The sequence below is a fragment of the Hemiscyllium ocellatum genome, unplaced genomic scaffold (assembly GCF_020745735.1).
Source record: "Hemiscyllium ocellatum isolate sHemOce1 unplaced genomic scaffold, sHemOce1.pat.X.cur. scaffold_774_pat_ctg1, whole genome shotgun sequence".
Taxonomy (NCBI): Eukaryota; Metazoa; Chordata; class Chondrichthyes; order Orectolobiformes; family Hemiscylliidae; genus Hemiscyllium; species Hemiscyllium ocellatum.
Window position 1 is genome coordinate 90,415 of NW_026869226.1, and position 72,089 is coordinate 162,503.

Here is a 72,089-nt window from a genome sequence, read left to right on the forward strand (position 1 = left end):
AGTTTCACAACATCTTTATGATAGGAAGGAGCCGGGAAATGCATGCAATACTCCAACAGTGCCCTCGCCAATGTCCAATTATTCAGAGAAACATATTGAAAATAGTCAGCGACTGAGGAGACAATGTGAATCATAAAACGCAAAATGTCATAATTAATGAACTATACCTCTTTTTTCTTCGAGTGTAGCTGTCTCTAAAAGGCTTTTTAAATCAAAATCAATTTCATGAGATCCATGCATTTATTTGCGGAACTTAAAGAAGAATCAGTATCTAGTGTAATACATGCGTCACTGGCACAAGTAATGGGAACAGGAATGGAGCATATTGTCCAAATATAACCGGGTTCAGCATCTAGACCAATAAAAAAAAGAAAAATGTTATAGATAGTGGAAATCTGAAATACAAATGAAAAATTATGGAGAAATGCAACAGATGACGCAGGATCTGGGCAGAGACACAGAGTTTACATATCCAGTCTTATATGAACAGCTTCTGAACAAGTCATTTTGGACTCAAAAAAAGTTAATTCCATTTTTCTCCGCCCTGATACTGACAGATCTGTGGGGTTTCTCTCCAGCAATTTCAATTGGTGCAATGGCAGGAGACAGAGAGTAATGGAGGGCGGTTATGTTTCGGACTGAAGGCTTGTGCCCAGCAGTGTTCCACAGTGGTAGGTTCGAGGTGTTCATTGTTTGTCATTTATGTACATGATGTGCGTGATAATATCGAAGGTAAGGTTAGTAAGTTTGCAGATGACACCAAAACAAGTGGCACATTGGACAAATCGCGTTCAAGCTGGATGAATATGAGGTGCACTCAATTTTGTTTGTTTGTTGTTGTTTAGTGAACCAGGAATGGACTTTTATTCCCTATCTCCTGGGGATCATCTACATATTAATGTGAAAAATTTTCGTGAACACATTTGACAAATGTTTCACCATCCAACCATATAATACAGTGGTAGTCCAAATCAATTTTATGAAAATTAAAATCCGTCATTATAACAACCTTATTAAGCTTACATATATCCGAGATCTCCCTACATGTTTGTTTCTCAATTTCTTTCTTATTGTTGGAGAGCATTCGGTACAATACCATTGGCGTGCTCTTTCCTTTCTTATTTTTAATTTCTACCAATATATTTTCACTGGACGATTTGTCACAACTGCGCATTTAGTGCAATCGCTTCAAGCAGATTTTTGCTTTCTTATTTTTAATGCTACCCGCATGTTTGAACTGGATGTATTTTCAGAAATATCTTTCTCAGTTGCAGCATTAATTTATTCCTTAATCAAAAAGGGCGGACCTCCCTTCAAAACCAAATGCATGATTTTTCTATCCTTTCTGTGACACTTAAAAACCTGGAACATTGAATTGTCAGTTTTGAACATCTCTCCGGAGAAAGTGAGGTCTTCAGATGCTGGAGATGGGAGTCGAGAATGTGGGGCTGGAAAAGTAAGCAGGTCAGGCAGCATCTGAGAAGCAGGAAAATCGCCGTTTCAGGCAAAAGGCCTTAATCGGCTTATTCCTGATAAGGTGCTTTTGCCAAAACGTTGATTTTCCTGCTTCTCACGTGCTGCCTGTCCTGCTATGCTTTCCCAGTACTACACTCTCGAATTGAACATCTCTCAACCAACTTTCTGTAATAAATATGATGCCCCAGTCCCACGTTCTTAAACATGCTCTGAGTTCATCAGCCTTCCCTGTAAGACCCCTTACATTTAAATAAATGCAATTGAGTGCTTCACAATTACTGTATACTCTTGACTCTCTCGTCTTTCTTTTCTAATTGATATGCTATCCTCACATTCATAAACTTCTCCATCCATCTTAAAATTTGTTATGCTACTTGGAATATCCCCCTTGCTGTCTCTATCCATACAAAGTCTCCCTACATAGAATGAGCAAATCTCTGCAAACATATTGGTTGCTTTCCAGTTTAGATTAGACCAATCCTTTCTGAACAGGTCTTTTCTATTCTAAAATAGATTCCTATTTCCCAAAAATCGAAATCCCTCATCGACATAATAGTTCTTCAGCCATTGATTTATCTCCTTTAACCTTGTGTTCCTTGCCGGTTGGGGTTGGCATTGGGAGTAAATCAGAAATAACTACTTCTAAGGTTTTATTTTTAATCTTCGACCTCCCCTCTTAAATTCATTCTGTACTGCTTTAACCTTTCCCAAAAATATCATTCCTATCACTATGTGCAATAATTTCTGGCTACTCAATTTCACCTTTAACAATGTGCTTGAAAAGTTTAGAGATGTTCTTAATCCTAGCACAGGGAAAGCAATTAACCATCCTAAATCTATGGTCACGGCCATAGAATCTCCTGTTGATGCCCCTGACAGAAGAGCTCACTGTAGCAGTAATTCTACAAAATCTTGAAAAAAGCTGCCGAACATAAGAATCAATCCAAGTGTCCAATAACTGATGACTCTTCCATTTTCCTCAGAGACACAATTCCCTTCAGCAGTTCTAAAAACTGAAAATCATTTGATAGAGGTATAGCTACAAGAGAATTTTGAACTATATTCCTATCTTTTCTGACTGACATAAATCTATCTCACTGATTTGCTGGTTTTTTTAAAATCTACAAGCCATCCTCTCTGTCCCTTAAATGTGACCTTAAAAGCAGGATTTCCTTTTACTACACACAACTACAGACAATGGAAAAATATATACTTATACGTTTCAAACACACAAATAAATAAATAAAATCAATCATTCAGCTAATTAAATCAATAAAAGTATTCCCTTCAACTAATTCTGAGAAGAAAAATCTTCTCCGGACATGAGCATGAGTAGTACTCTCCGGAATGAAGGGACGAACTTTTCAAAACTAAAATATCTATTGCTGTGTAATAAAAGAAACATTTCAGAAAGTAGAACATAGAACATAGAAAAATACAGTGCAGTACAGACCCTTCGGCCGTCGGTGTTGCGCCGATCCAAGCCCACCTAACCTACACTAGCCCACTTTCCTCCATATGCCTATCCAATGTCCGTTTAAATGCCCATAAAGAGGGAGAGTCCACCACTGTTACTGGCAGGGCATTCCATGAACTCACGACTCGCTGAGTAAAGAATCTACCCCTAACATCTGTCCTATACCTACCACCCCTTAATTTAAAGCTATGCCCCCTCGTAATATCTGACTCCATACGTGGAAAAAGGTTCTCATGGTCAACCCTATCTAAACCTCTAATCATTTTGTACACCCCTATCAAGTCACCCCTAAACCTTCTTTGCTCCAATGAAAATAGCCCCAAGTGCCTCAGCCTTTCCTCATACGATCTTCCTACCATACCAGGTAACATCCTGGTAAACCTCCTCTGCACCCGTTCCAATGCCTCCACATCCTTCCTATAGTATGGCGACCAAAACTGCACACAATACTCCAGCTGCGGCCGCACCAGAGTCTTATACAACTGCAACATGACCTCAGGACTCCGGAACTCAATTCCTCTGCCAATAAAAGCCAGTACGCCATATGCCTTCTTCACAGCACTATTTACCTGGGTGGCAACTTTCAGAGATCTGTGTACATGGACACCAAGATCCCTCTGCTCATCCACACTACCAAGTATCCGACCATTAGCCCAGTACTCCATCTTCTTGTTACTCTTACCAAAGTGAATCACTTCACACTTAGGGACATTTACCTCCATTTTCCACCTATCTGCCCAGCTCTGCAGCTTATCTATATCCCGCTGCAACCTACCACATCCTTCCTCACTGTCAACAACTCCACCAACTTTCGTAACATCTGCAAACTTGCTCACCCAACCTTCTAGCCCCTCCTCCAGGTCATTTATAAAAATGACAAACAGCAATGGTCCCAAAACAGATCCTTGCGGAACACCGCTGGAAACTGCACTCCAAGATGAACCTTTACCATCAACTACTACCCTCTGTCTTCTTCCAGCCAGCCAATTCCTAATCCAAACCTCCAACTCCCCCTCAATGCCATACCTCCGAATTTTTTTGCAGTAGCCTACCATTGGGAACCTTATCAAACGCCTTACTAAAATCCATATACACCACATCAACCGCTTTACCCTCGTCCACCTCCATAGTCACTTTCTCAAAGAATTCAATAAGGTTTGTGAGGCACGACCAGCCCTTCACAAAACCATGCTGACTATCCTTGATCACATTATTCCTATCCAGATGTCCATGAATCCTATCCCTTACAATTCTCTTTTAGACTTTGCCCACAACGGAGGTAAGACTCACCGGCCTATAGTTATAGACAGTTCTTTTGTTTTTTTGTAAACCACCTTAAAAAGATATTTTTTAAAAAATATTCGTTTGAAAGAAAGTAATGAATTGTTTTGCTTTTTTTTGCTTCTGAATGCTAATAAAACAAAATAGAAAAAAATGTTAAATTAATAAACTACGATAATCATATTAACTGCAAAAAAGGCTACATGAAATATTTGACTGCCTGCAATCCCAGGAGCAGCTGTAAGAACATTTTTTGGACCTGTTTTTACAGGATGAAGAAAAGTGAGCATATGTTTTAATAATTTGTTTCCAATTCAAGGTGACTTACGATATAATTTGATCTCCTGCCGTGAGGCTATATCTGTAGAAGTTAATTGAATCTTTATCATCACCTCTCTAGCTCTTTCAAACAAAATTTTGAATCTGTGTCCATCGTACAGACGGAAAGTTCCTTCAGCTCTGACTGTTGCAGGGAACGATAGAAAGAACATTATCCAGGTCCACATAAAACACAAATGCTGCAGTGAAAACCACCTAAACCTAATCCAATATTAATTACTTACAAGCCTTATGAATAAAACATACAGAGGCGTTTAGAATAAAAGGGGAATTGAGCTCCATGTCCAAAATAAAATTTGTCCAAAATAAAAAAAACTCAAATGCATCACGCGGTAAATTCATCGAAATAGAAAAAAGAATGCAAGAGAATGGAATTCTCAGTTCTTTTCCTGTGAAACTACATCTGAAGAACACGAAGAACATCAAGGCTAAATAGTGAACTTCATAAAAGATGACGATAAGAATTGGAGGGATGGAGTTTGGGGGAAATGATAAATAATGTTGTTGATGACACAAAGATGAGACGGTTATTCACAGTCAGAAAGAACGTGTGAGGGTGCAGGAGGGTATAAACCTATTGTTCAGATGGCCAGAAAAATCGCTGATGAAAGTTTACACTGATAACTGTGACACATTTCAGAAGTAACACGACAAGAGAGTACTCAAACTGAAGGGAGGCTCGATTTATTTGATTTTACTTTTAAACAAAGAAGGATTAGGTATGCTCCTGATGGAGGTGTTTAACAGTATGGGGTGGGGGGGGGGGGTTGTTGTATGGACAGGGTGAAGAGAGAACAGCTTTTCCCATTACTCCGAGGCTCAATAATGAAGAGACACACTGTAACTATAAAGCGAAATTGGTCTCATCATTAATGTGCAAACTGCCGAAAAACGTTCCTATTTCTAAACGTGTTTGGTTTTAAAATATTTCAAGATTTATATTGCCTCTCGAAAAATACATTGTTTTTCCATTCAACTCGCCAACGTTCACAAAACAGGCAAATTTTTCCAACTATGATCCAATGTCCAATATTTACCCATTCCCTTAACAAGCCCAGACCTCTTTAAATTACTTATATCCTCTAACCATTTCAATGCTTGTATTCTCCCATGAAACATTCAAAATATTGTTCATAAGACGGAGATAATAGAAACTTTCCAAAAATGTTGATAATATAATGTTTTTACTCACTATCTAAACTATAAAGTTGCAACAATGCTGAAGTGTTTTGTTATTCCGTCACCCACTTCTCAGACCGCAGTTTCAAATGGCCATTAAATCTAAAAGGACTTGCCAAATCTTTACTTCCAATCTATATGGACATTTGTCCCTTTATTATGAAATGGGCATATTAATAATAGATTGCCTGTCTTACTGCAACAGTGTGATTTGGTTTATTAAAAACTAGGATAGGCCATCTGGTTGCCAGGCCTGCTGTGGTAATCAACAAGGCCTGACTGCGTTATTTTCTCCACATTAATGTCATATTCCCTACACATAGAGCAATCTGCATCTTCCTCAACCAAACCCCACGATTCCTGTTACCTCAGCCACCAACGATGAATAAAATCCAAAGAACTGTAGATGGTGCAACACAAGAACATAGATGTTTAGACTGGCGGTAGGAAATTCAAGTATGCACTTATCCACACTAAACACCATCGGCCAGATATTGCAATCCGCCTCATTTCCCAAGCCCATCAATATTCATCTGTAAACTCTTTAGCTCTTCATTACAGCTTGTTTTACCAGTCTCTCCTTGCAGGTCATTTGGGCAGATTGCAAACAATTGAGGTCCGAAAACTGAACACTGCAGCACCTCAGTAGTTTCACTCCTCCAGAGAATACGATTTACCCCAATGCTTTGCTTTTCATTAGTCAGCCAATTCCCTATCCAATTCAATACTCTACACTTAAGCCCTGGAATCTAACCTTCTAGATCAGTCCTTTATGCACCATCTTGTCAAGTGCCTTCTGAAGTTTAGATGTACAGCAGTTACTGCATCCCAATTATCCACATTGTTGGTTACATTCTTAAAGAAGTCATTCCTGATGAAGGGCTCTGGCCCGAAACGTAGAATTTCCTGTTCCTTGGATGCTGCCTGACGTGCTGTGCTTTAACCAGCAACACATTTTCAGCTACATTCTTAAAGAACTCCAACAGATTTGTCAAGCACAACCTTGCTGACACTGGTAAATTGATTTTTGTGTTTCCAAGTGTTCAGTTATTTCCTACTTTATGGTTGTTGAAGAAATTTCCCCACGACAGAAGTTAATCTGATTTGTCTATAGTTTGTGATTTGTTTTCCTATCTCCTGTTTTGAATGCTAGTGCCACATTATTAATTTTCCAATACTTCGGCACTGTCCTAGAATCTAGGGATGTTTTGAAAATCGTAACTAATGCATCTAATACCTCTGCTGTTACCTACTTTAAAATGATAGAATGCAGACCGAGGGCCTGACCTAACTTTATTCCCATCAATGTATTTAATATCTTCCTCCTCATCATTGTACTTCCATCAAGATCCTTTGCAATTGTTGTACATTTTGGGAAGGAATTATCTTCTCACAGTGAAAATAGGAATGTTGGTTTTGCCTCTGCCAAATCTGAGTTCCCCATTATTACCTTGCCGTCATCCTCTAAAATACCAACATTTCGGTACAGCATTCTTTTCCTTTTTGTCTACTCGGAGAAGTGTTCTTTATCAATTCTTATGATTTCTGCTCGTTTTCCTTCGTAGCCATTTTGATTTTGTTTTTAGTAACCATTTGCTGACAATGTAAGCGTTTTTCTTTAATTTATTCACAGGATGATGGTGTCACTGGGTTAGACAGCACTCATTGTCCGTCCCTAATTGCCCAGAGTACAGTTAAACGTCAACCAAATTTGTGTGGGTTTGACGTTACATGTAGGTCAGACCAGGTAAGGATTGTGGTTTCTGTCCCGAAAGGAGATTCAGGAAACAGATGGGTGTATCCAACAATGAGCAGTGGATTCATTATCATTGATAGACTCTTAATTCCAGGTTTATGTTGAATTTATCTTCCACCATCTAACATGGTGGCATTTGAAGCGTGTCCCCAGAACATTATCTGGATTAGTAGTCGGCGATCATACAACCAGGCTATCACCTTCATGTTATTATTGATTTCCTTGTTAAGACATGGATCACTTTTCACCTTTTTACAATTCCTGTTCCACTCAGGATTACACTTTAAATTGAGGGGTTTGATTATCTTCCTAAGTAGTTGCCACTGTTCTTCAACTGTCCTGCCCTTTAATGTTTTGCCAAGTCCACTCTTGCCAACCCCTTCCTCAGGCCAGTAAAATTATCATTGTCCTACAGTAAACCTCTCATATGTGACTCTATGTTTCCTGTTTCAATTTGAATGTGAAACCCTAGCATGCTGTGGTCACTCTTTCTAAAATAATCCAGTAGTACAATATGATTTATCACGCCTTCCTCATTACATAATATCAAAGCCAATTCTCTGTTTGGTTAGATTACATTTTACTCGAAGAAATAATCCTTCATACATTTGGTGAATCGTTCTCTGATTACTCCAGTAAATATGAATGTTCAAATTACCCATGATTACTCTTGTGCCATCAATATTCCCTGCTTCATGCTTTTCGCTACTTTGAAAGTAGGTTGCCGGGGTGGGAGCTTGTGGGCTGGAAATGCTCCGACCAATGGGTTTCTTTCCATGTGCATTATTTCGAACCAGATTGATTAATCATTATCATTATCATCCCACGTGCTCGTATCATTTCTTAATACAGCCTTGACATTATCCTTAACCAATATAGACACTCCACCTGCTGTTCCTTCTTGTCTGAATAGAGTCTCCTTGGAAATTTAACACCCGAGTCCTGAACTTCCTGTAACCACGTTTCAGTAATCTCCACAAGGCCATACTTATTTACCTTTTCTTGAGGTGTCAGCTCATTCATTTTACTCCAAATACTGCACACATTTAGATAAAAGGTTTACCACATATTCAACTCGACTATCTTCCTCTTCCTTGCCTCAATTCCAGGTGGCACAGGGAGCAATCCCAAGGTTACAGTCCTGGAGATCCTGCTTTTAAACTCACTCCGAGCTCCCTGAGTTTTTTTTTTTGCAGGACCTTTCACTCATCTTACCTATGTCATTGGCACCAACGTGTACCACGACCACTGGCTGTTCACTATGCCCTGAACATGCTTTGAGACATTCTTGATCCTGTCACTAAACACCCTTTGTATGAAGAATTCATATAATCACAGAATCCCTTCGGTGGAGAAGCAGGCCGTTTCATACAGCACGACCACGCTGACCCTCCAAAGAGTAACGTACCCCGACCCATCCCCCTACTCTGTTACTCTGCACTTACCCCTGACTAATGCATCTAACCGGTACATTGCTGAACACTATTGGCGAAAAGTAAACATCCCAGACCTATTCCACTAATTTATGTAGAATCTGCTTTCTCACAACAGATACTGCCAGAGCTACTGGGCATTTCCAGAAACCTTGTTGAAGAATGCCAGTAACATTGTTAGTAACTGGAATCATAACTGGAAAGAAAGATTTAGCTAAAGGAAGGATGACAGTAAACGGGTCCTTTTATGGAACAGAATATGTTATTGTGTGAACTTTCTAAGATCATCAAATTTACAGAAAACAATAGATATTGTTATGAAGGTGTAGAGGTGTATATTGTTCTGAAAGGAGTTAAAGTATAAAATTTGACTGTGAAATCAACAGTGATGCTGAGTTGCCATGGAACAAAAACAAATTCAAATTGGGCCAGTCAGTTTAAATTATGCCCAAATGCACTGAAATCCAATCGAGTTTGAAATATAATGTATTTTAGGACTTCAAAATCAATTAAATGATCCAATGTTTTGATGTATAAAACGGGTCGTTTTGAATATTTAGGGGGAAAACTGCCAAGGATAGCCACAAAGATAGAATGCTAGCTGAAGAGCTTTCTAAAAGATGCCTGACTATACGAGGATTGTACAGCAGAACATCGAAGCCATACTAGAGAAAAAATCTACAGAGCAACATCTACAAAGGAGAATTTAAAAAGCTGACTGGTTTTTGAGTGGGATATATTTTTTGAAAATATTATGCATGGTGTTTTGTTTTATTGGACCAGTATTGTAGTGTGGTAGGTATAAAATAGGTTTAACGAAATGAGTTCTAATTAGTTTTTCTTTTTAATATTCTCTGTTGGACTTAACTAACCAAATTGTTAGTTTTACTTTAAATGGTGAGCTCTGTAAAGAGATCTTTGCCTCTCCAAATTTAACAGATTCCAGCATGAGCTGAACTTTAACAGTTTGCGGGCTTTCGTTTGCAATTTGAATAGATTTAGACAGATCCAGTCTGAGATTTGGGCAGAGTTAAATAGGTTTGGGCTGTGAAAAACACACTAGGTTTAACTATTTGCACGTTATTGTACTAGAGCTTTAAATAAAACGTCGGTGAGACAGTTTGTTAAATTTTGGTGACTTGTGGTTGGTTAAGTTAAAAGTGAGACAAATGGCTCTTAAAAAGGTTAAAGAGGTTCTGGGGTTTGAAGATGATTCCCACATTTGCCGAGGGCGTTTAGAAGGAAAGATAAAAGCCAAACCTTCTGAAGGAGCAAAGAACTTAGATTTGGGTCTAATCAAGAACAAGAGTAAAACAGAAATTGTCAGGAAATTACTGAAACACTAAAGTGCGTCAGAGAAACAGACAAGTGCAGGGGATTTAGAAAAAAAAACTTAAATTACAATTGAAGAAAATGCAGCTTAAAGATAAACAAAGGGAGAGAGTAAGAGAGAGAAGAAAGAGAGAAGGTTCTTAGCTGATTAAACAGAGAAGACAGAGCGAGAAAAAGAGAAGGAAATTTCTTAGCTGAGCAAAGAGAGAGAATTCGAACTTGAGAAATTGCGATTTAGTCAGCAAAGTCAAGTTAACACGATGGAGATTAAAAGGGGCGTTAGTGATCGATACGACTGTGTCAAAACTCTGCCGCGTGTTGATGAGAAAGGTGTTGAAGCCTTCTTTATTTCATTTGAAAATTTGGCTAGGCAGGTGGACTGGTCCAAGGATCCAAGGGTAATGCTTGTTCAGACTAAGTTGGTAGGCAGGGCTAGTGAGGTATTTGCTGCGCTGTCAGATGAGGGTTCAGAAGATTATGAAGAGGTCAAACAAGCTATTTTAAGTGCTTACGGATTGGTACTAGAAGCATATAGATAGCAGTTCTGAAAATTAGGGAAGGAACCAGGTCAGCCTTATGTTGAGTTCGAAAGAATTAAACATAGGCATTTTAATAGATAAGTGCAGCCTTTAAAGATAGGTAAGATCTATGAGGCGCTAAGGGAGATTATTCTGCTGGAGGAGTTTAAAAACTCACTTCCAGAGATGGTAAGAATTTATCTGGAGGAACAGAAAGTTCAGGAATTGAGAAGGGCAGCAGAATTAGCAGATGAATACATGTTACTGCATAAAACAAGCTTCCAGCCAGAATTTCGTCCTGCGAGGGTTAGAATTTGGGAGAAGGGGAGATGCTACGCTATAAAAGAAAGAGTAGAGAATAAGAGATTACCACAGGTTAAAGAAGATGCCCAAGAGAGTGGAAAGAAATTGAAAGGTCTCAGGTGTTTTCACTTTAATGGAGTGGGACACAGAAAATTATAGTGTCGGTGGTTTCAGAAGGGCACTAGGAAAATGATGTTTTCACTGCTATAAGGAGCGATACGTATGGTCACAGTGTTGGTCGTTAAGAAAGGCACTGTGGGAAAAGATGTGGTAAAAGAAGCTAAGCCAGTGGCATCAGTGAAAGTTTTAAAGGAGATCCCAACACAAGCTGAGGAGCTGCAGGAAAGTACACATCCTAGCCAGGCGCGGGGTGTGGAGTTAGTACCTGATATCTATAAAGAATTCACCTCTGAGAGGAACGTTTACTCAGGAATAACAGGGGGAGAAGGGCAAGAAGTTATAATTTTGAGAGATACGGGATCTAACCAGTCTCTAATAGGAAGGGATGAGCAAATTTGCAATCTTTCTGATCTGTTACCCGAAAGTGTGGTGATTTGTGGAATAGATGGACAGAAATTTAACATTCCCCTGTGTAAGATCAGATTGGAGTGCCTACTGATGACTGGTGAAGTTACAGTGGGAATGATTGACAGAGAGTCAGTTCCAGCAATTCAGTTTGTTCTTGAGAATGATTTAGCAGGGTCCAAGTTGAGGTTGACACCCCTGGTTGTGGAGAAGCCACAAGAACGACCAAGAAACTGAGGTGTTAAATCAGAAATATCCTGGTATTTTCCCAGGCTGTACAGTAACCAGATCCCACTATCATGAAGCACAGCTTAAGACAAAGATGAAGGAGTTGAGATTCAGTTACCGGACACCCTGTTTGCCGTAATGATGCAAGGAAAACCTGAACAAATAGTGGATCAGACAGAAGTGTTTAGTCCTGAAATTCTAAGGGACTTGCAACAGACAGACAGATGACAAAACATTTATATGCAGATGTGTATTCTGAAAAGGAGGCAGAGGATATTCGTGAGGGTTAGTAACTAGGAGGTCACCTAGGGGTACGGAAGACTCAGGCTAAGGAAAAATCATTTTTTAGAGTAACGTTTGGTTAACTTTTGACATACATGTCATACATGCCAAATGGAAAGTAGGCCAAAGGCAGTAATGAAACTCACACCTCTGGTGCCAATTCCCGCATTCGAAGACCCCTTTATGTGGGTTATAAATGATTGAGTAGGTCCCCTCCTGAAAAGTAGACGAGAAAAAGAACTGGAGAAACAGGTGTCAGTTACTGCCGCGCAGAGTGAGGAATCAAATCCAAATCTTGTGGATTTTGGTGTTCCTCAAAGAATGTTAAAAATGCAGAAGTCCTTCAGCAGTCGGAAAGGTGCGTAAACTGTCTGTCTCAGGAACATAGAGCAAAGTTGAAAGGTTTGTTATTGCAGTATGAGGACAAATGTAAGAATCATATGGGGAGAACTAATGCTATTGTATATGAAGTAGACGTAGGGAATACTGTTCCAATAAAGCAGGATTCATATTGGCTTAATCCTCTCAAAGCCAGACAGGTCCAGAAGGAGGTTGAGGCCATGCTCAATGACGACATCATCAAACTAAGCCAGAGCGAGTGGAGCTCGCCAATCCTCCCAAACCGGACAGGAGTCAATATTTTTTCTTGGAAGGTCAACACTGTTACAAATTCAGAAATATCCAATACCAACATTGGAGGACTGTATCGAGGAAGTTGGACAATTCAGTTACATCACCAAGTTGGATTTAATGCATGGTTATGGGCAGGTACTGTTATCAGAGAGAGTGAAAGAAATTTCTGAATTTAAACGCCAAATCAGCTGTAGCAATTAAAACTAATGCCCTTTGGAATGAAGAACGCAACCAACGCATTCCAAACACTCAAGAATAGATGTGTGGCTGGGTTAATAAACTGTGCAGTCCATTTGGACGACGTAGTAATCTTTAGTAAGTCCTGGAAAGATCATTTGGTACAGTTGGCAGAGCTCTTTGAACGAATACAAGAAACAAAACTGGTGGTAAAATTAAAGAAAACTGAATTTATGAAAGCAGACATGATGTTCTTGGGACATGTTCTTGACTCCATGGAATGCAAAGACAAAAGCTACCGAGGAATTCCCACGACCAACCTCAAAGAAAAAAGTGTTTCATTTCGTCGGACTCAGCAGATTCATTCAGAGGTTTGTTCCAAACTTCCGCAGTGTAGTGGTACCGTTAACTGATTTGCTGAAAACGAACACAAGTTTTGGTGTACAGAACAATGACAGGAGACCCTTGACCATTAAAAAGAAATATTGACCACCAACCCAGTTTTAGATACACCAAACATTACGAAACTTTTCAAAGCTGCAATCGATGCTCGTGACATAGGAGTTGGCGCTGAATTGCTACAGGACGATGAGATGGAATTGTACTTTTCAAATAAACTCAACAGCCACGAGAGGAAACATTCCATGATTGAGACAGAACTATTGAGTTTGGTACTAGCCTTACGGCATTTTAATGTGAGTCACGATTAATGCATTGGAGACGATTGTGTACACGGATCCCAATCTACTTACATTATTAGAACGCTTCAAAGACTAGTTCATTGGCATCTATTTTACAGACTTTTAATTTTAAAATTGTATATGCAGCGTGTCATAAAAATATAATTGCAGAGGCGTTCTCACGGATTTAACTGATAAAGTTTAGATGAGATTTGTATTTATCCAATGTTAAATATAGGATATGGGAAGAAGTCAAGGTGAACTTGGATTTAAGTTATCAGTATGTTATAGTAATCTGTTTAAAGAATACACAAAGAAATAAGACCAAGTTTTCATTATGATGGTTCTTTTTTGAGAGGGAAGGTGTTATGAAGGTGTAAAGGGTATTGTACCTTAAAGAGAGTTGAAGGATTTACAAGCACAGCGAGTTCTGGATAATTTATAATGGAATACTTGGTCCAGAAGCTGGCAGTACCTGGATAGCTATGAGACAAAAATGAAATGAAATTCGATCAATCAGTTTACATTATGCCCCAAGATTCTAACCTCCAATCGAGTTTGAATTTTGCATTTTAACAATGCTAAAAAAATGAAATGACCCGATTCTTTGTGGTATAAAACCAAAAAAAATGAATAGTTGGGGGAGAACTACCAAACCACCAATATCTGCATTCTGCCCGGAGAATAGCTCTCCTAAATGTACCTTTATTTGTCAATGATCTGTGAAACAGAAGAAAAGACAACAGAGGAAAATACAAAGCGAAGATTTAACAGCGGTCTGATTCTGAAATTTGAATGTTTTAGGACATTTTAACTGGGTTTTTGTATCGGACCAGTATTGTTAAAGGGAAAGTAAAAGATTGGTCAGAGAAAGGTGTTGCAAATACTTGTTAGTTAATTATTCTTTGTTCGATTTTTTTAAAAAAAGTTGTTAATTTTTATTTTAAATAGTGACCTTTAGGATGGTTCTTGGCCTCCCGAATTTTAACAGATTACAGCACAGGTTAAACCTTTCCTGTGTTGCAGGTTTAAATTAGCAGGGGAGGATTTACCCCGTGTTGTAACACATTAAGTCTGAATTCTCTGCACATCTGCTGCCAGACCTGTTAGCTTTTCCAGCACGTTCTGTCTTTGTTTCTGATTTACGAAATCTGCAGTTCTCTTGACTTTCTTATATGTATCATTGACAGCCACGGTTGAGGTGCTGGAGGACAGGAAGACAGCTAATGTCGTTACATTATTTGTAATTTGGCTGCAAGGAAAAGCCAGGGAACTACAGACCAGTGAGTTTGTTATCAAGGGTGGCTGAGTGTTTGTAGGAGATCCTGAGAGGTAGGATTTACATGCATTTGGAAAGGCAAGGACTGATTAGGGATATTCAGCATGACTTTGTGTCTGGGAATCCACGTCTCACAAATTAGATTGCAGTTTTGAAGAGGTGACGAAGAAAATAGATGAAGGTAAAGCAGCATACGTTGTCTACGTGGATATAGTGAGGACCAACAGGCTCCACATGGTACCCTGTTCAACAAGGTTACATCACAGTGGATCAGGGTTTCCGATAGGTCTCCATGTGGAGATGTTGCTGTTGTGGAAATGGCACTGGATTACTAATCCAGACCAGGCTAATGCTCTGGCAGCTGGGGGATGTTAAAACAATTTTTAAAATATTGGGCTGTAAAATCTGGTGCCAGTAATACTCACATTGAAGCCAATGTTGATTGTAAACACCAATTTCTGACCCAACGTACTTTCAGGAAGTGAATCTCCCGTGTTTTCCTGGTCTGTCCTAAAAGTGACTCCAGATATATGATAAACACTTCAATGGTCTCGGAAACAGTCAAGCAAGGCACTAAAATATATCAAACTGCTCCAAGGTTTGGAAGGATAAAACCGACAGAAAACTCGAAAACTCGATATTGGAAAAGGGAACGGGAAACACAGTACTGTTGACACTGCAGTGATCTCCTTCCTAACATAGTTAGGGGAGTTTGCACGTTCTCCCCGTGTCTGCGTGGGTTTCCTCCGGGTGCTCCGGTTTCCTCCCACAGTCCAAAGATGTGCGGGTCAGGTGAATTGGCCAAGCTAAAATTGCCCGTAGTGTTAGGTAAGGGTAAATGTAGGGGTATGGGTGGGTTGCGCTTCGGCGGGTCGGTGTGGACTTGTTGGGCCGAAGGGCCTGTTTCCACACTGTAAGTCTAATCTAATCTAATATGAGAGCATGTGACAGCTGTACTCCAGCTGTTTGCTGATCCCTTTAATATCCGGTAATCCTTTTTATATTTAGTGTCCTGGCATCCTCAGGATGTTTCCCCTGATCTGGGAGAGAACTCCGCAGGGTCACCAGTCTCGGAGTACAGACATTTATTCTCATTTCAATGCAGAGTGACCTGCCCATACTTAATAATGTTGCCCATTGTTTTAGAAATCCCAGACAGGGGAATTATCATCCCTGCTTCCAATCTGTCTCGCCCTGTCAGAGTGTTATATATGTCACTGAGATCTTCACTCATTTTCCTAAAGCCCATGGAATATAGGTCCAATCACCCAAAACTCTGCTACCACAACAAGCTTGTCATCCCAGAGATCAGTCTGGTCACCCTTCACTGTAGTTCCTAAATGTCAGATTTGTCTTTTATTAAGTACGGAAACTAAAAATTGCACATAATACCCCACAATGTTCAAGATGGGATCTCACCAACCCCCTGTACAGCTGCAGTAAGATACCTTTACTCCTGTACTCAACATTCCCTGAAATAAAGGTCAATACATCATTTACCATCCGAACTGCTTACCACTCCTGCAATATTGCTTTCAATGACTGGTGTACAAGGGGAGAACAAAATCCTTTTCAATGTTACAGCTCCCCACTTGGTGGGTCTGCGTACAGTGGGCAGCGTGCCAATGCCATTCCCAGTATTGACTTCTAGGTTCAGAACTTACTGCCTTGCATGGACATTGGAGGTCTGCAGAGAAGAAACAAAGTAAGAACATAAATCTCTTTAAAGATCAACATGTTTCAACTAATCTGTTTTCAAATGATAGGTTGCTGTTCTACCGTTCCCACAAAAGTACATACCATCAAACCCATCCCATTGCTCTCCATTTGCCACGTATTTGCCCAGTCACTCCACTTGTCTCAACCACCTTGGCGCTTTTTTACATCCTCCTCACCCATTCACAATCCAACCTTCTTTAGTGCTGTCAGCAGGTTGGGAAATATTGCATTTGATTCCCTTAAGTAAACGTTTGACACACATTGGGAATCGCTGGGGCTCAAGCACCAATCCCTGCGACACCCAATGACCTTTGGACTTCAGAACAGAATGTTTTATTCCTGTTCCCCGTTTCCTGTCAGCTCTCCTATTCTAAAACCATAATGATATTTTAAACCCAATCCTGTAACATTTGACTTTGCAAACCAGGCCAGGGTCTTTACCAAGATCCTTCTGAAAATCCAAATGCATTGAATCCATTGCTTCTCCGTATGTATCAACCAGTCAGTTTCTCAAATGTGATTCCCATTTCATGTTGACACATTACAAAAGAACTAGGAGCATCAATAAGATCATGGCTGATCATTTCATGGCCTCAGCTCCACTTACCTGACCGTTCACCATAACCCTTTGTTCCTTTACTGCCCCCCCAAAATCTATCTGATATTTAAAAGCATTCAATGATAAAGCTTCAACTATTTCACTGGGCAGGGAAGTCCACAGATTCACAACCTTCTTAGTCAAGGAGTTCCTTCTCAAATCAATCCTAAATATGCTCCTCCTAATTTTGAGATTTTGTCCTCTTGTCCTATTCTCACCTGCAACTGGAAACATCCTCTCTATTTTTATCTAATCTATTCCCTTCTTAATTATACCTGTTTCTACCAGATTCTACCTCATTCTTTCAAAGTCGAATCACATATAATTCTAGTCTACTCAGTGTCTCCTCATAAGCCAATCGCCTCAACTCCGGAACCAACCTAGCGAACCTCCTCTGCATCCTCTATAGTGCTAGGACATACTTTTCAAGTAGGGAGACCAAAACAGCACACAGTATTGCAGGCGTAACCTCCCCAGCACCCTGTACAGCAGCAACATAACCTCCCTGCGTTTAAACTCAATCATTTTCGCACTGAAGGACAACATTCCATTTGCCTTGTTAATTACCTGCTGCAGCTGCAGAGCAACTTCTGTGATTCATGCACCAGGACGCCCAGCACCCTCTGCACAGACGCATGCTGCATTTTTACCATGCAAATAATAGCCTTTTTTAAAAACTGTTATTCCTACCAAAAATGAATGAAATCACATTTATTATATTGTACTCCTTCTGCCAGACCTTTGCCCACTCACTTAAACTATTTTTGTCGCTTTGAAAAGTTTATCAGTCCTCTGCACATTTGCTCTGCTACCCATTTCCGTATCATCTACATTCTTTGAGATATTGCACGTGGTCACCAACTCCAAATCGTCCATCTAAGCTGTGAATAATTGCGGTTCCAGCACTGATCCCAGAGGCACACCACTAGTCACTGATCAGCAACCAGAAAATCACTCATTTATTCCCACTCTCTGCTTCCTGTTAGTTAACCAATCCTCTACCCATGTGAATACTTTACCCGTAATGCCACACATCTTTACCTTATGCAGCAGCTTTTTTGGCGGCTCTGTGTCGAATGCCTTTTGTAAATCTCGGTACACCACATCCACTGGGTCTCCGTGTCACAATATCTTCATAACTTTCCAGTAAATTAGGTAATCATGTCCTGCCTTTCATGAAGTGATGCTGTGTCTGTCCAATGGAACAATTTCTATCTAGATGCATTGCTATTTTTTCCTTGATTACAGCTTGAAGTATTTTCCCCACTACCTATGTTCGGCTAACTGGTCTATAATTCCCCCTTTTTTTCTACCCTTTATAACCAATGATATTTGATTTCCAGTTTTCTACTCTGCTGGAACTGTATCAGAGTCCAGTGAATTTAGAAAACAAATCATTTGCTATTTCTTCCACCACCTCTGTTAGTATCCTGGGATGCATTCCATCAGGCCCAGGAGACTTATCTAACTTTAGATCCATGAACTTGCCCAACACTATCTCTCTCATGGGAATGGCTGTTTCCGGGAACTCACCAATCTTCCTCTCTTTGACAATTCTGGCATCTTATTAGTATCCTTCACTGTGAAGACCGACTAAGTATCTATTCAATTCCTCGGCAATTTCCTCACGAAATAACCCTTCTCACCCTCTGAAGGACCAATGCTTCCTTAGCCATTCTTTTCATATTATATATTTTTAGAATCTTTTGATATCTGTCTTTATATTCTGAGGTAGTTTTCTCTCATAATCTATCTATCTTATGTTTGTTCACAGATTTTTTTGTTGTTTTCTTTTAACTTTTATAGCTTTCCCAATCGTCTAGATTCCCACTGATCTTTGCCATTATTTATGACTTTTATTTTATTTTGATAGCCTCTCTCATTTCATGAGACATCCATGGCAGATCACCCTTTTCCTACAGACATTCCATTTCACTGTTATATGCTGTTGCTGACCATTTGCAAAAAAAAACTGCTTTGAAAGCCAGCCACTGTTCATCAATGGTTCCACCTTCAAGTCTTTGCTTACAGCCAACCTTAGCCAACTCCTCCCTCATCCTATTTTTGTCTCCTTTTTTCAGCTCAGGGCCCTGGAATTGGACTTTATCTTCTCGCCTTCCACCTGTATTCTAAATTCAACCATACTTTCTGTCCCAATAATTTCTCCCAAAGCATTCATTTACTAATTTCATTCCTTTTCTCTCGAGACTTACGTTTTCCAGTCTTGCTTAGAAGATTTGACTTGTTTGTGTTGTTTCCTTCTGTGAAGACTGAACTGAATTAGTTGCTTCATAGTTTTGCTATTGCCCTGTACTCTATTCTCCTTCCTCTGGGTTCAGACTGTAACGAAGCTGCACTTGTTTTCTCTAACATTTTCCATTGACAGTTCACCCTTATAATTCTTATTAATATTCTCTTCAGGAACCCATCAATTCATGTCCACATCATACAATCTTAGGGGCATAGTCTTCGTACCGTCAGACATACAGCACGGTCGACACTCATCCCACTCTCCTTCATGAGGCCTGTAGCCGGGAATGTTATGAAACTTCAAGAGCTCGTCCAAGTCTTATTTAGCTGTTATGTGGTTACCATATCAGCTCCCCTCTCAGGAAGTATATTCCAGAACCCAGCACCCTCTGGGCGAAAAACAATCCTCAAATCCTCAAACCCTTTCCTTTAAAAGTGTGTTTCCCTGGTTTTGCCCTTTGACTAAAAGGAACAACTGCTGTCTATCCACTCTATCCATGCCCCTCGTAATCTTATCGTTCTGAATCACACCCCCCTCAGTCTTCTCTGCTTCAAAGTAAACAAACCAAGTTTTTCCAGCATCTCTCCACAGGTGACATGCTCCAAACCAGGGAACATCCTGGCGAATCTCCTCTGCACCCCCTCCAGTGGAATCACATTCTTCCTATTATGTGGTTCCCAGAACTCCACACAGTATCCAACCTTGGCCGAACTAAAGTTCTGTATAGCTCTAATAATCTATGTCCCGATGAATAAAAGCTATTTACGATTCCCAATGCCTTCTTAAATCAACTATTACCATGACCAGTCACATTCAGGGATGAGTGGAGAAGCACCCTCTGAGTTTCCTAGAGTACTGCCATTCATTGAATACACCCCTGTCTGATTCCTTCTCCCAAATTCCATCATCTCATATTTATCAGGGTTACATTCCATCTGCCATTGGTCTGCCAATCTAACCATTCCATCTGTATCTTCCTGTAACATAAGGCCTTCCACCTCACTGCCAACTACCCGGCCAGTCTTTGCGTGAAAGATACACTGATTTATCACACACACCCCACATCCTTCACATTCACATTTACATCGTTTATGAATAACACCAAATAATAAGGATTACAGCACTGTTCCCTGGGGTGCATCAGGGGTCACTGGTCTCCAGTCTCACACGAATGGCCTTTTCCCACCACCCTCTTTCTACTTCCTCGAAGACAATTTGAACGTCATTTACCTAGTTATCCATGATACCATGACATTGTACTTTCTTTATCAGTTTTGCATGTGAGGCTTTGACAAAGGTGTTGCTCAAAAAGAAAACATATAAACGACCTCCTCGAAAAAAAATCATTAAAATTCGTTCGGCACGACCACCCTCTCATAACTTCATGCTGCCGGTCCCTGATCAAACATTGCCTCTCTCAATGAAGATCAATTGTCTCCTTCCCTGTTTTCCCCAATAGTTTCCCTGACACTGATCTGATACTCACTGATTTCGAGTTCCCTGATCTACCTGCACCAACCCTTCCTGTCAAAGGCGATCTCTATTACTCTGGCAACTCCCCTGTTACGAGATTCTACTTTCCTCCCTTATCTCCCACTGCAGCTGTGATACAACTCTTCCAGACGTGGGGACTTGTCCAATTTTACACCAGCCCAAACCATCATTTCCAGCTCGCATCTTATATCTTTCTTCCCAAGAGCTTCCCAGTCCAGTCTTCTTGAAATATGTATCTGCCTCCTTCTTCTCCCAAGTAAAACGATGTGAAGCTCTCATGTCACAATCTAGCAATGTTCTCCAGCTTCACACATAGATTGCTCCCTCGGTGTATAATGGACCCTAATTATTCCGTGGTTATTCTACTCTGCTTGATGTCCTTGTGGAATATCTTGGGATTCTCGCTAATATTGCTCTCACTTGTCAATGCCCAGGTTCGTCACTCCACTCTGTGTGAGTTTTTAAAGTTTCATTTCTATCACCTCTCTTTCTCTGAACCTCGCTGGAACAGAGAGAGTGTTCTCTGATCAGACAATCTTGCCATCTGAGGCATTAACCTCGAGAACGTCCTTCCAGAAGTTATAGCGTTTGCATAAATAAAATACATTGCCGATCTTTCATTAAATCATTTTAATGTACTTTTCAAATACACTCGCACCTTAATGGCTTGCATGACTCAGGCATATACCATTAATATAAGAAAGAAAATTGCTTTGTATTCAGATGTTACTTAAATTCAAAATATTAAGGTCAGTATTCCCGAAAGCTCCTTTACAACAAAGTCTTCAATGAGCTGTTCTGATCACACATCATCAATTCCAGAACAACCTGATCTCTAGCTCGGTGTTCAATATATCGTTAAAGCAACGCACTTCATCGACTCTCACGAAATCCATTTTCCCAGCATTACATTCACTTGGGTTAACAATCTTTCCTTTTAACTTGAAGCTGCCCGTTATTACTGCAGTACCCACACAGTTGTATGTTTAATTTCCTGTTTTGGACCATACCCAACATTTGTATCACAACGTTGACTTTGATATATAACTCTGATAAATGTTTGCTTCTTCTTGCTGTTTCTAAGCTCCCCTTACCAGATTCTGTGGAATCTGCATGACATAGACTCTGGCGAGGTTCTTGGTAGATTCAGGCGAGATGTTTGGTGAGGCATATCTTAACATTGATATCATCTCGCCACACCTTACCTATTCTTCTCAAGTGTCATTGTGATGTTATCACAAGACCTCCCGTTATGCTGGTGGAGTAGAGAAGGACAATGACCTTTCAACAATGCTGTGTACTTCCCAGAGAGCTGAGAGTGCTCTGACATTCGTGGGAATATTACAGCAGGCTGGTAAAGTGTTGCTGCTGCTGCACAGTGTCTTAGTGAGATCACATCTGGAGTAGTGCACACAGATTTAATCTCCTCACTGAGGAAAGAATATTGGAATGAATTCAAAGATTGTTCCTACAACTGATTTCTGCAACAAAGATGTTAATCATAAAATCCCTGCAGTGCGGAAGCAGGCCATTTGACCCATCGACTACACACTGACACTCCAAAGACTATCCCATCCAATCCCCACCACCCATCCACTCAATCTTTATAACTTGGCATTTTGCAAGACTGATGCCCCTAGCCTCCACATCCCCGGATATTATGGGTAATTGAGCGTGGCCAAACCACCTAACATGCGCACCTTGGGACTGTGGGAGGAAACTGGAGACTGAAATTGAACTGAGATCTCTGGTACAGTGAGGCAGCAGCGCTCACCACTGAGCTAACCAGTGTGGGCAACACAACTTCACTAAATATTTCGGACCTTAAAAAGTGACATTTGACCAGGGAGATTCCATAAGTCCCCAAACCTCTCATTGAGCGACAGGAAGTGGACATTGAGACCTTGAGCGACTTGGTCAGGAACAGGAGGAGGACATGCAAGTCTACTGAGACTGCAATGTCGGAACAGCAGGAGGACATTCAGCAAAGCGGGTATGTAAAGCAGAAACAGAATGAGTCAAATCAGCTACTCATGCCACTTACACAGCAATTCGACCAGATCTTTTACAGCCTTGTGCCCGTTACACAGGAATTGTGAAAGGGAACATAGAGGTTATAGAAAGGGAAGGACTTCGAATAACCAGCTTCACTGGGGAAGGAAAAGTAGTGAGCAAATTATTGGGATAGAAGACAAATTTTTAGAATCCGTTATGAACATAGAACATAGATCATAGAAAGAAACAGCGCAGTACAGGCCCTTCGGCCCTCGATGTTGCGCCGACCGAATCCTACCTAACCTACACTAGCCCAATAACTTCCAAATGCCTATCCAATGCCCGCTTAAATGACCATAAAGAAGGAGAGTTCACCACTGCTACTGGCAGGGCATTCCATGAACTCACAACCCGCTGAGTAAAGAATCTACCCCTAACATCTGTCCTATACCTACCACCCCTTATTTTAAAGCTGTGTCCCCTAGTAACACCTGACTCCATTAGCGGTATAAGGTTCTAAATGTCGACCCTATCTAAACCCCTAATCATCTTATACACCTCTATCAAATCTCCCCTAAACCTTCTCTTCTCCAATGAGAACAGCCCCAAGTGCCTCAGCCTTTCCTCATAAGATTTTCCTACCATTCCAGGCAACATCCTGGTAAACCTCCTCTGCACTCGTTCCAATGCCTCCACATCCTTGCTATAGTATGGCGACCAAAACTGCACACAATACTCCAGATGAGGCCGCACCAGAGTCTTATACAGTTGCAACATGACCTCAGGACTCCAGAACTCAATTCCTCTACCAATAAAGCCCAGTACAACATATGCCTTCCTCACAGCACTATTTACCTGGGTGGCAACTTTCAGAGATCTGTGTACATGGACACCAAGATCCCTCTGCTCATCCACACTAACAAGTAGCCTACCATTAGCCCAGTAATCCATCATCTTGTTACTCCTACCAAAGTGAATGACTTCACACTTAGCTACATTGAATTCCATTTGCCACATTTCTGCCCAGCTCTGCAACTTATCTATATCCCGCTGTAACCTACCACTTCCTTCCTCACTATCCACAACTCCACCGACTTTTGTGCCATCCGCAAACTTGCTTACCCAGCTTTCAAGCCCTTCCTCTAGATCATTTATAAAGATAACAAAAAGCAATGGTCCCAAAACAGATCCTTGTGGTACACCGCTAGTAACTGCACTCCAAGATGAACATAGTCCATCAACTACTACCCTCTGTCTCCTTCCAGCCAGCCAATTCCTAATGCAAACCTCTAATGTATCCTCAATGCCATACCTCCGTAGTTTTAGCATTAGCCTACCATGGGGAACCTTATCGAACGCCTTACTAAAGTCCATATACACAACATCTACTGCTTTACCCTCGTCCACTTCCTTAGTCACCTTCTCAAAGAACTCAATAAGGTTTGTGAGGCACGACCTGCCCTTCACAAAACCATGCTGGCTATCCTTGATCACGTTATTCCTATCCAGATGTTCATAAATCTTATCCCTTACCATTCTCTCTAAGTCTTTGCCCATCACTGAAGTCAGACTCACTGGCCTATAGTTACTAGGGCTATCCCTACTCCCTTTCTTGAACAAGGGGACCACATTCGCTATCCTCCAGTCCTCTGGTACTATTCCCGTTGACAATGACGACATAAAAATCCAGGCCAATGGCTCTGCTATCTCCTCCCTAGCCTCCCATAGGATCCTAGGGTAAATGCCATCAGGCCCAGGAGACTTATCTATTTTCATCCTCTCCAATATTCCCAGAACCTCTTCCCTGCATATTTCCAGGCCATCCATTCTAATCATTTGTGACTCCATATTCACGTCAGCAACAGTGTCCTGTTCCTGAGTGAATACTGATGAAGGAATTAATAACAGGAGATTTTCAAAGTCAAGCCACAATCCAGCACAGTCAACATAATTTTATGAAGGATAAATCATGTTTGAATGATTTGACTAACTTTCTTTAAAAAAAGCCGTTACAAGCAAGGTTGATAATGGGGATCATATAAATGTATTATATCTGGACTTCCAGACATCAGTGCATAACGTGCCTCGCAAAATATTAATATGGAAGAGAAGGACACATGGGGTTAGGAACAGTGTACTTGCTCGGGGAGAGGATTAGCTAACCAGTAAAAACCATGATATGGAGTCGCTGGTTTTGGACTGGGTTGGACATGGTCAAAAATCAAATGACACCAGGTTAGAGTCCGATGGGTTTATTTGTATACACAGAGTTTCATTGCGCTGCTCCTTCATCAGGTGTAAGAGAGAGGAAGACATTAAACACACAAGTTATAAGAAAAGATCAAAGGGTTGTACAACTTATGCACATGAATTGTTCTCACCTAACATGGCTCTTAACTACCTAATCAGTTAGAATGGAGATGCGAGTTTGATTGATTAATATGCAAATCGCAGATTCTATTTCAAGTCACTCCTGGAAATAACTTCAAGTAAATGAATTAACACTTGCGGTCAGACAATGTATTCTAAGCGTGAGACCTAGTTTGGCCGCTATCTGTGTCTTCACCTGGAGTCAGACTGGTTTTATTCACAAAGTAGGAGTTTGCAAAATATCACTTGACTGACTGTCTACAAATTGTATGTTTTAGAACAAAATAAAATGCATCTGCAAATACAAATGGGCAAATGCAAATTCACCCCGCAGATTTATATGTGCATACGTGTGTGTTGCGTATGTAGGAGAGAGAGGCGTGTCTGTGTGAAGGGGGTGAGGGACAGAGAAACACACTCTATGTACGTGAGAGAGAGTGAGGAGGAGTGTCTGTGTGTGAGTGCGGGAGGGGGACAGTGCATGCGTGCGTGTAACAGAATGGAGTGCGCGTGTGTGCATGTGAGAGAGGGAGAGGGAGAGTGTGTGTGGAGCAGATAGGGAGAGTGTGCATCAGTGTATGTAACGGGGGAGAGTGGGAGTATGTGCTTGTCCAGGCGAAAACACAGGCAGATACAGCAAATCCCTTTCCCCACACACACTCACTGCGTGGTTTCAGAGCTTCACTTCTCTGCAGCCTCTACTCCATTTCTTATTCATGTTACAGACCCAGATGTAGTAACTACAGTCCCCATGACCCAGAGTTGGGTCAGCAAATCCTAAGGTCTCCCTGAATGTCTGAGGCAGCTCACAGCACAACCTCCAGCAAACCATCTCTAGCACCTCCACTAACTTTTTAATAACAGGAGTCAGTCAGAAGCCCCTCAGCTCCAAGTTAGGTGCCTGTTCCTTTACACTTAGACTCCAGGATTTTCCTCGTGTTACTGACTGCACGATCAACTGAGAGAGACAAACAGAGGCGTTCCGTGAGCAGGCGCATACCAAGATTTCAAACACGTGAGTCAAAGCGGCTGGAACACCTCTGTCCATGGAGAACCACATGGGAAACATCGGGAAGAGAACACAACATTTCACTGTTTCTGATCTTCACAATGACTGCAATCGATACAGGAGGGAGTCAAAAATCAAGGCCAGGGAAAGATACAGAAAAAAAAAGCAAATAACTTATTAACTGATAACTTGCCAAAAATATGGATTTGGAGATGGGAGGATTGGAATAACTGGATAAATGAGACAACAGTGGGCCAATTCACAAGAATGCAAACAAAGAATAAAAACATTGCCAGATCTGCTGGAATGGTCCATTGCCTCAAATTCTGAATCTGCTTCACAGAAGCAGCCCAGACACCATAAACTGGGGTAATGTAACGGCTAAGATGGAGAGCTGTGCAGGCCGTGCTAGAGGATTACTCCATAAACTGGACTTTCTGCGCAACATGGAGAGCATGGCCAACTTTTTCCAGGATTTTACAACTCTCTACCACTACCCTATGCCTCTTACCTTTGAGCTAGTTTTGCATCCAAATGACTTTCATATGAACCAACCTTGTTAAACAGATGACCAGGCACAAAGTTATTCAACGCCTTACTGAAGTCCATATCGACAATGTACAAAATTCTATCTTAACTAATCTTTTTAATCGCTTCTTCAAAATAATCTCAGTCAAGTCAGTGAGACACAATATTGCTTGCACAAAGTTATGTTGACTATCCCTAATCATTTTGTACCTTTCAAAATACCTGAAAATCGGATGATTCATAATCCCTTCCAACAACTTACCCACTAGCTTTTCCTTATTACCCTTCTCAATCCTTTAAGTAGTGGCACCAAGATACCCAACCTCCAGTCTTCCGGAACTTTACCTGTGGCCATTGATGTTAGCAAGAGGCCCAGCAATCACACCCATAGCTTCCCACAGAGTTGTAGCGTACATCCAATAAAAGCCAGGACATTTTCCTCCCTTTGCATGTTTTAAGACCTCCAGCAGCTCTTCTGTAATGTAGACGCTTTCCTAGATATCACTACTTATTTCCCAAGTTCTCTAGCTTCCATTTCCTCCTGCACGGTAAGTACTGATACAAAATAATCGTCCAGTATCTCCCCCATTTCCTATGGTCCTGCACGTGGGCAGTCTTGCTGATCTTTAAGGAAGTCCTATTCTCTCCACAGTTACTCATTTGTCCTTGAAGTATTTGTAGAAATTCTTTGGATTCTCCTTAACTCTATTTGCCAAAGTTATCACATGTCCCATTTTTATGCTCCCAATTTCCCTCATAACTATACTCTTGTTGTCTTCAGATTCTTCTAGTGATTCACTTTAAATCCGGAATTAAGAGGCTGATGATGACCATTCCGATTGTCGGAAAAATCCATCTAGTTCACTGACATGCTTTAAGGAAACAAACTGCCATTCTTATCTGGCCTGGCCGACAAGTGACTACAGACTCACAGCAATGTGGTTGACTGCTAACTGCCCTCTCGGAAATTAGGGATGGGTAATAGATGCTTGCCTAGCCAGGGACGCCCTCATCGTATGAATGAATTAAGAAAGAAAACTCAATTCCTGCTGTCAATACCTGACGTATGCCTCCCTTTTTCCGTGACCAGAACCTCAATTTCTCCAATCCTCCAGCATTCCTTACACGTACCAACCGTACCCTTCACCCTAACAGGGACAAGATGTCTCTGTACTCCTGACATCTCATTTTTGAAGGCTTCTCACTTCTCAACTAACCCCCCTTCTCTTCGGATATCTGTCCCAATCGATTTTGGAAAATTCTTAGTTAATATCATCAAAATTGGTTTTCAACAATTTAGAACTTTAAATTTTAGACCTGCTTCATCTCTTTCCATTTCTATTTTAAAACTGATAGAATTATGATGACTTGCCATAAATTGCTCCCCCACTGCCTTATTTCCCAAGGATAAGGTGACGTTCAGCTCCTTCTCTGTGATGGAGTGCATTGGTCAAGCAGCTGCAGGGTTGTCACTGAGATTGGGGTCAGCAGAGTGTTTGACTCATTGGGTTGAACCAAACAATAATTTGTTTCAGTTGCATTTTCATTGAGTGTGACAGAGGGATTGTCTGCACGAGGCTGAGCTAGTTTCCTGTTGCTATCTTATTGGACTCACCTCATTAGCTACCCACCCCACCCCCATGGTGTCCCTCTCCTTCGATACCAGCCCGATTCTCCCACCCATCAAGGTTGGAGATACTCACCATCACCCGCATGCCCTTTGGTATTTCGTGATCTTTGGCACTGGTGCCATCTTTAAAAGTCCAATAGGTACATGGCTGAGCTTTCCCGGGTTAGAGCTGCCTTGCACAATTTATTCTGAGCATGGCAGATAAGGGGCAATTACACCACGGTTTGTCGACAGGGGCACGGAGGTCCTGGTGGATTGTCTAGTACAGAGGGGGACCATTCTCCTCCCAAAGGAGGCCCCACAGTCTGACCCAGCAATCATGGTCTAGCTCACGACACAGCATGCAGCACCTTCCCCTCTCTCTCTCACTCTCTTTCTCCTCTACTAAAGCTCCTTCACTATTAGAACCGTATGGATACAACAGTGTTGACTGACTCTCTCTGGACACGTCAACAACTCCCCCCCCCCCCCCCCCCCCCCCGCCCACCTACACCGTCTCCTATTCCAGGAGAAACAACTCGGAATAGGATTGAAAGAGCGAAGAGGTGGAGTGCCCGAAATCCATCTCCGCAACCCCAACCCCACACCCCGCCACGGCGAATTTACCTGTGTATCTGCATTTGACTCTGTGAGTATCTGTACATGGGTTCAGGTCTGACACTGTCTGCGGTGTTTAAAATGACACAATCTCTCCCTCAACAGGCCTCCGCACCCTACTGCAGTAACAGCGGCAGAGGGTGATAACCTTCGAAGATTCAGTCTGGGTAGGAGAGAGGGCAGCATCTCACATCACCATCCAAACTGACAGCAACATCAACACATACACCTCCCCCCAAAACCACCCCACCCCACCCCAACACACACACACAATGCTGGTAGCTGGAGAGTTGCAAATATACTTGGGCCTGTCAGAATGGAAATGCTCACCCCTGAGTGAACCATTTTGTCAGGGGATGAGGTGAATTTATTTCTCATTCTGTGACTTTTAAAGCTTACAAATTACGTGAGAAAGCATTGAAAAGTCCACGAAAAGGCCCAGTGCTGTTGGTAGTGACGCAGGACCAACATCACTTGGTATCAGACAAAACTATTCTGTGCTTCCAAAGTTATTATTTGAAAAATCAAACGGCCATGCAATTTGAGAGATTCACAGCAAAGGATTTATTATCTTCTCAGAGTTAAAAACTGTGCCACTGGTGCAGTGGTGCGGGGAGGCCAGCAGTGGGAGTTATTGTAAGAATCTAATCATAAAATTCAGTGGTTTGCACCGGTGCCTCATGGTGCCAGGCACCCAGGCTCGATTCCACCCTCGGACGACAGTCTGTGTGGAGTTTCACATTCTCACCATGTTTGCCTGGGTTTCCACCGGGTGCTCTGGTTTCCACCCACAGTCCAACGATGTGGATATTAGGTGAATTGGCCAAGATAAATTGTCCATAGTGCTCATGGATGTGTCGGCTAGTGGCATTAATCAGGGATAAACATAGGATGGTTTGGAAATGGGTCTGGGTGTGTTACTCTTCGAAGGGTCAGTGTGTATTCGTTGGGTCAAAGGGCCTGTTTCCACATTGTAGACATTCTATGAAATCTATGAACAACAGGGACAGACAGAGAGAGTGGAGGAGAGAGAATTTGATTCCAATTTCAATCTATCTACTTCAAAAACAACATTGCACAGCGACTCAGACAGACGTACACACAAACTGAGATACTGATACTAACACACATAACACATGCACACAGAGATACGCACGTAGATATAGACTTTTACACACAAACACATGAACATTGCCCCACATACAGGCACACACTGTCCTTAATACAGAGATATATACTTTTTTTTATTAGTAAATTATCAATGGTCGGTCGGAGAAGGCAGGAGAATGGGATTCAAAATATTTTAGACGTGATCAGATGCAATGGCAGACAAGATGGGCTGAATGGTCTAATCCTGCTGCAGGGTTCATTGCTCATTTGATCTTGTGGTGCATGGGATTGTCTTTCCACGAGGCGAGTGGAGACTGAATTGGCTAAGTATTTGATTTAGGAGAGTTAATGAGAATGTGGACAGGTTTGAGGGGCTGGGTGGTTGATACCTGTTTCTGATTGTCGACTCCTTATATATCAAAAGAGTGGTGATTGATTTGAGGGGAACACATTTTTAGAATAAGGGCATTCCCATTTCTGACTGAGACAGGGATGTTTGTTTCTCTTTCGGGTTGTTTGATCTGTGGTGTTTTCGTTCCCAAGGAGCAGTGAAGACTGGGTTACTGAAAACACTCAAGGTGGAGTTCCATAGATCTTTGATGAACAAGATAACCATGTTTATTAGGAACAGACAGGAAAGTGATGTTTAGTTACAATCACGTCAACAATGCATATTCTGAATGGTGCAGCAAGTGCGAGGGGCTGAATGGCCAGCTGTTGCTCCTAACCCATATGTTGTTCTCTCAAGCACTCCATGATGTTACAGGGGTAAAGAAAGATCTCATTCAGCCAGTCAGCATCATGATAATGAGACAGGAGGAGACCATTCTGCCCTCAAAGGAGTTATGCAAGAATAGATTGAAGTCATGCAGCCGGCTAAGTACATTACACAATGTAAGATGAGGCCATCCAACCTTTCCAGCCTTCTGCCCAGCAACAGGGGAAACCTGGTTAACTATCTGGGAATAAACATTCGGGATAGATGATTATTTTCATGTTGTAAAGTTGTAACTTGGTGGAGTGTCTCGGGGATCAGAGTGAGATTATCAACTATTTACAATCTATAACAATGACTTGGATGAGAGGACTGATTGGCTTGGAGCTCAATTAGCTCATTCATCAAGATAGTCATTTAACTGAACATGGAGACTCTGCAATGGGATACAGACAGAGGACGTTAGTGAGCAAATATTTGGCAGAAAACAGTATAATGTGGGTTAAGGGAAGTCAGTGTTGTGTTAAAAAGATAAAATAACAGGAACCTACTTAAATAGAGAAACATCCATGAGCTCATTGTTACAGAGGGATTTGGACGGCCTGGTAAATGAGCCACATAAAGCTAGTCAGCAGATTCAGCAAGTGATTAGGAAAGTGCAGCGAATGATGCTGTTTCATGCAAAGGCTACCGGGTATAATCATCGGGATGTTTTACTGCATGTGTACAAGACAATGCTGAGACTATATCGGATATATTGTGTGTAGTAATGAAACACTATACTGAAAGAAAAATATGCGATTGTTTTAGAAGCTTTTTACAGATGTTTCACTTTACTCTTTGCGAGAATGAAGGCCAGATGGAATCATAGTGTCATACAGCACGGAAACAGACCCTTCAGTCCAGCTCATCTGCACCGACTAGATATTCCAATCTGATGGAGTACCATTTGCCAACATTAGACCCATAGTGCTATAAACCCTCCTTATTCATACACCATTCATTGTCTCTTAAATGTTGTTATTGTACCAGTCTCCACCACTTACGCTACCAGCTCATTCCATACACACATTACCCACTGCATAAAAATGTTAACCTTCAAGTATCTTTATAATCTTGCTTTTCCCTCCTTAAATCTGTACCCTCTGGTTTGGACTCCTCCGGCCTTGGGAAATAACCTTGGCTGTTCCCCGCCTCCATGCCCCTCATAGCCTCTACAAGGTCAGAGCACTTCACGCCTGAGAATGAGACATGTTCATTTTGAACCATATAACCCGTGAGGAGAGTTTATTGGGGCGTAGCTAATGGATGAGAGAATAAAACTAAGGATTCAGTTTTAGAAAACAACATACTCATTTTAATACAGGTACTATGAAGACATAAATTTATTGTACAAAAGTTATGCAAACACATATAAACATGCCTTCAAATTATAAACTACAAATTATTTCAAAATGGAGCAGATAACAGGGATGGAATCATGCAATCAGGGGAATGCTTAACCAGACCTGATATAAACCAGGTTGGTGTTCGGGTCACATTAATGCATGTTTCCGATCAGAGAGAGAGAAAATATAACCTGTCGGAGAAGCAAACAGCCATAGCTCCATCTCTACGTGTACTTCTCTACAGCGACATATGAGAGCTGAAAACCAATCAGCCATCTTTAGCACTCTTTGAAGGTTCCTGCTGAGTCTTCATTGGGATCTCTCCACTGACTACAGCAAAGGGATTTCAGGCAAATCAAATTGTTCCAGGAGAAATTCCAGCGCTAGCAGCTTCTGTGAGATAGAATAACTTCAGGGGCAGAATAACAATTGAAACATTTTCAGTTTTGCTTTTCTCATGAAATTAACTGTTATTTGGACAAAGCTCTTCGGAACGTTTTGCTCCTACGACCTGGTGCACAGAAACCGAGGTGACCATTCAGCCCCTGAATGCAGCCAGACATGATTTGGTGTATATTGGAAGACGTTCTGTTGAGTTTCAGTTTTTTTAATGTTCTGCCTTCAGACATGTGTGTGTGTGTGTGTGTGTGTGTGTGTGTGTGTGTGTGTGTGTGTGTGTGTGTGTGTGTGTGTGTGTGTGTGTGTATCTGTGTGTGTGTGTGTGTGTGTGTGTGTATGTGCATGTTTCTATGTCTCAGATTTATAGAAAATACATGTTGATTAACATACTGTCATTGTCCAAATTGCATCTCATTTATGTATCCATTTATGTAATTCGAGTAAAGATGCTTTGGCTTTAGATTAGATTTTTTTAAAAACTTGAGGAAACTTACCTGACTTGTTCCTAACGCTGAACATGACCCAGTCTGAGACACATATCTTTTGCAATATCACACACTTCGTTACATTGATAATTTGTCGTGACCTCTGGAGGAATGGGTCTAGAAACAGAAACAATGACTCTCTAACCTTGGTAAGAACAGGGATAAGGCGGAATTCTCAAAAGACTATTTGAGTGGGAATTCTCTGCACCACAGGTTAGTGGTACCATTTTTGCATTTACTCAAAGATGTTTTAGTTAAATATTTGACGGGAAAGTGACTCAAAGATAATGATCTGCAGTTTGGAACGTGGCACTGGGACCGGAATCTGATCAGTCACAATCTTAATTCCTGGTGAGGCAGGGACCCACACCTGTTTCTCAGATCTATTTTGCCCCATTCTATTCAGCCCCTCAATCTGCTACTCAAGAGCAGTTGGAGACCACTTGCTCCTACTACCTGGTGCACAGAAACTGAGGTGAACATTCAGCCCCTGAATACAGTCAGAATGATTTGGTGTGGATTGGAAAACGTTCTTCCGAAAAGAGTGGGTGTTACTGTAAAACAGTCCCTTCCTCTCTTTACAGAAGTTTCTTGGTTCCATTTATTGGTCATGGTGTAGACCTAGATATAAAGTGAATAATTCCCCCATACTGGACCCAGATAGTGATCACAAAATCCTCTCGTGCCGACAGTCACTCCCCTCTGTGAGAAGGAAACACACCACACACATTCAGCGCGACCTTTTGACATCAACGAAATATATGAACACCAAGAAAGAATGACTGGCCTTGATAACAAGGCAGTATTTGACAGATGATGGTATGAGGGTACCTGAGGAAAATGGAACTTTGACCTCCCTCATATAATAAAGGAAAAGGCAGGAAAAAGGGCTGCTATTGATCCATCGTGTCTGCACCAGCTCCGAAAAGAGTTATCCAGCAAGCTCAATTCTACAACCCTATCTCTATATCCCTCTAAATTCATCACTCATCTGATCCAGCAGCTTACCAACATTCAACTCAATAAGTTTTTTCCAGTACTTCAGTTTTACTAATTTTACATTTTCTGAAGTTCCCCACTTTTGCATTCACCCTGTTCTCTAATATTTCCAAAAGATTTTCTTTTGTTTCTTTTGTTTGATGGAATCAATGTGTTCATCTCACTGGACAGAGATGACCTCTGTCACCTCGTAAATGCGTGAGAGGATGGAAGTCTGGCATAATGGATAAGGCCCCCATTCCTGCCTGGCAAGTTCCTGAATCAATATTGTTGATGAGAATTTTGAGTGCAGTCCTCTCCCTGGTGTGAGACTGCACAGCTCTGTGACCTCCGCATTGTTGAAATAAATTGGCTTCGCTCTTTGAACCTGGGAAAGGTATACCATTGGGAAATATTTGTGCAAATCTCAGAAAGGATAGTGCAGTGCCCTGCTCCACCCTACACAGTCTCCGAAGACCCAGAAACACTGTAAAATCTATCCCCGTACCTTGCACAGAATAGGAAAACCAGGTTCTCTGGTCTCCCTGAATGAATGCAGCAGCTAACAACACAAATCCAAGAAAACCATCCAGAGAACCTATACTGACTTTCTACTGTCAGGTGCAAGTCAATATTTACATATATGGCACACCCACTCAATGCATAAAATGCCTACCTCTCCTCTGTTTCTATTCTTGGCTGATAAACTGTTACATTTCTGTGCCATCCCTGAAATATGAACAGTTCTGATCTCCATGGAAATAGTTGACAATGTAACTGCACAATTTTCTTTACCTCAGTCACGATAACAGCAACACCGCCACTGATGGTGGAGATGCTGGGGAGGTGATGGTCTAGCGGTATTTTCTCCACACTATAAATTCTGAGATTTCCACAAATATTCCCCAATGGTAATGACACAAACCCGGACTTCAATCCCGCCACAGCAGATGGTGGAAGTTCAATTCAATAAAATATTTGGAATTAACATTCTAATGAAATACTGATGGTTGTAAAAACTAAGAACATCTGGCTCAATAGTGTCCTTCAAAGAAGGAAATTTGCTATCTTCACTGGTCTGGCCTATATGTGATTCCAGACCTTCAGTAGTGGTAGACTCTCAAATGCCCTTTGAACTGGCCAAGTCAGCCAGTCAGTTATAACTCTACAAGGTCTCAAAGAAGTGTAACCAGACCGACTGAAGCACTGCCAGTCTACGTCGAAGTGCAGTGGTTCAGAGAGGCAGTTACCCAGCACCTTCTCAAAGGCAACTCGGAAAGAGTAATAAGTGCTGGCCCAGTCACCAACACCCATGTCCCATTAATGAAGAAAAGAAAAAGACCACACTGAGGATGGAGAGATAGATGGGACAGAACTCACTAGAAACAATGGCTTGGATACATACCAACATGGGCATGATACTCAGAAACATAGTACAGCGGGAATGGAAACAGCATTTTAACAAGCTTGGTCGTTGCAGCTGATCAGTAGAAATGGCAGTGGTGGGATTCGAACCCACGCTCCTGTCGAGACTGGAGCCTTAATCTAGCGCCTTAGACTGCTCAGCCACACTACCAGCTGCGCTAAAGCCCCATTTTCTTGCATTTCCAATTGAGCTCCTGCATGACAACAGATGGAAAGTCACGTGAAATGGGTTCCATGATCCCCCTCCGACTCGCACGGCTGCTTGGATGTGCCGGCTACAATATCAATTACGCAACAAATAATGATAGCTCATCAATCTGGATAAAAATCAATGGTAAGCTGAGGGTATCTTCTCAGACTCTTTTCAGCTACAAATGTATCTGTGAGTGCGTGAGCATACATGTTCGCTTATGATTTGGTCAAATAACCATGAACTGCTTGACATTACTGCAATTTCGATTCTTGCTTTGCTAAATGATTTCACCCATTGCTCGAAACAGGACAACTTTCACGTTTACACGGAACATGTAACACACCGGACTACAGGGAAAATGCACAAAGCTGAGCAGGCCGTGTTCCACATCATACCGTGCAGCATAGTTTCAGTCACTGTGTCTGTTTTGCAGGATAAGAGTCCCAAAGAATGTTCTGCAGCCTAAAACCGGAGGTAGCATTACAATCCGAGAACGACAGATCACATTGTGAGGATGCTCTGACCTCGGAGCCAGTTCGAGATGCCACTTTCCTTGCCTTTTACCTTAACCGTGCAATTTACTGCAGGGATGTTCACACCTGGACATGACCCACATGGATAACAACTGAGTTGGAAAACTTTGTGCGAATCGACGAGAAGTGACTCAATAAATTTTGCTAAATTCCATGGTGCTTATTAGAAATGCAGTTTCTGTTCACCTCAATTTAAAAGACAGTTTTTGAACATAGTAACTGAAGTCAAAAGGTAATCATCTCAACCCACCCCCACTCTGGGAGAGGTTCTAACTGCACTTGATTGCTTTTTGTTCTCGATGTGAAGAGCTCTCACGCCTGAGTCACCTTCACGCCTCTTGTTGCTGAGTGACTCAAAAAGAAGGAGTTTCACCAGAGCTGCAACTGCCTCACTTTCCCAGTCGCTCTCCCGTTTACATTTTCCTGCTCATCAGTGATTTAAAGAAAACCAAAAGGATGCGATGTTATTCTGCAGCCTCTTTGTCGATTCCTCCGTTTAAATTCCAACATGGCTTAGATCTCGGGACGCACCTTAATACTAGCTTTGAAAGCACAGGTCCAGAGGTTCCTCTGAGAGTGCAATTTCTTTCATTGCTGTTGCTGATTGAATGAGCCACTAACGTGCGAACTGCTCCAAAACATGATTCAGGACCTCTGGTGGCAAATCTCGCACTTTGAATAACGACAGACAGCTTCCAAATGAGGTCTTTCAGATACGACTTTGGGGGTACATTTGACAGACAGACTAATTGAGGAATCCGTGGGGCACTGTGGCACCAGCGCATCAGCTTCTTCCCTGTCTTTGAACCGGGCCGCCTGAGCAAGGAATGCAAATGCGGTCTTGCCGTTCGGGGAAGGATCGGTAACTACACTCTCAAACTGAATGGCACATGATCAGAAGCAGTTTGGAGAATATCTTTACAATGCTCTGCACAGTAATCAAATGGAAATGCATTGCATTTCACTAAGAGAGCAGATTTGTTCAAGCAAATTCGAAGGCAGGTTTGCAGATGGGAAAGCAAGCAAGAAAGCTCCGTTCTTGTCCATGTAAAAGGCTGCAGATGAAGAACAAAACAGTTTCGACCGCGGGAACCTATCTTGCGGAAGGTGAACGTGATGATCACTATGCTACAGAAACAAGCCCACAGCCGCCCCTGCTGCAGCTCAGTGATATCCGACACTGAAAGTTGAAGCCATTCTACCTTTCACCTTTCTGTTTCCAATCGCTCGTTGTTTAATGGGACTTGTTTAATTTTGGCTATGTGGTATGCATGGACGAGATACACCGAAGTATCTGTTTCCACGCGGTGTAGCCCAATTACGTTGTGTTGCTTACACCGGCTTCAACAGGATAACATTTTAAGCAGAGCTGGCCGTCGCAGTCTGTGGCACAATCATTTAGTCCGTTCGACTGCTCACTGCAAAGGTAGTATTGTGAAACACTGCAGAAACGAAGGGCATCCTTACTTTTGTTCCGACTGACCATACTCTGTGAAATTTTCCCAGATCCTCAGTTGAGGAGTTTTTGCAGCTGGAAGTTACCACAGAAAACCTGTTAATTCGTAATGCATTGAACGAATCGCAAAACAGAAAGCATTTGACACGGAACACAAACAAAACTGGCAAAGCAAATGCATTTTCAGATACAGTGAGCATGAATGCTAAATGTGAGACACTCCGAGGGCATGAGCCATAAAGTAAGCTCACTACTAACAACAGGGCAATTCCAAAATAGTCTTTCAATCATACTGGAGCCTTAGTGCACCACCATTTCCCAGACAATGCTGAAAAGAGAGAAAGAAAGAACATAATAAGAATGGGCCACAAAAAGTGAATTTCACCAATCACAGTCTCGATTAGATTACCTTTCCCTTCAGGTGTCTCCGGGACAGAAACGAAGGAAATTGGAGAAATTCAATAACATATGACATCAAAATTCATCGGAACGATTTTCCCATTCGCCTGAAAGCCAAATAACGATGAATCGACTCACCGCAGGACTTTGTTTCACAACAGCGATGAAATAGCAGTCTCCATTCGGTTCCAGTAAAATCTCAACATGCTTGGAACGTAAAGCAACAGGAGAGCTGTTTGCAATTTTCCACGCAGGAGGCGAACACGATCACTGCAGCAGAGACAATTTGGCACTTTCCCACTTGATAGCTAATTACCGAGGAAGCAAATCGAATTCTGTTCTGAACAGAACTACATCCGTGGTGGCAATAGCATTTCAACGAGCTGCGCCGTTGCAGCTGATCAGTAGCAATGGCAGTGGTGGGATTCGAACCCACGCCCCTGTCGAAACTGGAGTCTAAATCCAGCGCCTTAGACCGCTCGGCCACACTACCAACTCCACCTGTTGTCCATTTTCTTGCATTTCCAATTTAGCTCCTGCATGACAACAGATGGAAAGTTTAAAGTCTGATTAAAGATTTGTAGCTCGGGTGTCCGTTGTTGTGGTTCTGTTCGCCGAACTGCAGCAAAAACTCCCAGCTCGGCGAACAGAACCACAACAGATAGAAAGTCACGTGAAAAGGGTTCCATCATCACTCTCGGACTCGCACAGCTGCGTGGATGTGCCGGCTACAATCTCAATTTCGCAACAAATAATGATAGCCCGTCAATCCGGATAAAAATCAATGGTAAACTGAGGCTATCTTCTCAGACTCTTTTCAGCTACAAATGTATCTGTGAGTGCGTGAGCATACATGTTCGCTTATGATTTGGTCAAATAACCATGAACCGCTTGGCATTACTGCAATTTCAATTCTTGCTTTGCTAAATTATTTCACCCATTGCTCGAAACAGGACAACTTTCACGTTTACACGGAACATGAAACACACCGGACTACAGGGAAAATGCACAAAGCTGAGCAGGCCGTGTTCCACATCGACGAGAAGCGACTCAATAAATCTTGCTAAATTCCATGGTGCTTATTAGAAATGCAGTTTCTGTTCACCTCAATTTAAAAGGCAGTTTCTGAACAGAGGAACTGAAGTCAAAAGGTAATTATCTCACCCCTCCCCCACTCCGGGAGAGGTGCTAACTGCACTTGATTGCTTTTTGTTCTCGATGTGAAGAGCTCTCACGCCTGAGTCACCTTCACGCCTCTTGTTGCTGAGTGACTCAAAAAGAAGGAGTTTCACCAGAGCTGCAACTGCCTCACTTTCCCAGTCGCTCTCCCCGTTTACATTTTCCTGCTCATCAGTGATTTAAAGAAAACCAAAAGGATGCGATGTTATTCTGCAGCCTCTTTGTCGATTCCTCCGTTTAAATTCCAACATGGCTTAGATCTCGGGACGCACCTTAATACTAGCTTTGAAAGCACAGGTCCAGAGGTTCCTCTGAGAGTGCAATTTCTTTCATTGCTGTTGCTGATTGAATGAGCCACTAACGTGCGAACTGCTCCAAAACATGATTCAGGACCTCTGGTGGCAAATCTCGCACTTTGAATAACGACAGACAGCTTCCAAATGAGGTCTTTCAGATACGACTTTGGGGGTACATTTGACAGACAGACTAATTGAGGAATCCGTGGGGCACTGTGGCACCAGCGCATCAGCTTCTTCCCTGTCTTTGAACCGGGCCGCCTGAGCAAGGAATGCAAATGCGGTCTTGCCGTTCGGGGAAGGATCGGTAACTACACTCTCAAACTGAATGGCACATGATCAGAAGCAGTTTGGAGAATATCTTTACAATGCTCTGCACAGTAATCAAATGGAAATGCATTGCATTTCACTAAGAGAGCAGATTTGTTCAAGCAAATTCGAAGGCAGGTTTGCAGATGGGAAAGCAAGCAAGAAAGCTCCGTTCTTGTCCATGTAAAAGGCTGCAGATGAAGAACAAAACAGTTTCGACCGCGGGAACCTATCTTGCGGAAGGTGAACGTGATGATCACTATGCTACAGAAACAAGCCCACAGCCGCCCCTGCTGCAGCTCAGTGATATCCGACACTGAAAGTTGAAGCCATTCTACCTTTCACCTTTCTGTTTCCAATCGCTCGTTGTTTAATGGGACTTGTTTAATTTTGGCTATGTGGTATGCATGGACGAGATACACCGAAGTATCTGTTTCCACGCGGTGTAGCCCAATTACGTTGTGTTGCTTACACCGGCTTCAACAGGATAACATTTTAAGCAGAGCTGGCCGTCGCAGTCTGTGGCACAATCATTTAGTCCGTTCGACTGCTCACTGCAAAGGTAGTATTGTGAAACACTGCAGAAACGAAGGGCATCCTTACTTTTGTTCCGACTGACCATACTCTGTGAAATTTTCCCAGATCCTCAGTTGAGGAGTTTTTGCAGCTGGAAGTTACCACAGAAAACCTGTTAATTCGTAATGCATTGAACGAATCGCAAAACAGAAAGCATTTGACACGGAACACAAACAAAACTGGCAAAGCAAATGCATTTTCAGATACAGTGAGCATGAATGCTAAATGTGAGACACTCCGAGGGCATGAGCCATAAAGTAAGCTCACTACTAACAACAGGGCAATTCCAAAATAGTCTTTCAATCATACTGGAGCCTTAGTGCACCACCATTTCCCAGACAATGCTGAAAAGAGAGAAAGAAAGAACATAATAAGAATGGGCCACAAAAAGTGAATTTCACCAATCACAGTCTCGATTAGATTACCTTTCCCTTCAGGTGTCTCCGGGACAGAAACGAAGGAAATTGGAGAAATTCAATAACATATGACATCAAAATTCATCGGAACGATTTTCCCATTCGCCTGAAAGCCAAATAACGATGAATCGACTCACCGCAGGACTTTGTTTCACAACAGCGATGAAATAGCAGTCTCCATTCGGTTCCAGTAAAATCTCAACATGCTTGGAACGTAAAGCAACAGGAGAGCTGTTTGCAATTTTCCACGCAGGAGGCGAACACGATCACTGCAGCAGAGACAATTTGGCACTTTCCCACTTGATAGCTAATTACCGAGGAAGCAAATCGAATTCTGTTCTGAACAGAACTACATCCGTGGTGGCAATAGCATTTCAACGAGCTGCGCCGTTGCAGCTGATCAGTAGCAATGGCAGTGGTGGGATTCGAACCCACGCCCCTGTCGAAACTGGAGTCTAAATCCAGCGCCTTAGACCGCTCGGCCACACTACCAACTCCACCTGTTGTCCATTTTCTTGCATTTCCAATTTAGCTCCTGCATGACAACAGATGGAAAGTTTAAAGTCTGATTAAAGATTTGTAGCTCGGGTGTCCGTTGTTGTGGTTCTGTTCGCCGAACTGCAGCAAAAACTCCCAGCTCGGCGAACAGAACCACAACAGATAGAAAGTCACGTGAAAAGGGTTCCATCATCACTCTCGGACTCGCACAGCTGCGTGGATGTGCCGGCTACAATCTCAATTTCGCAACAAATAATGATAGCCCGTCAATCCGGATAAAAATCAATGGTAAACTGAGGCTATCTTCTCAGACTCTTTTCAGCTACAAATGTATCTGTGAGTGCGTGAGCATACATGTTCGCTTATGATTTGGTCAAATAACCATGAACCGCTTGGCATTACTGCAATTTCAATTCTTGCTTTGCTAAATTATTTCACCCATTGCTCGAAACAGGACAACTTTCACGTTTACACGGAACATGAAACACACCGGACTACAGGAAAATGCACAAAGCTGAGCAGGCCGTGTTCCACATCGACGAGAAGCGACTCAATAAATCTTGCTAAATTCCATGGTGCTTATTAGAAATGCAGTTTCTGTTCACCTCAATTTAAAAGGCAGTTTCTGAACAGAGGAACTGAAGTCAAAAGGTAATTATCTCACCCCTCCCCCACTCCGGGAGAGGTGCTAACTGCACTTGATTGCTTTTTGTTCTCGATGTGAAGAGCTCTCACGCCTGAGTCACCTTCACGCCTCTTGTTGCTGAGTGACTCAAAAAGAAGGAGTTTCACCAGAGCTGCAACTGCCTCACTTTCCCAGTCGCTCTCCCCGTTTACATTTTCCTGCTCATCAGTGATTTAAAGAAAACCAAAAGGATGCGATGTTATTCTGCAGCCTCTTTGTCGATTCCTCCGTTTAAATTCCAACATGGCTTAGATCTCGGGACGCACCTTAATACTAGCTTTGAAAGCACAGGTCCAGAGGTTCCTCTGAGAGTGCAATTTCTTTCATTGCTGTTGCTGATTGAATGAGCCACTAACGTGCGAACTGCTCCAAAACATGATTCAGGACCTCTGGTGGCAAATCTCGCACTTTGAATAACGACAGACAGCTTCCAAATGAGGTCTTTCAGATACGACTTTGGGGGTACATTTGACAGACAGACTAATTGAGGAATCCGTGGGGCACTGTGGCACCAGCGCATCAGCTTCTTCCCTGTCTTTGAACCGGGCCGCCTGAGCAAGGAATGCAAATGCGGTCTTGCCGTTCGGGGAAGGATCGGTAACTACACTCTCAAACTGAATGGCACATGATCAGAAGCAGTTTGGAGAATATCTTTACAATGCTCTGCACAGTAATCAAATGGAAATGCATTGCATTTCACTAAGAGAGCAGATTTGTTCAAGCAAATTCGAAGGCAGGTTTGCAGATGGGAAAGCAAGCAAGAAAGCTCCGTTCTTGTCCATGTAAAAGGCTGCAGATGAAGAACAAAACAGTTTCGACCGCGGGAACCTATCTTGCGGAAGGTGAACGTGATGATCACTATGCTACAGAAACAAGCCCACAGCCGCCCCTGCTGCAGCTCAGTGATATCCGACACTGAAAGTTGAAGCCATTCTACCTTTCACCTTTCTGTTTCCAATCGCTCGTTGTTTAATGGGACTTGTTTAATTTTGGCTATGTGGTATGCATGGACGAGATACACCGAAGTATCTGTTTCCACGCGGTGTAGCCCAATTACGTTGTGTTGCTTACACCGGCTTCAACAGGATAACATTTTAAGCAGAGCTGGCCGTCGCAGTCTGTGGCACAATCATTTAGTCCGTTCGACTGCTCACTGCAAAGGTAGTATTGTGAAACACTGCAGAAACGAAGGGCATCCTTACTTTTGTTCCGACTGACCATACTCTGTGAAATTTTCCCAGATCCTCAGTTGAGGAGTTTTTGCAGCTGGAAGTTACCACAGAAAACCTGTTAATTCGTAATGCATTGAACGAATCGCAAAACAGAAAGCATTTGACACGGAACACAAACAAAACTGGCAAAGCAAATGCATTTTCAGATACAGTGAGCATGAATGCTAAATGTGAGACACTCCGAGGGCATGAGCCATAAAGTAAGCTCACTACTAACAACAGGGCAATTCCAAAATAGTCTTTCAATCATACTGGAGCCTTAGTGCACCACCATTTCCCAGACAATGCTGAAAAGAGAGAAAGAAAGAACATAATAAGAATGGGCCACAAAAAGTGAATTTCACCAATCACAGTCTCGATTAGATTACCTTTCCCTTCAGGTGTCTCCGGGACAGAAACGAAGGAAATTGGAGAAATTCAATAACATATGACATCAAAATTCATCGGAACGATTTTCCCATTCGCCTGAAAGCCAAATAACGATGAATCGACTCACCGCAGGACTTTGTTTCACAACAGCGATGAAATAGCAGTCTCCATTCGGTTCCAGTAAAATCTCAACATGCTTGGAACGTAAAGCAACAGGAGAGCTGTTTGCAATTTTCCACGCAGGAGGCGAACACGATCACTGCAGCAGAGACAATTTGGCACTTTCCCACTTGATAGCTAATTACCGAGGAAGCAAATCGAATTCTGTTCTGAACAGAACTACATCCGTGGTGGCAATAGCATTTCAACGAGCTGCGCCGTTGCAGCTGATCAGTAGCAATGGCAGTGGTGGGATTCGAACCCACGCCCCTGTCGAAACTGGAGTCTAAATCCAGCGCCTTAGACCGCTCGGCCACACTACCAACTCCACCTGTTGTCCATTTTCTTGCATTTCCAATTTAGCTCCTGCATGACAACAGATGGAAAGTTTAAAGTCTGATTAAAGATTTGTAGCTCGGGTGTCCGTTGTTGTGGTTCTGTTCGCCGAACTGCAGCAAAAACTCCCAGCTCGGCGAACAGAACCACAACAGATAGAAAGTCACGTGAAAAGGGTTCCATCATCACTCTCGGACTCGCACAGCTGCGTGGATGTGCCGGCTACAATCTCAATTTCGCAACAAATAATGATAGCCCGTCAATCCGGATAAAAATCAATGGTAAACTGAGGCTATCTTCTCAGACTCTTTTCAGCTACAAATGTATCTGTGAGTGCGTGAGCATACATGTTCGCTTATGATTTGGTCAAATAACCATGAACCGCTTGGCATTACTGCAATTTCAATTCTTGCTTTGCTAAATTATTTCACCCATTGCTCGAAACAGGACAACTTTCACGTTTACACGGAACATGAAACACACCGGACTACAGGGAAAATGCACAAAGCTGAGCAGGCCGTGTTCCACATCGACGAGAAGCGACTCAATAAATCTTGCTAAATTCCATGGTGCTTATTAGAAATGCAGTTTCTGTTCACCTCAATTTAAAAGGCAGTTTCTGAACAGAGGAACTGAAGTCAAAAGGTAATTATCTCACCCCTCCCCCACTCCGGGAGAGGTGCTAACTGCACTTGATTGCTTTTTGTTCTCGATGTGAAGAGCTCTCACGCCTGAGTCACCTTCACGCCTCTTGTTGCTGAGTGACTCAAAAAGAAGGAGTTTCACCAGAGCTGCAACTGCCTCACTTTCCCAGTCGCTCTCCCCGTTTACATTTTCCTGCTCATCAGTGATTTAAAGAAAACCAAAAGGATGCGATGTTATTCTGCAGCCTCTTTGTCGATTCCTCCGTTTAAATTCCAACATGGCTTAGATCTCGGGACGCACCTTAATACTAGCTTTGAAAGCACAGGTCCAGAGGTTCCTCTGAGAGTGCAATTTCTTTCATTGCTGTTGCTGATTGAATGAGCCACTAACGTGCGAACTGCTCCAAAACATGATTCAGGACCTCTGGTGGCAAATCTCGCACTTTGAATAACGACAGACAGCTTCCAAATGAGGTCTTTCAGATACGACTTTGGGGGTACATTTGACAGACAGACTAATTGAGGAATCCGTGGGGCACTGTGGCACCAGCGCATCAGCTTCTTCCCTGTCTTTGAACCGGGCCGCCTGAGCAAGGAATGCAAATGCGGTCTTGCCGTTCGGGGAAGGATCGGTAACTACACTCTCAAACTGAATGGCACATGATCAGAAGCAGTTTGGAGAATATCTTTACAATGCTCTGCACAGTAATCAAATGGAAATGCATTGCATTTCACTAAGAGAGCAGATTTGTTCAAGCAAATTCGAAGGCAGATTTGCAGATGGGAAAGCAAGCAAGAAAGCTCCGTTCTTGTCCATGTAAAAGGCTGCAGATGAAGAACAAAACAGTTTCGACCGCGGGAACCTATCTTGCGGAAGGTGAACGTGATGATCACTATGCTACAGAAACAAGCCCACAGCCGCCCCTGCTGCAGCTCAGTGATATCCGACACTGAAAGTTGAAGCCATTCTACCTTTCACCTTTCTGTTTCCAATCGCTCGTTGTTTAATGGGACTTGTTTAATTTTGGCTATGTGGTATGCATGGACGAGATACACCGAAGTATCTGTTTCCACGCGGTGTAGCCCAATTACGTTGTGTTGCTTACACCGGCTTCAACAGGATAACATTTTAAGCAGAGCTGGCCGTCGCAGTCTGTGGCACAATCATTTAGTCCGTTCGACTGCTCACTGCAAAGGTAGTATTGTGAAACACTGCAGAAACGAAGGGCATCCTTACTTTTGTTCCGACTGACCATACTCTGTGAAATTTTCCCAGATCCTCAGTTGAGGAGTTTTTGCAGCTGGAAGTTACCACAGAAAACCTGTTAATTCGTAATGCATTGAACGAATCGCAAAACAGAAAGCATTTGACACGGAACACAAACAAAACTGGCAAAGCAAATGCATTTTCAGATACAGTGAGCATGAATGCTAAATGTGAGACACTCCGAGGGCATGAGCCATAAAGTAAGCTCACTACTAACAACAGGGCAATTCCAAAATAGTCTTTCAATCATACTGGAGCCTTAGTGCACCACCATTTCCCAGACAATGCTGAAAAGAGAGAAAGAAAGAACATAATAAGAATGGGCCACAAAAAGTGAATTTCACCAATCACAGTCTCGATTAGATTACCTTTCCCTTCAGGTGTCTCCGGGACAGAAACGAAGGAAATTGGAGAAATTCAATAACATATGACATCAAAATTCATCGGAACGATTTTCCCATTCGCCTGAAAGCCAAATAACGATGAATCGACTCACCGCAGGACTTTGTTTCACAACAGCGATGAAATAGCAGTCTCCATTCGGTTCCAGTAAAATCTCAACATGCTTGGAACGTAAAGCAACAGGAGAGCTGTTTGCAATTTTCCACGCAGGAGGCGAACACGATCACTGCAGCAGAGACAATTTGGCACTTTCCCACTTGATAGCTAATTACCGAGGAAGCAAATCGAATTCTGTTCTGAACAGAACTACATCCGTGGTGGCAATAGCATTTCAACGAGCTGCGCCGTTGCAGCTGATCAGTAGCAATGGCAGTGGTGGGATTCGAACCCACGCCCCTGTCGAAACTGGAGTCTAAATCCAGCGCCTTAGACCGCTCGGCCACACTACCAACTCCACCTGTTGTCCATTTTCTTGCATTTCCAATTTAGCTCCTGCATGACAACAGATGGAAAGTTTAAAGTCTGATTAAAGATTTGTAGCTCGGGTGTCCGTTGTTGTGGTTCTGTTCGCCGAACTGCAGCAAAAACTCCCAGCTCGGCGAACAGAACCACAACAGATAGAAAGTCACGTGAAAAGGGTTCCATCATCACTCTCGGACTCGCACAGCTGCGTGGATGTGCCGGCTACAATCTCAATTTCGCAACAAATAATGATAGCCCGTCAATCCGGATAAAAATCAATGGTAAACTGAGGCTATCTTCTCAGACTCTTTTCAGCTACAAATGTATCTGTGAGTGCGTGAGCATACATGTTCGCTTATGATTTGGTCAAATAACCATGAACCGCTTGGCATTACTGCAATTTCAATTCTTGCTTTGCTAAATTATTTCACCCATTGCTCGAAACAGGACAACTTTCACGTTTACACGGAACATGAAACACACCGGACTACAGGGAAAATGCACAAAGCTGAGCAGGCCGTGTTCCACATCGACGAGAAGCGACTCAATAAATCTTGCTAAATTCCATGGTGCTTATTAGAAATGCAGTTTCTGTTCACCTCAATTTAAAAGGCAGTTTCTGAACAGAGGAACTGAAGTCAAAAGGTAATTATCTCACCCCTCCCCCACTCCGGGAGAGGTGCTAACTGCACTTGATTGCTTTTTGTTCTCGATGTGAAGAGCTCTCACGCCTGAGTCACCTTCACGCCTCTTGTTGCTGAGTGACTCAAAAAGAAGGAGTTTCACCAGAGCTGCAACTGCCTCACTTTCCCAGTCGCTCTCCCCGTTTACATTTTCCTGCTCATCAGTGATTTAAAGAAAACCAAAAGGATGCGATGTTATTCTGCAGCCTCTTTGTCGATTCCTCCGTTTAAATTCCAACATGGCTTAGATCTCGGGACGCACCTTAATACTAGCTTTGAAAGCACAGGTCCAGAGGTTCCTCTGAGAGTGCAATTTCTTTCATTGCTGTTGCTGATTGAATGAGCCACTAACGTGCGAACTGCTCCAAAACATGATTCAGGACCTCTGGTGGCAAATCTCGCACTTTGAATAACGACAGACAGCTTCCAAATGAGGTCTTTCAGATACGACTTTGGGGGTACATTTGACAGACAGACTAATTGAGGAATCCGTGGGGCACTGTGGCACCAGCGCATCAGCTTCTTCCCTGTCTTTGAACCGGGCCGCCTGAGCAAGGAATGCAAATGCGGTCTTGCCGTTCGGGGAAGGATCGGTAACTACACTCTCAAACTGAATGGCACATGATCAGAAGCAGTTTGGAGAATATCTTTACAATGCTCTGCACAGTAATCAAATGGAAATGCATTGCATTTCACTAAGAGAGCAGATTTGTTCAAGCAAATTCGAAGGCAGGTTTGCAGATGGGAAAGCAAGCAAGAAAGCTCCGTTCTTGTCCATGTAAAAGGCTGCAGATGAAGAACAAAACAGTTTCGACCGCGGGAACCTATCTTGCGGAAGGTGAACGTGATGATCACTATGCTACAGAAACAAGCCCACAGCCGCCCCTGCTGCAGCTCAGTGATATCCGACACTGAAAGTTGAAGCCATTCTACCTTTCACCTTTCTGTTTCCAATCGCTCGTTGTTTAATGGGACTTGTTTAATTTTGGCTATGTGGTATGCATGGACGAGATACACCGAAGTATCTGTTTCCACGCGGTGTAGCCCAATTACGTTGTGTTGCTTACACCGGCTTCAACAGGATAACATTTTAAGCAGAGCTGGCCGTCGCAGTCTGTGGCACAATCATTTAGTCCGTTCGACTGCTCACTGCAAAGGTAGTATTGTGAAACACTGCAGAAACGAAGGGCATCCTTACTTTTGTTCCGACTGACCATACTCTGTGAAATTTTCCCAGATCCTCAGTTGAGGAGTTTTTGCAGCTGGAAGTTACCACAGAAAACCTGTTAATTCGTAATGCATTGAACGAATCGCAAAACAGAAAGCATTTGACACGGAACACAAACAAAACTGGCAAAGCAAATGCATTTTCAGATACAGTGAGCATGAATGCTAAATGTGAGACACTCCGAGGGCATGAGCCATAAAGTAAGCTCACTACTAACAACAGGGCAATTCCAAAATAGTCTTTCAATCATACTGGAGCCTTAGTGCACCACCATTTCCCAGACAATGCTGAAAAGAGAGAAAGAAAGAACATAATAAGAATGGGCCACAAAAAGTGAATTTCACCAATCACAGTCTCGATTAGATTACCTTTCCCTTCAGGTGTCTCCGGGACAGAAACGAAGGAAATTGGAGAAATTCAATAACATATGACATCAAAATTCATCGGAACGATTTTCCCATTCGCCTGAAAGCCAAATAACGATGAATCGACTCACCGCAGGACTTTGTTTCACAACAGCGATGAAATAGCAGTCTCCATTCGGTTCCAGTAAAATCTCAACATGCTTGGAACGTAAAGCAACAGGAGAGCTGTTTGCAATTTTCCACGCAGGAGGCGAACACGATCACTGCAGCAGAGACAATTTGGCACTTTCCCACTTGATAGCTAATTACCGAGGAAGCAAATCGAATTCTGTTCTGAACAGAACTACATCCGTGGTGGCAATAGCATTTCAACGAGCTGCGCCGTTGCAGCTGATCAGTAGCAATGGCAGTGGTGGGATTCGAACCCACGCCCCTGTCGAAACTGGAGTCTAAATCCAGCGCCTTAGACCGCTCGGCCACACTACCAACTCCACCTGTTGTCCATTTTCTTGCATTTCCAATTTAGCTCCTGCATGACAACAGATGGAAAGTTTAAAGTCTGATTAAAGATTTGTAGCTCGGGTGTCCGTTGTTGTGGTTCTGTTCGCCGAACTGCAGCAAAAACTCCCAGCTCGGCGAACAGAACCACAACAGATAGAAAGTCACGTGAAAAGGGTTCCATCATCACTCTCGGACTCGCACAGCTGCGTGGATGTGCCGGCTACAATCTCAATTTCGCAACAAATAATGATAGCCCGTCAATCCGGATAAAAATCAATGGTAAACTGAGGCTATCTTCTCAGACTCTTTTCAGCTACAAATGTATCTGTGAGTGCGTGAGCATACATGTTCGCTTATGATTTGGTCAAATAACCATGAACCGCTTGGCATTACTGCAATTTCAATTCTTGCTTTGCTAAATTATTTCACCCATTGCTCGAAACAGGACAACTTTCACGTTTACACGGAACATGAAACACACCGGACTACAGGGAAAATGCACAAAGCTGAGCAGGCCGTGTTCCACATCGACGAGAAGCGACTCAATAAATCTTGCTAAATTCCATGGTGCTTATTAGAAATGCAGTTTCTGTTCACCTCAATTTAAAAGGCAGTTTCTGAACAGAGGAACTGAAGTCAAAAGGTAATTATCTCACCCCTCCCCCACTCCGGGAGAGGTGCTAACTGCACTTGATTGCTTTTTGTTCTCGATGTGAAGAGCTCTCACGCCTGAGTCACCTTCACGCCTCTTGTTGCTGAGTGACTCAAAAAGAAGGAGTTTCACCAGAGCTGCAACTGCCTCACTTTCCCAGTCGCTCTCCCCGTTTACATTTTCCTGCTCATCAGTGATTTAAAGAAAACCAAAAGGATGCGATGTTATTCTGCAGCCTCTTTGTCGATTCCTCCGTTTAAATTCCAACATGGCTTAGATCTCGGGACGCACCTTAATACTAGCTTTGAAAGCACAGGTCCAGAGGTTCCTCTGAGAGTGCAATTTCTTTCATTGCTGTTGCTGATTGAATGAGCCACTAACGTGCGAACTGCTCCAAAACATGATTCAGGACCTCTGGTGGCAAATCTCGCACTTTGAATAACGACAGACAGCTTCCAAATGAGGTCTTTCAGATACGACTTTGGGGGTACATTTGACAGACAGACTAATTGAGGAATCCGTGGGGCACTGTGGCACCAGCGCATCAGCTTCTTCCCTGTCTTTGAACCGGGCCGCCTGAGCAAGGAATGCAAATGCGGTCTTGCCGTTCGGGGAAGGATCGGTAACTACACTCTCAAACTGAATGGCACATGATCAGAAGCAGTTTGGAGAATATCTTTACAATGCTCTGCACAGTAATCAAATGGAAATGCATTGCATTTCACTAAGAGAGCAGATTTGTTCAAGCAAATTCGAAGGCAGGTTTGCAGATGGGAAAGCAAGCAAGAAAGCTCCGTTCTTGTCCATGTAAAAGGCTGCAGATGAAGAACAAAACAGTTTCGACCGCGGGAACCTATCTTGCGGAAGGTGAACGTGATGATCACTATGCTACAGAAACAAGCCCACAGCCGCCCCTGCTGCAGCTCAGTGATATCCGACACTGAAAGTTGAAGCCATTCTACCTTTCACCTTTCTGTTTCCAATCGCTCGTTGTTTAATGGGACTTGTTTAATTTTGGCTATGTGGTATGCATGGACGAGATACACCGAAGTATCTGTTTCCACGCGGTGTAGCCCAATTACGTTGTGTTGCTTACACCGGCTTCAACAGGATAACATTTTAAGCAGAGCTGGCCGTCGCAGTCTGTGGCACAATCATTTAGTCCGTTCGACTGCTCACTGCAAAGGTAGTATTGTGAAACACTGCAGAAACGAAGGGCATCCTTACTTTTGTTCCGACTGACCATACTCTGTGAAATTTTCCCAGATCCTCAGTTGAGGAGTTTTTGCAGCTGGAAGTTACCACAGAAAACCTGTTAATTCGTAATGCATTGAACGAATCGCAAAACAGAAAGCATTTGACACGGAACACAAACAAAACTGGCAAAGCAAATGCATTTTCAGATACAGTGAGCATGAATGCTAAATGTGAGACACTCCGAGGGCATGAGCCATAAAGTAAGCTCACTACTAACAACAGGGCAATTCCAAAATAGTCTTTCAATCATACTGGAGCCTTAGTGCACCACCATTTCCCAGACAATGCTGAAAAGAGAGAAAGAAAGAACATAATAAGAATGGGCCACAAAAAGTGAATTTCACCAATCACAGTCTCGATTAGATTACCTTTCCCTTCAGGTGTCTCCGGGACAGAAACGAAGGAAATTGGAGAAATTCAATAACATATGACATCAAAATTCATCGGAACGATTTTCCCATTCGCCTGAAAGCCAAATAACGATGAATCGACTCACCGCAGGACTTTGTTTCACAACAGCGATGAAATAGCAGTCTCCATTCGGTTCCAGTAAAATCTCAACATGCTTGGAACGTAAAGCAACAGGAGAGCTGTTTGCAATTTTCCACGCAGGAGGCGAACACGATCACTGCAGCAGAGACAATTTGGCACTTTCCCACTTGATAGCTAATTACCGAGGAAGCAAATCGAATTCTGTTCTGAACAGAACTACATCCGTGGTGGCAATAGCATTTCAACGAGCTGCGCCGTTGCAGCTGATCAGTAGCAATGGCAGTGGTGGGATTCGAACCCACGCCCCTGTCGAAACTGGAGTCTAAATCCAGCGCCTTAGACCGCTCGGCCACACTACCAACTCCACCTGTTGTCCATTTTCTTGCATTTCCAATTTAGCTCCTGCATGACAACAGATGGAAAGTTTAAAGTCTGATTAAAGATTTGTAGCTCGGGTGTCCGTTGTTGTGGTTCTGTTCGCCGAACTGCAGCAAAAACTCCCAGCTCGGCGAACAGAACCACAACAGATAGAAAGTCACGTGAAAAGGGTTCCATCATCACTCTCGGACTCGCACAGCTGCGTGGATGTGCCGGCTACAATCTCAATTTCGCAACAAATAATGATAGCCCGTCAATCCGGATAAAAATCAATGGTAAACTGAGGCTATCTTCTCAGACTCTTTTCAGCTACAAATGTATCTGTGAGTGCGTGAGCATACATGTTCGCTTATGATTTGGTCAAATAACCATGAACCGCTTGGCATTACTGCAATTTCAATTCTTGCTTTGCTAAATTATTTCACCCATTGCTCGAAACAGGACAACTTTCACGTTTACACGGAACATGAAACACACCGGACTACAGGGAAAATGCACAAAGCTGAGCAGGCCGTGTTCCACATCGACGAGAAGCGACTCAATAAATCTTGCTAAATTCCATGGTGCTTATTAGAAATGCAGTTTCTGTTCACCTCAATTTAAAAGGCAGTTTCTGAACAGAGGAACTGAAGTCAAAAGGTAATTATCTCACCCCTCCCCCACTCCGGGAGAGGTGCTAACTGCACTTGATTGCTTTTTGTTCTCGATGTGAAGAGCTCTCACGCCTGAGTCACCTTCACGCCTCTTGTTGCTGAGTGACTCAAAAAGAAGGAGTTTCACCAGAGCTGCAACTGCCTCACTTTCCCAGTCGCTCTCCCCCGTTACATTTTCCTGCTCATCAGTGATTTAAAGAAAACCAAAAGGATGCGATGTTATTCTGCAGCCTCTTTGTCGATTCCTCCGTTTAAATTCCAACATGGCTTAGATCTCGGGACGCACCTTAATACTAGCTTTGAAAGCACAGGTCCAGAGGTTCCTCTGAGAGTGCAATTTCTTTCATTGCTGTTGCTGATTGAATGAGCCACTAACGTGCGAACTGCTCCAAAACATGATTCAGGACCTCTGGTGGCAAATCTCGCACTTTGAATAACGACAGACAGCTTCCAAATGAGGTCTTTCAGATACGACTTTGGGGGTACATTTGACAGACAGACTAATTGAGGAATCCGTGGGGCACTGTGGCACCAGCGCATCAGCTTCTTCCCTGTCTTTGAACCGGGCCGCCTGAGCAAGGAATGCAAATGCGGTCTTGCCGTTCGGGGAAGGATCGGTAACTACACTCTCAAACTGAATGGCACATGATCAGAAGCAGTTTGGAGAATATCTTTACAATGCTCTGCACAGTAATCAAATGGAAATGCATTGCATTTCACTAAGAGAGCAGATTTGTTCAAGCAAATTCGAAGGCAGGTTTGCAGATGGGAAAGCAAGCAAGAAAGCTCCGTTCTTGTCCATGTAAAAGGCTGCAGATGAAGAACAAAACAGTTTCGACCGCGGGAACCTATCTTGCGGAAGGTGAACGTGATGATCACTATGCTACAGAAACAAGCCCACAGCCGCCCCTGCTGCAGCTCAGTGATATCCGACACTGAAAGTTGAAGCCATTCTACCTTTCACCTTTCTGTTTCCAATCGCTCGTTGTTTAATGGGACTTGTTTAATTTTGGCTATGTGGTATGCATGGACGAGATACACCGAAGTATCTGTTTCCACGCGGTGTAGCCCAATTACGTTGTGTTGCTTACACCGGCTTCAACAGGATAACATTTTAAGCAGAGCTGGCCGTCGCAGTCTGTGGCACAATCATTTAGTCCGTTCGACTGCTCACTGCAAAGGTAGTATTGTGAAACACTGCAGAAACGAAGGGCATCCTTACTTTTGTTCCGACTGACCATACTCTGTGAAATTTTCCCAGATCCTCAGTTGAGGAGTTTTTGCAGCTGGAAGTTACCACAGAAAACCTGTTAATTCGTAATGCATTGAACGAATCGCAAAACAGAAAGCATTTGACACGGAACACAAACAAAACTGGCAAAGCAAATGCATTTTCAGATACAGTGAGCATGAATGCTAAATGTGAGACACTCCGAGGGCATGAGCCATAAAGTAAGCTCACTACTAACAACAGGGCAATTCCAAAATAGTCTTTCAATCATACTGGAGCCTTAGTGCACCACCATTTCCCAGACAATGCTGAAAAGAGAGAAAGAAAGAACATAATAAGAATGGGCCACAAAAAGTGAATTTCACCAATCACAGTCTCGATTAGATTACCTTTCCCTTCAGGTGTCTCCGGGACAGAAACGAAGGAAATTGGAGAAATTCAATAACATATGACATCAAAATTCATCGGAACGATTTTCCCATTCGCCTGAAAGCCAAATAACGATGAATCGACTCACCGCAGGACTTTGTTTCACAACAGCGATGAAATAGCAGTCTCCATTCGGTTCCAGTAAAATCTCAACATGCTTGGAACGTAAAGCAACAGGAGAGCTGTTTGCAATTTTCCACGCAGGAGGCGAACACGATCACTGCAGCAGAGACAATTTGGCACTTTCCCACTTGATAGCTAATTACCGAGGAAGCAAATCGAATTCTGTTCTGAACAGAACTACATCCGTGGTGGCAATAGCATTTCAACGAGCTGCGCCGTTGCAGCTGATCAGTAGCAATGGCAGTGGTGGGATTCGAACCCACGCCCCTGTCGAAACTGGAGTCTAAATCCAGCGCCTTAGACCGCTCGGCCACACTACCAACTCCACCTGTTGTCCATTTTCTTGCATTTCCAATTTAGCTCCTGCATGACAACAGATGGAAAGTTTAAAGTCTGATTAAAGATTTGTAGCTCGGGTGTCCGTTGTTGTGGTTCTGTTCGCCGAACTGCAGCAAAAACTCCCAGCTCGGCGAACAGAACCACAACAGATAGAAAGTCACGTGAAAAGGGTTCCATCATCACTCTCGGACTCGCACAGCTGCGTGGATGTGCCGGCTACAATCTCAATTTCGCAACAAATAATGATAGCCCGTCAATCCGGATAAAAATCAATGGTAAACTGAGGCTATCTTCTCAGACTCTTTTCAGCTACAAATGTATCTGTGAGTGCGTGAGCATACATGTTCGCTTATGATTTGGTCAAATAACCATGAACCGCTTGGCATTACTGCAATTTCAATTCTTGCTTTGCTAAATTATTTCACCCATTGCTCGAAACAGGACAACTTTCACGTTTACACGGAACATGAAACACACCGGACTACAGGGAAAATGCACAAAGCTGAGCAGGCCGTGTTCCACATCGACGAGAAGCGACTCAATAAATCTTGCTAAATTCCATGGTGCTTATTAGAAATGCAGTTTCTGTTCACCTCAATTTAAAAGGCAGTTTCTGAACAGAGGAACTGAAGTCAAAAGGTAATTATCTCACCCCTCCCCCACTCCGGGAGAGGTGCTAACTGCACTTGATTGCTTTTTGTTCTCGATGTGAAGAGCTCTCACGCCTGAGTCACCTTCACGCCTCTTGTTGCTGAGTGACTCAAAAAGAAGGAGTTTCACCAGAGCTGCAACTGCCTCACTTTCCCAGTCGCTCTCCCCCGTTTACATTTTCCTGCTCATCAGTGATTTAAAGAAAACCAAAAGGATGCGATGTTATTCTGCAGCCTCTTTGTCGATTCCTCCGTTTAAATTCCAACATGGCTTAGATCTCGGGACGCACCTTAATACTAGCTTTGAAAGCACAGGTCCAGAGGTTCCTCTGAGAGTGCAATTTCTTTCATTGCTGTTGCTGATTGAATGAGCCACTAACGTGCGAACTGCTCCAAAACATGATTCAGGACCTCTGGTGGCAAATCTCGCACTTTGAATAACGACAGACAGCTTCCAAATGAGGTCTTTCAGATACGACTTTGGGGGTACATTTGACAGACAGACTAATTGAGGAATCCGTGGGGCACTGTGGCACCAGCGCATCAGCTTCTTCCCTGTCTTTGAACCGGGCCGCCTGAGCAAGGAATGCAAATGCGGTCTTGCCGTTCGGGGAAGGATCGGTAACTACACTCTCAAACTGAATGGCACATGATCAGAAGCAGTTTGGAGAATATCTTTACAATGCTCTGCACAGTAATCAAATGGAAATGCATTGCATTTCACTAAGAGAGCAGATTTGTTCAAGCAAATTCGAAGGCAGGTTTGCAGATGGGAAAGCAAGCAAGAAAGCTCCGTTCTTGTCCATGTAAAAGGCTGCAGATGAAGAACAAAACAGTTTCGACCGCGGGAACCTATCTTGCGGAAGGTGAACGTGATGATCACTATGCTACAGAAACAAGCCCACAGCCGCCCCTGCTGCAGCTCAGTGATATCCGACACTGAAAGTTGAAGCCATTCTACCTTTCACCTTTCTGTTTCCAATCGCTCGTTGTTTAATGGGACTTGTTTAATTTTGGCTATGTGGTATGCATGGACGAGATACACCGAAGTATCTGTTTCCACGCGGTGTAGCCCAATTACGTTGTGTTGCTTACACCGGCTTCAACAGGATAACATTTTAAGCAGAGCTGGCCGTCGCAGTCTGTGGCACAATCATTTAGTCCGTTCGACTGCTCACTGCAAAGGTAGTATTGTGAAACACTGCAGAAACGAAGGGCATCCTTACTTTTGTTCCGACTGACCATACTCTGTGAAATTTTCCCAGATCCTCAGTTGAGGAGTTTTTGCAGCTGGAAGTTACCACAGAAAACCTGTTAATTCGTAATGCATTGAACGAATCGCAAAACAGAAAGCATTTGACACGGAACACAAACAAAACTGGCAAAGCAAATGCATTTTCAGATACAGTGAGCATGAATGCTAAATGTGAGACACTCCGAGGGCATGAGCCATAAAGTAAGCTCACTACTAACAACAGGGCAATTCCAAAATAGTCTTTCAATCATACTGGAGCCTTAGTGCACCACCATTTCCCAGACAATGCTGAAAAGAGAGAAAGAAAGAACATAATAAGAATGGGCCACAAAAAGTGAATTTCACCAATCACAGTCTCGATTAGATTACCTTTCCCTTCAGGTGTCTCCGGGACAGAAACGAAGGAAATTGGAGAAATTCAATAACATATGACATCAAAATTCATCGGAACGATTTTCCCATTCGCCTGAAAGCCAAATAACGATGAATCGACTCACCGCAGGACTTTGTTTCACAACAGCGATGAAATAGCAGTCTCCATTCGGTTCCAGTAAAATCTCAACATGCTTGGAACGTAAAGCAACAGGAGAGCTGTTTGCAATTTTCCACGCAGGAGGCGAACACGATCACTGCAGCAGAGACAATTTGGCACTTTCCCACTTGATAGCTAATTACCGAGGAAGCAAATCGAATTCTGTTCTGAACAGAACTACATCCGTGGTGGCAATAGCATTTCAACGAGCTGCGCCGTTGCAGCTGATCAGTAGCAATGGCAGTGGTGGGATTCGAACCCACGCCCCTGTCGAAACTGGAGTCTAAATCCAGCGCCTTAGACCGCTCGGCCACACTACCAACTCCACCTGTTGTCCATTTTCTTGCATTTCCAATTTAGCTCCTGCATGACAACAGATGGAAAGTTTAAAGTCTGATTAAAGATTTGTAGCTCGGGTGTCCGTTGTTGTGGTTCTGTTCGCCGAACTGCAGCAAAAACTCCCAGCTCGGCGAACAGAACCACAACAGATAGAAAGTCACGTGAAAAGGGTTCCATCATCACTCTCGGACTCGCACAGCTGCGTGGATGTGCCGGCTACAATCTCAATTTCGCAACAAATAATGATAGCCCGTCAATCCGGATAAAAATCAATGGTAAACTGAGGCTATCTTCTCAGACTCTTTTCAGCTACAAATGTATCTGTGAGTGCGTGAGCATACATGTTCGCTTATGATTTGGTCAAATAACCATGAACCGCTTGGCATTACTGCAATTTCAATTCTTGCTTTGCTAAATTATTTCACCCATTGCTCGAAACAGGACAACTTTCACGTTTACACGGAACATGAAACACACCGGACTACAGGGAAAATGCACAAAGCTGAGCAGGCCGTGTTCCACATCGACGAGAAGCGACTCAATAAATCTTGCTAAATTCCATGGTGCTTATTAGAAATGCAGTTTCTGTTCACCTCAATTTAAAAGGCAGTTTCTGAACAGAGGAACTGAAGTCAAAAGGTAATTATCTCACCCCTCCCCCACTCCGGGAGAGGTGCTAACTGCACTTGATTGCTTTTTGTTCTCGATGTGAAGAGCTCTCACGCCTGAGTCACCTTCACGCCTCTTGTTGCTGAGTGACTCAAAAAGAAGGAGTTTCACCAGAGCTGCAACTGCCTCACTTTCCCAGTCGCTCTCCCCCGTTTACATTTTCCTGCTCATCAGTGATTTAAAGAAAACCAAAAGGATGCGATGTTATTCTGCAGCCTCTTTGTCGATTCCTCCGTTTAAATTCCAACATGGCTTAGATCTCGGGACGCACCTTAATACTAGCTTTGAAAGCACAGGTCCAGAGGTTCCTCTGAGAGTGCAATTTCTTTCATTGCTGTTGCTGATTGAATGAGCCACTAACGTGCGAACTGCTCCAAAACATGATTCAGGACCTCTGGTGGCAAATCTCGCACTTTGAATAACGACAGACAGCTTCCAAATGAGGTCTTTCAGATACGACTTGGGGGTACATTTGACAGACAGACTAATTGAGGAATCCGTGGGGCACTGTGGCACCAGCGCATCAGCTTCTTCCCTGTCTTTGAACCGGGCCGCCTGAGCAAGGAATGCAAATGCGGTCTTGCCGTTCGGGGAAGGATCGGTAACTACACTCTCAAACTGAATGGCACATGATCAGAAGCAGTTTGGAGAATATCTTTACAATGCTCTGCACAGTAATCAAATGGAAATGCATTGCATTTCACTAAGAGAGCAGATTTGTTCAAGCAAATTCGAAGGCAGGTTTGCAGATGGGAAAGCAAGCAAGAAAGCTCCGTTCTTGTCCATGTAAAAGGCTGCAGATGAAGAACAAAACAGTTTCGACCGCGGGAACCTATCTTGCGGAAGGTGAACGTGATGATCACTATGCTACAGAAACAAGCCCACAGCCGCCCCTGCTGCAGCTCAGTGATATCCGACACTGAAAGTTGAAGCCATTCTACCTTTCACCTTTCTGTTTCCAATCGCTCGTTGTTTAATGGGACTTGTTTAATTTTGGCTATGTGGTATGCATGGACGAGATACACCGAAGTATCTGTTTCCACGCGGTGTAGCCCAATTACGTTGTGTTGCTTACACCGGCTTCAACAGGATAACATTTTAAGCAGAGCTGGCCGTCGCAGTCTGTGGCACAATCATTTAGTCCGTTCGACTGCTCACTGCAAAGGTAGTATTGTGAAACACTGCAGAAACGAAGGGCATCCTTACTTTTGTTCCGACTGACCATACTCTGTGAAATTTTCCCAGATCCTCAGTTGAGGAGTTTTTGCAGCTGGAAGTTACCACAGAAAACCTGTTAATTCGTAATGCATTGAACGAATCGCAAAACAGAAAGCATTTGACACGGAACACAAACAAAACTGGCAAAGCAAATGCATTTTCAGATACAGTGAGCATGAATGCTAAATGTGAGACACTCCGAGGGCATGAGCCATAAAGTAAGCTCACTACTAACAACAGGGCAATTCCAAAATAGTCTTTCAATCATACTGGAGCCTTAGTGCACCACCATTTCCCAGACAATGCTGAAAAGAGAGAAAGAAAGAACATAATAAGAATGGGCCACAAAAAGTGAATTTCACCAATCACAGTCTCGATTAGATTACCTTTCCCTTCAGGTGTCTCCGGGACAGAAACGAAGGAAATTGGAGAAATTCAATAACATATGACATCAAAATTCATCGGAACGATTTTCCCATTCGCCTGAAAGCCAAATAACGATGAATCGACTCACCGCAGGACTTTGTTTCACAACAGCGATGAAATAGCAGTCTCCATTCGGTTCCAGTAAAATCTCAACATGCTTGGAACGTAAAGCAACAGGAGAGCTGTTTGCAATTTTCCACGCAGGAGGCGAACACGATCACTGCAGCAGAGACAATTTGGCACTTTCCCACTTGATAGCTAATTACCGAGGAAGCAAATCGAATTCTGTTCTGAACAGAACTACATCCGTGGTGGCAATAGCATTTCAACGAGCTGCGCCGTTGCAGCTGATCAGTAGCAATGGCAGTGGTGGGATTCGAACCCACGCCCCTGTCGAAACTGGAGTCTAAATCCAGCGCCTTAGACCGCTCGGCCACACTACCAACTCCACCTGTTGTCCATTTTCTTGCATTTCCAATTTAGCTCCTGCATGACAACAGATGGAAAGTTTAAAGTCTGATTAAAGATTTGTAGCTCGGGTGTCCGTTGTTGTGGTTCTGTTCGCCGAACTGCAGCAAAAACTCCCAGCTCGGCGAACAGAACCACAACAGATAGAAAGTCACGTGAAAAGGGTTCCATCATCACTCTCGGACTCGCACAGCTGCGTGGATGTGCCGGCTACAATCTCAATTTCGCAACAAATAATGATAGCCCGTCAATCCGGATAAAAATCAATGGTAAACTGAGGCTATCTTCTCAGACTCTTTTCAGCTACAAATGTATCTGTGAGTGCGTGAGCATACATGTTCGCTTATGATTTGGTCAAATAACCATGAACCGCTTGGCATTACTGCAATTTCAATTCTTGCTTTGCTAAATTATTTCACCCATTGCTCGAAACAGGACAACTTTCACGTTTACACGGAACATGAAACACACCGGACTACAGGGAAAATGCACAAAGCTGAGCAGGCCGTGTTCCACATCGACGAGAAGCGACTCAATAAATCTTGCTAAATTCCATGGTGCTTATTAGAAATGCAGTTTCTGTTCACCTCAATTTAAAAGGCAGTTTCTGAACAGAGGAACTGAAGTCAAAAGGTAATTATCTCACCCCTCCCCCACTCCGGGAGAGGTGCTAACTGCACTTGATTGCTTTTTGTTCTCGATGTGAAGAGCTCTCACGCCTGAGTCACCTTCACGCCTCTTGTTGCTGAGTGACTCAAAAAGAAGGAGTTTCACCAGAGCTGCAACTGCCTCACTTTCCCAGTCGCTCTCCCCGTTTACATTTTCCTGCTCATCAGTGATTTAAAGAAAACCAAAAGGATGCGATGTTATTCTGCAGCCTCTTTGTCGATTCCTCCGTTTAAATTCCAACATGGCTTAGATCTCGGGACGCACCTTAATACTAGCTTTGAAAGCACAGGTCCAGAGGTTCCTCTGAGAGTGCAATTTCTTTCATTGCTGTTGCTGATTGAATGAGCCACTAACGTGCGAACTGCTCCAAAACATGATTCAGGACCTCTGGTGGCAAATCTCGCACTTTGAATAACGACAGACAGCTTCCAAATGAGGTCTTTCAGATACGACTTTGGGGGTACATTTGACAGACAGACTAATTGAGGAATCCGTGGGGCACTGTGGCACCAGCGCATCAGCTTCTTCCCTGTCTTTGAACCGGGCCGCCTGAGCAAGGAATGCAAATGCGGTCTTGCCGTTCGGGGAAGGATCGGTAACTACACTCTCAAACTGAATGGCACATGATCAGAAGCAGTTTGGAGAATATCTTTACAATGCTCTGCACAGTAATCAAATGGAAATGCATTGCATTTCACTAAGAGAGCAGATTTGTTCAAGCAAATTCGAAGGCAGGTTTGCAGATGGGAAAGCAAGCAAGAAAGCTCCGTTCTTGTCCATGTAAAAGGCTGCAGATGAAGAACAAAACAGTTTCGACCGCGGGAACCTATCTTGCGGAAGGTGAACGTGATGATCACTATGCTACAGAAACAAGCCCACAGCCGCCCCTGCTGCAGCTCAGTGATATCCGACACTGAAAGTTGAAGCCATTCTACCTTTCACCTTTCTGTTTCCAATCGCTCGTTGTTTAATGGGACTTGTTTAATTTTGGCTATGTGGTATGCATGGACGAGATACACCGAAGTATCTGTTTCCACGCGGTGTAGCCCAATTACGTTGTGTTGCTTACACCGGCTTCAACAGGATAACATTTTAAGCAGAGCTGGCCGTCGCAGTCTGTGGCACAATCATTTAGTCCGTTCGACTGCTCACTGCAAAGGTAGTATTGTGAAACACTGCAGAAACGAAGGGCATCCTTACTTTTGTTCCGACTGACCATACTCTGTGAAATTTTCCCAGATCCTCAGTTGAGGAGTTTTTGCAGCTGGAAGTTACCACAGAAAACCTGTTAATTCGTAATGCATTGAACGAATCGCAAAACAGAAAGCATTTGACACGGAACACAAACAAAACTGGCAAAGCAAATGCATTTTCAGATACAGTGAGCATGAATGCTAAATGTGAGACACTCCGAGGGCATGAGCCATAAAGTAAGCTCACTACTAACAACAGGGCAATTCCAAAATAGTCTTTCAATCATACTGGAGCCTTAGTGCACCACCATTTCCCAGACAATGCTGAAAAGAGAGAAAGAAAGAACATAATAAGAATGGGCCACAAAAAGTGAATTTCACCAATCACAGTCTCGATTAGATTACCTTTCCCTTCAGGTGTCTCCGGGACAGAAACGAAGGAAATTGGAGAAATTCAATAACATATGACATCAAAATTCATCGGAACGATTTTCCCATTCGCCTGAAAGCCAAATAACGATGAATCGACTCACCGCAGGACTTTGTTTCACAACAGCGATGAAATAGCAGTCTCCATTCGGTTCCAGTAAAATCTCAACATGCTTGGAACGTAAAGCAACAGGAGAGCTGTTTGCAATTTTCCACGCAGGAGGCGAACACGATCACTGCAGCAGAGACAATTTGGCACTTTCCCACTTGATAGCTAATTACCGAGGAAGCAAATCGAATTCTGTTCTGAACAGAACTACATCCGTGGTGGCAATAGCATTTCAACGAGCTGCGCCGTTGCAGCTGATCAGTAGCAATGGCAGTGGTGGGATTCGAACCCACGCCCCTGTCGAAACTGGAGTCTAAATCCAGCGCCTTAGACCGCTCGGCCACACTACCAACTCCACCTGTTGTCCATTTTCTTGCATTTCCAATTTAGCTCCTGCATGACAACAGATGGAAAGTTTAAAGTCTGATTAAAGATTTGTAGCTCGGGTGTCCGTTGTTGTGGTTCTGTTCGCCGAACTGCAGCAAAAACTCCCAGCTCGGCGAACAGAACCACAACAGATAGAAAGTCACGTGAAAAGGGTTCCATCATCACTCTCGGACTCGCACAGCTGCGTGGATGTGCCGGCTACAATCTCAATTTCGCAACAAATAATGATAGCCCGTCAATCCGGATAAAAATCAATGGTAAACTGAGGCTATCTTCTCAGACTCTTTTCAGCTACAAATGTATCTGTGAGTGCGTGAGCATACATGTTCGCTTATGATTTGGTCAAATAACCATGAACCGCTTGGCATTACTGCAATTTCAATTCTTGCTTTGCTAAATTATTTCACCCATTGCTCGAAACAGGACAACTTTCACGTTTACACGGAACATGAAACACACCGGACTACAGGGAAAATGCACAAAGCTGAGCAGGCCGTGTTCCACATCGACGAGAAGCGACTCAATAAATCTTGCTAAATTCCATGGTGCTTATTAGAAATGCAGTTTCTGTTCACCTCAATTTAAAAGGCAGTTTCTGAACAGAGGAACTGAAGTCAAAAGGTAATTATCTCACCCCTCCCCCACTCCGGGAGAGGTGCTAACTGCACTTGATTGCTTTTTGTTCTCGATGTGAAGAGCTCTCACGCCTGAGTCACCTTCACGCCTCTTGTTGCTGAGTGACTCAAAAAGAAGGAGTTTCACCAGAGCTGCAACTGCCTCACTTTCCCAGTCGCTCTCCCCGTTTACATTTTCCTGCTCATCAGTGATTTAAAGAAAACCAAAAGGATGCGATGTTATTCTGCAGCCTCTTTGTCGATTCCTCCGTTTAAATTCCAACATGGCTTAGATCTCGGGACGCACCTTAATACTAGCTTTGAAAGCACAGGTCCAGAGGTTCCTCTGAGAGTGCAATTTCTTTCATTGCTGTTGCTGATTGAATGAGCCACTAACGTGCGAACTGCTCCAAAACATGATTCAGGACCTCTGGTGGCAAATCTCGCACTTTGAATAACGACAGACAGCTTCCAAATGAGGTCTTTCAGATACGACTTTGGGGGTACATTTGACAGACAGACTAATTGAGGAATCCGTGGGGCACTGTGGCACCAGCGCATCAGCTTCTTCCCTGTCTTTGAACCGGGCCGCCTGAGCAAGGAATGCAAATGCGGTCTTGCCGTTCGGGGAAGGATCGGTAACTACACTCTCAAACTGAATGGCACATGATCAGAAGCAGTTTGGAGAATATCTTTACAATGCTCTGCACAGTAATCAAATGGAAATGCATTGCATTTCACTAAGAGAGCAGATTTGTTCAAGCAAATTCGAAGGCAGGTTTGCAGATGGGAAAGCAAGCAAGAAAGCTCCGTTCTTGTCCATGTAAAAGGCTGCAGATGAAGAACAAAACAGTTTCGACCGCGGGAACCTATCTTGCGGAAGGTGAACGTGATGATCACTATGCTACAGAAACAAGCCCACAGCCGCCCCTGCTGCAGCTCAGTGATATCCGACACTGAAAGTTGAAGCCATTCTACCTTTCACCTTTCTGTTTCCAATCGCTCGTTGTTTAATGGGACTTGTTTAATTTTGGCTATGTGGTATGCATGGACGAGATACACCGAAGTATCTGTTTCCACGCGGTGTAGCCCAATTACGTTGTGTTGCTTACACCGGCTTCAACAGGATAACATTTTAAGCAGAGCTGGCCGTCGCAGTCTGTGGCACAATCATTTAGTCCGTTCGACTGCTCACTGCAAAGGTAGTATTGTGAAACACTGCAGAAACGAAGGGCATCCTTACTTTTGTTCCGACTGACCATACTCTGTGAAATTTTCCCAGATCCTCAGTTGAGGAGTTTTTGCAGCTGGAAGTTACCACAGAAAACCTGTTAATTCGTAATGCATTGAACGAATCGCAAAACAGAAAGCATTTGACACGGAACACAAACAAAACTGGCAAAGCAAATGCATTTTCAGATACAGTGAGCATGAATGCTAAATGTGAGACACTCCGAGGGCATGAGCCATAAAGTAAGCTCACTACTAACAACAGGGCAATTCCAAAATAGTCTTTCAATCATACTGGAGCCTTAGTGCACCACCATTTCCCAGACAATGCTGAAAAGAGAGAAAGAAAGAACATAATAAGAATGGGCCACAAAAAGTGAATTTCACCAATCACAGTCTCGATTAGATTACCTTTCCCTTCAGGTGTCTCCGGGACAGAAACGAAGGAAATTGGAGAAATTCAATAACATATGACATCAAAATTCATCGGAACGATTTTCCCATTCGCCTGAAAGCCAAATAACGATGAATCGACTCACCGCAGGACTTTGTTTCACAACAGCGATGAAATAGCAGTCTCCATTCGGTTCCAGTAAAATCTCAACATGCTTGGAACGTAAAGCAACAGGAGAGCTGTTTGCAATTTTCCACGCAGGAGGCGAACACGATCACTGCAGCAGAGACAATTTGGCACTTTCCCACTTGATAGCTAATTACCGAGGAAGCAAATCGAATTCTGTTCTGAACAGAACTACATCCGTGGTGGCAATAGCATTTCAACGAGCTGCGCCGTTGCAGCTGATCAGTAGCAATGGCAGTGGTGGGATTCGAACCCACGCCCCTGTCGAAACTGGAGTCTAAATCCAGCGCCTTAGACCGCTCGGCCACACTACCAACTCCACCTGTTGTCCATTTTCTTGCATTTCCAATTTAGCTCCTGCATGACAACAGATGGAAAGTTTAAAGTCTGATTAAAGATTTGTAGCTCGGGTGTCCGTTGTTGTGGTTCTGTTCGCCGAACTGCAGCAAAAACTCCCAGCTCGGCGAACAGAACCACAACAGATAGAAAGTCACGTGAAAAGGGTTCCATCATCACTCTCGGACTCGCACAGCTGCGTGGATGTGCCGGCTACAATCTCAATTTCGCAACAAATAATGATAGCCCGTCAATCCGGATAAAAATCAATGGTAAACTGAGGCTATCTTCTCAGACTCTTTTCAGCTACAAATGTATCTGTGAGTGCGTGAGCATACATGTTCGCTTATGATTTGGTCAAATAACCATGAACCGCTTGGCATTACTGCAATTTCAATTCTTGCTTTGCTAAATTATTTCACCCATTGCTCGAAACAGGACAACTTTCACGTTTACACGGAACATGAAACACACCGGACTACAGGGAAAATGCACAAAGCTGAGCAGGCCGTGTTCCACATCGACGAGAAGCGACTCAATAAATCTTGCTAAATTCCATGGTGCTTATTAGAAATGCAGTTTCTGTTCACCTCAATTTAAAAGGCAGTTTCTGAACAGAGGAACTGAAGTCAAAAGGTAATTATCTCACCCCTCCCCCACTCCGGGAGAGGTGCTAACTGCACTTGATTGCTTTTTGTTCTCGATGTGAAGAGCTCTCACGCCTGAGTCACCTTCACGCCTCTTGTTGCTGAGTGACTCAAAAAGAAGGAGTTTCACCAGAGCTGCAACTGCCTCACTTTCCCAGTCGCTCTCCCCGTTTACATTTTCCTGCTCATCAGTGATTTAAAGAAAACCAAAAGGATGCGATGTTATTCTGCAGCCTCTTTGTCGATTCCTCCGTTTAAATTCCAACATGGCTTAGATCTCGGGACGCACCTTAATACTAGCTTTGAAAGCACAGGTCCAGAGGTTCCTCTGAGAGTGCAATTTCTTTCATTGCTGTTGCTGATTGAATGAGCCACTAACGTGCGAACTGCTCCAAAACATGATTCAGGACCTCTGGTGGCAAATCTCGCACTTTGAATAACGACAGACAGCTTCCAAATGAGGTCTTTCAGATACGACTTTGGGGGTACATTTGACAGACAGACTAATTGAGGAATCCGTGGGGCACTGTGGCACCAGCGCATCAGCTTCTTCCCTGTCTTTGAACCGGGCCGCCTGAGCAAGGAATGCAAATGCGGTCTTGCCGTTCGGGGAAGGATCGGTAACTACACTCTCAAACTGAATGGCACATGATCAGAAGCAGTTTGGAGAATATCTTTACAATGCTCTGCACAGTAATCAAATGGAAATGCATTGCATTTCACTAAGAGAGCAGATTTGTTCAAGCAAATTCGAAGGCAGGTTTGCAGATGGGAAAGCAAGCAAGAAAGCTCCGTTCTTGTCCATGTAAAAGGCTGCAGATGAAGAACAAAACAGTTTCGACCGCGGGAACCTATCTTGCGGAAGGTGAACGTGATGATCACTATGCTACAGAAACAAGCCCACAGCCGCCCCTGCTGCAGCTCAGTGATATCCGACACTGAAAGTTGAAGCCATTCTACCTTTCACCTTTCTGTTTCCAATCGCTCGTTGTTTAATGGGACTTGTTTAATTTTGGCTATGTGGTATGCATGGACGAGATACACCGAAGTATCTGTTTCCACGCGGTGTAGCCCAATTACGTTGTGTTGCTTACACCGGCTTCAACAGGATAACATTTTAAGCAGAGCTGGCCGTCGCAGTCTGTGGCACAATCATTTAGTCCGTTCGACTGCTCACTGCAAAGGTAGTATTGTGAAACACTGCAGAAACGAAGGGCATCCTTACTTTTGTTCCGACTGACCATACTCTGTGAAATTTTCCCAGATCCTCAGTTGAGGAGTTTTTGCAGCTGGAAGTTACCACAGAAAACCTGTTAATTCGTAATGCATTGAACGAATCGCAAAACAGAAAGCATTTGACACGGAACACAAACAAAACTGGCAAAGCAAATGCATTTTCAGATACAGTGAGCATGAATGCTAAATGTGAGACACTCCGAGGGCATGAGCCATAAAGTAAGCTCACTACTAACAACAGGGCAATTCCAAAATAGTCTTTCAATCATACTGGAGCCTTAGTGCACCACCATTTCCCAGACAATGCTGAAAAGAGAGAAAGAAAGAACATAATAAGAATGGGCCACAAAAGTGAATTTCACCAATCACAGTCTCGATTAGATTACCTTTCCCTTCAGGTGTCTCCGGGACAGAAACGAAGGAAATTGGAGAAATTCAATAACATATGACATCAAAATTCATCGGAACGATTTTCCCATTCGCCTGAAAGCCAAATAACGATGAATCGACTCACCGCAGGACTTTGTTTCACAACAGCGATGAAATAGCAGTCTCCATTCGGTTCCAGTAAAATCTCAACATGCTTGGAACGTAAAGCAACAGGAGAGCTGTTTGCAATTTTCCACGCAGGAGGCGAACACGATCACTGCAGCAGAGACAATTTGGCACTTTCCCACTTGATAGCTAATTACCGAGGAAGCAAATCGAATTCTGTTCTGAACAGAACTACATCCGTGGTGGCAATAGCATTTCAACGAGCTGCGCCGTTGCAGCTGATCAGTAGCAATGGCAGTGGTGGGATTCGAACCCACGCCCCTGTCGAAACTGGAGTCTAAATCCAGCGCCTTAGACCGCTCGGCCACACTACCAACTCCACCTGTTGTCCATTTTCTTGCATTTCCAATTTAGCTCCTGCATGACAACAGATGGAAAGTTTAAAGTCTGATTAAAGATTTGTAGCTCGGGTGTCCGTTGTTGTGGTTCTGTTCGCCGAACTGCAGCAAAAACTCCCAGCTCGGCGAACAGAACCACAACAGATAGAAAGTCACGTGAAAAGGGTTCCATCATCACTCTCGGACTCGCACAGCTGCGTGGATGTGCCGGCTACAATCTCAATTTCGCAACAAATAATGATAGCCCGTCAATCCGGATAAAAATCAATGGTAAACTGAGGCTATCTTCTCAGACTCTTTTCAGCTACAAATGTATCTGTGAGTGCGTGAGCATACATGTTCGCTTATGATTTGGTCAAATAACCATGAACCGCTTGGCATTACTGCAATTTCAATTCTTGCTTTGCTAAATTATTTCACCCATTGCTCGAAACAGGACAACTTTCACGTTTACACGGAACATGAAACACACCGGACTACAGGGAAAATGCACAAAGCTGAGCAGGCCGTGTTCCACATCGACGAGAAGCGACTCAATAAATCTTGCTAAATTCCATGGTGCTTATTAGAAATGCAGTTTCTGTTCACCTCAATTTAAAAGGCAGTTTCTGAACAGAGGAACTGAAGTCAAAAGGTAATTATCTCACCCCTCCCCCACTCCGGGAGAGGTGCTAACTGCACTTGATTGCTTTTTGTTCTCGATGTGAAGAGCTCTCACGCCTGAGTCACCTTCACGCCTCTTGTTGCTGAGTGACTCAAAAAGAAGGAGTTTCACCAGAGCTGCAACTGCCTCACTTTCCCAGTCGCTCTCCCCGTTTACATTTTCCTGCTCATCAGTGATTTAAAGAAAACCAAAAGGATGCGATGTTATTCTGCAGCCTCTTTGTCGATTCCTCCGTTTAAATTCCAACATGGCTTAGATCTCGGGACGCACCTTAATACTAGCTTTGAAAGCACAGGTCCAGAGGTTCCTCTGAGAGTGCAATTTCTTTCATTGCTGTTGCTGATTGAATGAGCCACTAACGTGCGAACTGCTCCAAAACATGATTCAGGACCTCTGGTGGCAAATCTCGCACTTTGAATAACGACAGACAGCTTCCAAATGAGGTCTTTCAGATACGACTTTGGGGGTACATTTGACAGACAGACTAATTGAGGAATCCGTGGGGCACTGTGGCACCAGCGCATCAGCTTCTTCCCTGTCTTTGAACCGGGCCGCCTGAGCAAGGAATGCAAATGCGGTCTTGCCGTTCGGGGAAGGATCGGTAACTACACTCTCAAACTGAATGGCACATGATCAGAAGCAGTTTGGAGAATATCTTTACAATGCTCTGCACAGTAATCAAATGGAAATGCATTGCATTTCACTAAGAGAGCAGATTTGTTCAAGCAAATTCGAAGGCAGGTTTGCAGATGGGAAAGCAAGCAAGAAAGCTCCGTTCTTGTCCATGTAAAAGGCTGCAGATGAAGAACAAAACAGTTTCGACCGCGGGAACCTATCTTGCGGAAGGTGAACGTGATGATCACTATGCTACAGAAACAAGCCCACAGCCGCCCCTGCTGCAGCTCAGTGATATCCGACACTGAAAGTTGAAGCCATTCTACCTTTCACCTTTCTGTTTCCAATCGCTCGTTGTTTAATGGGACTTGTTTAATTTTGGCTATGTGGTATGCATGGACGAGATACACCGAAGTATCTGTTTCCACGCGGTGTAGCCCAATTACGTTGTGTTGCTTACACCGGCTTCAACAGGATAACATTTTAAGCAGAGCTGGCCGTCGCAGTCTGTGGCACAATCATTTAGTCCGTTCGACTGCTCACTGCAAAGGTAGTATTGTGAAACACTGCAGAAACGAAGGGCATCCTTACTTTTGTTCCGACTGACCATACTCTGTGAAATTTTCCCAGATCCTCAGTTGAGGAGTTTTTGCAGCTGGAAGTTACCACAGAAAACCTGTTAATTCGTAATGCATTGAACGAATCGCAAAACAGAAAGCATTTGACACGGAACACAAACAAAACTGGCAAAGCAAATGCATTTTCAGATACAGTGAGCATGAATGCTAAATGTGAGACACTCCGAGGGCATGAGCCATAAAGTAAGCTCACTACTAACAACAGGGCAATTCCAAAATAGTCTTTCAATCATACTGGAGCCTTAGTGCACCACCATTTCCCAGACAATGCTGAAAAGAGAGAAAGAAAGAACATAATAAGAATGGGCCACAAAAAGTGAATTTCACCAATCACAGTCTCGATTAGATTACCTTTCCCTTCAGGTGTCTCCGGGACAGAAACGAAGGAAATTGGAGAAATTCAATAACATATGACATCAAAATTCATCGGAACGATTTTCCCATTCGCCTGAAAGCCAAATAACGATGAATCGACTCACCGCAGGACTTTGTTTCACAACAGCGATGAAATAGCAGTCTCCATTCGGTTCCAGTAAAATCTCAACATGCTTGGAACGTAAAGCAACAGGAGAGCTGTTTGCAATTTTCCACGCAGGAGGCGAACACGATCACTGCAGCAGAGACAATTTGGCACTTTCCCACTTGATAGCTAATTACCGAGGAAGCAAATCGAATTCTGTTCTGAACAGAACTACATCCGTGGTGGCAATAGCATTTCAACGAGCTGCGCCGTTGCAGCTGATCAGTAGCAATGGCAGTGGTGGGATTCGAACCCACGCCCCTGTCGAAACTGGAGTCTAAATCCAGCGCCTTAGACCGCTCGGCCACACTACCAACTCCACCTGTTGTCCATTTTCTTGCATTTCCAATTTAGCTCCTGCATGACAACAGATGGAAAGTTTAAAGTCTGATTAAAGATTTGTAGCTCGGGTGTCCGTTGTTGTGGTTCTGTTCGCCGAAC

General features: G+C 43.2%; 13 non-coding genes across 13 annotated transcripts; all 13 read right to left on the reverse strand.

Moving 5' to 3' along the window:
• Nucleotides 1–38,581: 38,581 nt before the first annotated feature.
• On the reverse strand, nucleotides 38,582–38,663 carry trnal-uag (transfer RNA leucine (anticodon UAG)). Its single transcript has one exon. It is a non-coding gene; the product is annotated as a tRNA-Leu (tRNA).
• Nucleotides 38,664–41,356: 2,693 nt separating this feature from the next.
• Nucleotides 41,357–41,438, reverse strand: trnal-uag (transfer RNA leucine (anticodon UAG)). The gene has a single exon. It is a non-coding gene; the product is annotated as a tRNA-Leu (tRNA).
• A 2,692-nt stretch (nucleotides 41,439–44,130) lies between these two features.
• trnal-uag (transfer RNA leucine (anticodon UAG)) lies at nucleotides 44,131–44,212 on the reverse strand. The gene has a single exon. It is a non-coding gene; the product is annotated as a tRNA-Leu (tRNA).
• Nucleotides 44,213–46,905: 2,693 nt separating this feature from the next.
• Nucleotides 46,906–46,987, reverse strand: trnal-uag (transfer RNA leucine (anticodon UAG)). The gene has a single exon. It is a non-coding gene; the product is annotated as a tRNA-Leu (tRNA).
• A 2,693-nt stretch (nucleotides 46,988–49,680) lies between these two features.
• On the reverse strand, nucleotides 49,681–49,762 carry trnal-uag (transfer RNA leucine (anticodon UAG)). Its single transcript has one exon. It is a non-coding gene; the product is annotated as a tRNA-Leu (tRNA).
• A 2,693-nt stretch (nucleotides 49,763–52,455) lies between these two features.
• trnal-uag (transfer RNA leucine (anticodon UAG)) lies at nucleotides 52,456–52,537 on the reverse strand. Its single transcript has one exon. It is a non-coding gene; the product is annotated as a tRNA-Leu (tRNA).
• A 2,693-nt stretch (nucleotides 52,538–55,230) lies between these two features.
• On the reverse strand, nucleotides 55,231–55,312 carry trnal-uag (transfer RNA leucine (anticodon UAG)). The gene has a single exon. It is a non-coding gene; the product is annotated as a tRNA-Leu (tRNA).
• A 2,694-nt stretch (nucleotides 55,313–58,006) lies between these two features.
• Nucleotides 58,007–58,088, reverse strand: trnal-uag (transfer RNA leucine (anticodon UAG)). The gene has a single exon. It is a non-coding gene; the product is annotated as a tRNA-Leu (tRNA).
• Nucleotides 58,089–60,781: 2,693 nt separating this feature from the next.
• On the reverse strand, nucleotides 60,782–60,863 carry trnal-uag (transfer RNA leucine (anticodon UAG)). Its single transcript has one exon. It is a non-coding gene; the product is annotated as a tRNA-Leu (tRNA).
• Nucleotides 60,864–63,556: 2,693 nt separating this feature from the next.
• On the reverse strand, nucleotides 63,557–63,638 carry trnal-uag (transfer RNA leucine (anticodon UAG)). Its single transcript has one exon. It is a non-coding gene; the product is annotated as a tRNA-Leu (tRNA).
• A 2,693-nt stretch (nucleotides 63,639–66,331) lies between these two features.
• On the reverse strand, nucleotides 66,332–66,413 carry trnal-uag (transfer RNA leucine (anticodon UAG)). The gene has a single exon. It is a non-coding gene; the product is annotated as a tRNA-Leu (tRNA).
• A 2,692-nt stretch (nucleotides 66,414–69,105) lies between these two features.
• On the reverse strand, nucleotides 69,106–69,187 carry trnal-uag (transfer RNA leucine (anticodon UAG)). The gene has a single exon. It is a non-coding gene; the product is annotated as a tRNA-Leu (tRNA).
• Nucleotides 69,188–71,880: 2,693 nt separating this feature from the next.
• trnal-uag (transfer RNA leucine (anticodon UAG)) lies at nucleotides 71,881–71,962 on the reverse strand. The gene has a single exon. It is a non-coding gene; the product is annotated as a tRNA-Leu (tRNA).
• Between the last annotated feature and the right edge of the window lie 127 nt (nucleotides 71,963–72,089).